We start from the raw sequence: 72,089 nt of genomic DNA on the forward strand, positions 1-72,089 counted from the left end.
AGCGCCTCAGGTAGGGAACAGCTTGATCCCTTTTGGGCTGGTGGCCAACCTGTGTGATGGGGGCATCACGAGCCGGGGGGGGGGAGTGGCATCAGATGCAGTCAGAGAGACAGGCAGAGCCAGACCATACAGTGTCTTTCGGGCCAGGGTAAGGATTTTTAAAACTGAAAGGGACCCCAGAAATCATTTAGTTGAAATTACATCCAAACAAAGAGGACAAGATTCAATACTGCCATTGATGAATAGCAAATGTGGATCTTGCAAATATAACGATAAAAGTCACAACCATATTGTGATCTACTTGAAAAAGAAAAAGAAATTGGGCTTGTTAATTAATAGAAAACTCATTATGTTATTGATGAATTAAAAAAAAAATACAGTTCTACCAAGTCAGTAAATTGGTGGAGATATAGGTGCAAATGATGAAAGGCATCAATAAAAGCCAGGGTAGTGGTTGCGCACGGCCTAGTGAACCATGAATTGGCATCTCATCAGAACGTAATGAGGCTCACTTGACGGAGATCGTCACTGCCATCGTCGACAGCAGTGAGCGGGAGGGCAGCTGTCCTCATCAGCGCAGAGACTGCTTTTTTTCACTCTCACAGAATTTTGTTTAATTTTTTCTTCAAATATATTGCTTCAATTTCAAAGAACGATTTATTGAGATACTTAAAAACAATGATCTAAATAAACCTGTGCATTATGAATTAGAGCAAGTCATAAATGTTAAAACAATTTTCATTTTCAGAGTTACAGTCAGGTAGACTTTAAATGATCAATTTACAGGTATAAATACGACATTAACTAGTAATTAAATTTTTAGGGCTACAGTGGCATTTTATTTCAAAACGTAAAAATTTCCTCCTGTGTTTGGGCCAAAAACAAAGATAACAATTGTCTAACTAAATCGATCTAAGGGAATAATTAAAAAAAAGAACAAGTAAAGTAATCTTAAAGGGTGATTTTGGCTCTCGAAAGCTGTCTGGATTCTTAAAAATAAATCATCTAATACAACTCCAAATACAATCACGTAGTAGGGGAAGGACTTTGAAAGATGGGGTAGGGAGGAGAGGAAAGACATCTGAACGGTAGCTTACAAATATTTTTGATGTTTAACCACAGAAAGAAATTTATTTTACATTGCGGTCCATATATATATACACAAAGTGTATATATAATATAATATATATATATACAATGATATAGAAAAGCGTGTGTACTCTAACAAGTGTGTTGCAATCTAATATTTTCCTTTCCTATCTGCTCTATTTGGATCTATTCCATTCCACTCTATTTAAAAAAAGGTGATTTCGATCAGTTAAAGTTATCTCTTGCCTTAACTAGTGGGCTGTTAGTCCAGAACTTGAAAAATACTACATGAAAGAATCTACCTGGGACTTGATGACGCTGCAGTGTTCCAGAGAAGATAAAAGACTGAACAAAGAGATGGAAAAGACAAGATGGTGACTACACATAATACAAGAGATTTTGTGCGTCTTTCCCCAGGACATCAGGACGAATCTGTGGAATGCTCCTTGTCCTGGGGTTTGCGAGCCCACGGTCAAGGAGAGAACTGGACAGGCAACACAAGATGCTCGGTCAGTTGCTTTCCAGGGAAATTTTAGCTAAGAAAGAAATGGATGGAGAAAAAGAAATTGAAAGTTTAAAGAGCAGAGGAGTAATGAATGTTTGGTTAAGGAAGAACTGAAAGAATTCTTGGTGTCTTCTAACATCTGTGTTGAGGTGAAGTCCTAGGAAATGGAGGGTATAACCAGCGACAAGTGAATTTATTCTAAGAAAAGGGATCAGAGCACCAGCCAGTAGCTGTAGATGATGTTCAGGGGTCTCCTAACCATGGTTGCCTAGGAATTCTTAATGTCTAAGCTTAGTCTACCTACCTAAAGTTTGATATCATGTTATACAGTAACTTCTAATTAAATCACTACACAATTCTGTCACAAGACCACTTGTTGAGTGAAATGCTGGAAAAGTAGATTACTTTCCATCTAGTAATATTTCACCAAAATAGTTAAAATGAGTTATCTGGGATACTTATGAAAGTTTGCGTGATATTTTTGTACTACACTGGGGCTCACTTGAGGTATTTTTCTGATGACCTGCTTTTCTATAAATCCCCTCCCTGCATCCCTTGCCAGCACTGAGGTGATCTTGGAGATGTGAGTTCCATGTGGCCATCGCAAGGAGGAGGATAATCTGGAGATGTTGTTGTTAGAGGCCTTGATGTAGTGGGAAGAACGTAAGTTCCCTGAGACATATCTGATCTTGAGGATGCCCTTGGACTACGATGGAACAGACATTGAGAGGAGGCCCCTGACTGTGCTGACACCTCTACAGTCTAGGAGGACAGGTGCAAACGTCCTCTGAGCTAGAGTTATCTTTAAGATTCCCTAAAACAGAGTCAGCAAACTCATTATGAAAAGGGCCAGAGAGTAAGCACTTTTGCTTTGTGGGCCATGCGGTTTCTGTCTCAACTTTGCTGTTGAAAGAGGCAACTGGTAAACAAATAGGTATAGCTATGTTCCAAAAATTTTTGTTTACCAAAACAGGTAAATAAACCAACAGGGTTGTTTTGGTCTGTGGGCTGTAGTTTCCTGCTGCTACCCTGGAGAGATATCTGAGTGTTGGCAGAGCTAAAATATTTTTGCAGCAAACTGTTTTCTTTTTATTGGTGGGGAGGACTCTTATTTGGTATTAAGATACTCCTATTAGCCCCCGAGGGGTTAAAAGCTGCAGAGGAGAGAAGCAAGAGCATTTACAGGAGAGTTTGCTTCATGAGAAGATCCACACGTATGTGATGGGGCGTTGCATACAGCTGGGTCAAAGCAATATTGCCTGCAAGCTGCTTTGATGTTGCTTGAGAGAGTCTTTCCTCTTCTTGGTATTCATCACTTTGTTTCCCTGTCTGGCACAATTCCATTTCTCCTCTAGGCCAAAGAGATACTTCCCTGAGCCATTAGATCCCCTAGTGGATTCTCTGCCTTTCAGTCTTCCAGAACCCTCTATAATTTATTATGCCTTAACCATTTAGATACTCAGAGGAGAGGTGTAGGTGCAGCCTACACCACTGAGTGAAGCTGAAGGAATAAAGCTGAGTGGACACAGCCAAACTGGCTCCTGACTCCCATGCCACCCCTCTTTCCGTGATACCACACCTTCCTTCCTAAACTTTCCTTAAGTTTCCATGAAAAGTCAAATACCACAAGTCTGCTACAATCCAATCTGCACTAATGTGGAGCTTGATTTTACTCTTAGCTTTGGAGTGTGCAATATAGCCTTTCCAGACTCACAGCAGAGAAAACATACTCTTCCAAAGGTAGTCTCCCCTTCCTCAGATATCCAGGGAATATCTGGATATTCCCTTGGTTTCCACTTTAGCCATAGCCCAGCTTCTAATAACAGCTTTGTAAGAGCCTTTTCTCCATCCTGGTGTTCAGAGAGCAGAAATATACCTTGGGATATTACAGAAAAGATCCTGGGGACAGATGCAGTGGAATTGTGCATAATTTCTAGGCTTTCCTGAACATTTCAGCTGGATCTCTTCACTGGGGAAAATGCACAGGTACAGCAGACTTGCAAGTATGTATCACATGAGGAAAGTTTAGTGGCTAAGAGGGCAGGCCCTGGAGCGACACTGCTTGGCTTAGCAGCTAAGTGCCTCCATTTCCTCATCTGTAAAATGGGTTAATTATAACATCTCATTGAGTTGTTGTGAGGATTGCATGTAAAATACTTGGAACACTCTGGCACATCATAGGCATTCAATAAATATGGAAAAACTGGAGTGCAGGATAAGTGTAAATGAAGGAAAAGAGAGAGGGATAGAAAATACATATTTTCCTCATTTAAGATGGTATGCTAATTTCTCTCTGTGGATTCCTTAAAATAAATAACTCACAACTATCGTTTCTCTCTTCCCTGTCTTGATTTTCCCTCTTCTGCCAGTGTAGGAAGAGGAATCTTTGATTTTAATGAGCTTCATATCATTTGGGGAAGGCAGTGGCTGGTGCACTGATGTGGAAGCTTCAGCATTTGAACTGCGACTGTAAGCTGCTTCTTACATGACAAAGGAGAAAGTGGCTTCGTGGTCTGAGCCAATCCCCCTCCTGAGTTTCAGTTTTCTCAAGTGCAAACTGAGTTGTATAATATACACCTTGAAGAACTGTGCATGTACAGTGCCAAACACAGTAGTAAGTTCTAGTAGTTGCTCAGTTTATTACAGATATTATGATCATTTTATTATATTATTATTCTCTGGTAATCTCTGGTTTGCATGTGAAGTTTAAAGAAAGGAACTGTGGATTAGGAGATTGTGACCAGAAACCTGAATTTTGGATCCACTTCTGCCAAGAACTGTGAGACTTCAGGCAATTCACCTTCCCTTTCCATACATTTCTTTTTGAGAAGATGAGGAAGTTATTTTCACCGTATTAACTTGAATGAGGCCAGAAGCAGCTCAAGAGAGAGAAACTGGACTTTTACACTTTTGTTACTCGCACTTCCCTGAGGAGAACGCAGCAGAACACACAGGCCGCTCAGGGGAAGCGTCGGGTCGGTCCCGAGGCACAGGGAGAGGGGGAACTGTGGGCGAGGGCCTTTGCTGTGCTTTCTGTGGGAAAGAAAGGGTGAGGAAGGGTAAGCAGGTTTAGAATTGGCCAACTTGAATAATTGCAGGGGGCTCTGGGGCATAGGGGGTGTCTCCAGTTGTCTGGTACCTGGTCCTGGGACGATGAGGATAGGTGTATAGTGGTCCAGAGTGTGAGACCGCCATGAGGGACATGGTAGAGGGTGTGAACTTAATCAGTGCTCAAGAAGGGAAACTGACTGGCCTTTAGCCAGGGCCTAAAACAGGGTCAAGACAGCACAAAAACACCTGTATTCCAGAGGTTAAATTAGGTGAACTTGATATCTTTCCCAAGCTGAACCTCTGATTTGGGGGGCAATGAGTTCCTTGCTTGGTAATTCTTGGGCTAGAAAATATATGGCCCTCATTTACAAGCAGGGTTCTGTGGTCTTCCCTTGGATACATGGACCAGGTGTACCAGTGCTTCCACTCCCAGACTCGTCCACAGGAGGCACTGAAGATCCCTTCCTCTGAGAGGACATCCAGTCAGGAGGGTGTAGCCTGGACACAATAGTTGTTTTCCAGTTCACAACAAAGTTAAGTTTCTCATTTTGTTCTGTGTCCTATGGACTTGTTTTCCAGGTGGACTTTCTATTGACTTCCTAAGTAAGAATAGAAATTGACCTCAAATACTCAAAGGACTTTATATGCTGATTATAAATTAATCGATATGTCAACTCATTCCTGAAACTGCAGTTGCCTTTAGGGTAGAAGGTAGCAAGCAGTATGCAGTGCACGGCATCACAAAATAGCGTCCTGGCTTACAAATAAAGACTACCTGATCCAATTCAAAGGTCAGCAGAACCAATTAATGGCAAATTGGATTCAGCCTGCGGTGAAAGAACAAAGTTTAAAAAAGAGCAGTAGCCCAGGTATTTGGCCAATTTACCTTGGGTCCTGATATTTTGCTAGCATATTATCTGCAATCTGTTAATATAAAGACTTTGAAATATACAACTTTGATATTTTACTTTTTTAAGTTGACAAAGTAATCTCATCATGAAATAGGAAAGTAATATTAAAACAGAACAAAGGCAGAGCCCTTCTGGAAGTTTTTAATTGCAATCGATATGGGCTCTAAACTACAGACTATCTTCATACTCAGGACCATTTCACACACTAATCCCCTCTTCTTTACTTTTTCCATGGTATCTTTTTTTTTTTGGCTTAACAAGAAACTTTTATTAGAATTCTGTTTTTTGTTTTTTTTTTTTAAAAACGGCTTTACTGCAATATCTTTGACATAAAAATTGTATATATTTAAGGTGTACAACTTGATGTTTTTATATGTATACATTGTGAAAAGATCACTACAATCGTTATAGTAACATAATAATATTAATAACATATCCATTACCTCTAAATAGTTACCAGTCTGTGTGTATGCATGTGTGTTCTGAGATTTAAGATCTATCCTCTTCCCAAATTTCAAGTATGCAATAACATATTAGCTATCCTCACCAGGTTATACATTAGACCTCCATAATTTATTCATCTTGCAGTACTGAAACTTTCTAATCTTTGACAAATATCACCCCATTTCCTCTTAATCCTAGCCGCTGGCAACCACTATTTTACTCTCTGCTTCTACAAATTTGGCTATTTTAGATTCCACATGTAAGTGAGATCATGCAGTATTTCTCTTTCTGTGCTGTTTTATTTTGCTTACATAATGTCCTCTAGCTCCATCCATGTTGAAGCAAATGGCAGAATTTCCTTCATTTTTAAGGCTGAATAATATTCCATTGAATATACTTATATACATACCACATTGTATCTATCCATTCATCCATAGACAGAAGCTTAGACTGTTTCCATATTTTGGCTATTGTGAATAATGCTATAATGAACATAGGAATGCAAATATCTCTTTCAGATAGTGATTTCATTTCCTTTAGATATATATCCAGAAATGGGATTGCTGTATCATATGGTATATCTATTTTTAATTTTTTAAGGAATCTTCATGCTATTTTCCATAATGGCTGTACTAATTTACATTTCCACCAGCAGTGTACAGGGGTTTCCTTTTCTCCACATCCTTGTCAACACCTATTTTTATCTTTTTAATAATAGCTATCCTGACTGGTGTGAGGTAATATCTCATTGTAGTTTTGACTTGCATTTCTCTGATTAGAGATGTGAGCACCTCTTAGCCATTTGAATTTCTTTTTTTTGAGAAGTGTCTATTTTCCCACTTTTTAATTGGGTTATTTGTATTTTGAGTATTGAGTTATCGAGTTCCTTATATATTTTAGATATTAACCTCTTATCCAATATGTGGTTTGTAAATATTTTGTCCCAATCTATAGGTTGCTTTTAATTTTGTTGATTGTTTCCTTTGCTGTGCAGAAGATTTTAGTTTAATCTAATCTCACTTTTCTATTTTTGTTTTTGTTGCCGTTGCTTTTGATGTCATATCCAAACAATTATTTCCAAGATCAACATCAAGAAGATTTTTCCATTTTTTTCTAGGAGTTTTACAGGTCTTACATTTGAATCTTTAATCCATTTCAAGTTAATTTTTGTATGTGCTATGATAGAGGGGCCCAATTTCATTAGTTTGCACGTGGATATCCAGTTTTCCAAAGACTGTTTGTTGAAGAGACTATCCTTTCTCCATTGTGTGTTCTTGGCACTCTTGTTGAAGATCAGTTGACCATAAACGTGTGCATTTATTTCTGGGTTCTCTATTCTGTTCCATTGGTCTATATGTCTGTTTTTATGCCAGTACCATACTGTTTTGATTATCATAGCTTTGTAATATAGTTTGAAGTCAGGAAATGTGATGCCTCCAACTTTGTTTTTCTTGCTCTCAATTGCCATTGGTATTTGGGGTCTTTTGTGGTTCAATATGAATTTTAAGATTGTTTTTTCTATTTTTGTAAAACAAATCATTGGGCTTTCAATAGAGATTGCATTGAGTTTGTAGATTGCTTTTGGATAGTATGGCTATTTTAACAATATCAATTCTTCCAATTTATGAACACGGATATTTTTCCATTTATTTGTGTCTTCTTAAATTTCCTTCAACAATGTTTTATAATTTTCAGTATACAATTTTTTCATCTCTTTGGTTAATTCCTATGTATTTTATTCTTTTTGTTGCTAATGTGAATGGGATTGTTTTCTTAATTTCTCTTTCAGATTGTTCATTGTTGGTGCATAGTAATGCCACTGATTTTTGTATATCAATTTTGTATCCTGCAACTTTGCTGAATTCATTTGTTAGTTCTAACAGGTTTTTTTTGTGTGCAGTCTTTTGGGTTTTCTACATATATAATCTTGTCATATGCAAACAGAGATAATTTTACTTCTTCTCTTCCCATTAGGATGCCTTTTATTTCATTTTCTTGCCCAATCCCCTATGACTTCTAGTACTATGTTAAATAGCAGTGGTGAGAGTGGGCATCCTTGCCTTCGTCTGGATCTTAGAGGAAAAGCTTTCAATTTTTCCCCTTTGATTATAATGTTAGCTGTAAGTTTTTAATATGTGGCCTTTATTGTGTTGAGATATATTTCTTATCTATTTTGTTCAGAGTTTTTATCATGAGGGAGTGTTGAATTTTATCCAATGCTTTCTGTGCAGCTATTGAGATAATCATGTGGTTTTTGGCATGCAGTCTCCTAATGTGGTATATCATGTTTATTGGTTTGTATACATTGAACCATCCTTGTGTCCCAGGATAAAGCCCACATGCTCCTTGTAAGGTACTGTTGAATTCAATATGGTAGTATTTTATTGAGGATTTTTGCATCGATGTTCGTCAGGAATATTTGCATGTAGTTTTCATTACTTGTGTTATCTTTGTCTGGCTTTGAGATCAGGGTGATACTGGTCTTATGAAATGAATTCGCAAGTATTCCCTCTTCTGTTTTTTGAAAGAATTTAAGAAGGGTTAGTATTAGTTCTTCTTGGAATGTTTGGTAGAATTTACCCTGGAGGCCATCTGGTCCTGGGATTTTCTTTGTTGAAAGATTTTTTATTACTTATTCCATCTCCTTGTTTGCTATTGGTCTGTTGAAGTTTTCTATTTCTTCTTGATTTGGTCTTGGTAGGTTGTATATCTCAAGGAAATTATCCATTTTTCTAATTTATCCAATTAGTTGGCATATAATTGTTCATAATAGTTTCTTATGATCTTTTTAATTTCTGTGTCATCAGGGTAACCGCCAAGGAAAAACCTATAGTAGATACACAAGAATTAAAGAGAAAGGAATGAAACCAAATTACTACCAAAAATATTGAATAACAGAAGAAAACATCAAGAGAGGAAGACAGGAACAAAAGAACTATTTGACAGAAAAAATTTAAAAAATGGCAATTGTAAGTCCTTACCTATCAATAATTGCTTTAAATGTAAATGGATTAAACTCCCCAGTTAAAAGGCATAGAGTGGCTAAATGGAAAAAAACCCAAAGTCTAGTGACATGCTGTCTACTAGACACTCATTTTAGATAGAAAGACATACATAGGCTGAAAGTGAAGGAATGGAAAAAGATATTTCATGTATATAGTAAACAAAAGAGAGTAGTTGGCTATACTTATATGAGAAAAAATAGATTCTGAGTCAAAAACCATCACTAGAGACAGAAAAGTTCACTCTATAATGATAAAAAGGGTGAATTCAACAAAATGATACAACAATCATAAACATATATGCACCCAACATCAGAGCTCCTAAGTATATAAAACAAATATGATAGATCTGAAGAAAGATATTGGAAAGAATATAAAAATAGCAGGATACTTCAATACCCCCCTTACAATACTGGATAGAACATCCAGGCAGAAGATTAATAAAAAGACAGCTGACATGAACAACACTATAGAACAAATGGACATAACAGACACACACAGAACATACCAGCAGCAGAATACACATTTTTCCCAACCACACACAGAATGTTCTCCAGAATAGACCACATCTTAGGTCACAAAACAGATCCTAACAAATTTAAGAAGTTTGAAATCATACCAAATATCTTCTCAGACCACAGTGGAATGAAACTAGAAATCAATAACAGAAAGAAAACAGGAAAATTTATAAATACGTGGAAACTAAACAACACACTCATGAACAACCATTGCATCAAAGAAGAAATCAAAAAGGAATTTTAAAGATACCTGGAGACAAACTAAAATGCGAATACAACTTACTAAAACTTACAGGATACAGCAAAAACGGTACTAAGAAGGAAGTTTATAAAAACCTAAAGTTAGCAATGAGGGAAGAAAGTAATAAAAAATTAGAGTGGAAATAAATGAAATAGAGAACATAAAAAACAGAAAAAAAATCAATGAAACTAAGAGTTGGTTTCTTTGAAAGACAAAAAAAAAATTGACAAACCTTTAGCCAGGCTAACTAAGAGAAAAAAGAGAGAAGACTCAAGTAAAATCAGAAATAAAAGAGGAGCAAGCCATAGTATCCTTTATTAACTGATAAATGTATATGGTTATCTATTTGAAGTTTGGTTGTCTCCCTAAATTAGAATGGAAGCAGTGATTTTATCTTTTTTATTCAGTGGCAGCTTTACCATCACTTAGTAGACACTTAAAAATTTTTATTTAATCTTTACACACAAAGTGATATATTTATGTATTTCAGCTACTCTCAACAGTAATAAAAACTTTGTTTTCAATGATAAAATTTTGCAGTGCTGTTGCATCTTTAATAACACATGATTTTGCTATGAAAATGGTCATAAAATGGTAGAGCCAAAAATCTAAGTGGAAGCTTGGCAAACTTGTTCAATGGGACCCACATAAGTGTCTTATAACTCTCAAGTCAAAGCCACATGCGATTTTAATGGATGGACATTCTCTTTGTTGACTCTCATTCAGTAGTCCATTTGCTTTGTTTTTGGAGAAATGAAGATGAATTTCTTGAGTAATAATATTCAGAATATGTGTGAATTGTGAAGACATACCTTATTGGTCCCATATTAACCATAACACGCTTAAAATAATGACATTTTCTTGATGAGGCAGGGTCATAGTTATGTGCCAGCAGTTATATGATACTCATAATCTGAAGATGGAGATGAAGATGATAAGGGGCATTGGAATACATGTTTATCATCCCAGTGGTGGCCTGGAACTTGATCTTTTCTGAGAAGTCCTCCATAAAAGCTCGTTCTTTGCTCATTTCCTTTTGCTTATGAAGACGGAGAAAATTCTAATTTCTTAGGAACTATAAAGATGGTTGTATTTCTGAAAATGAATTAGTAAATTGAAGATTAGAGCATTTCTTGGTTTCCTTATGTCTTTGAAAATTTACTTCCTGTTTTCAGTGTCTTGTGACCTCACTCACCCCTCCATCTAGTCTGCATGGGAAGACAATTACTGATCATCTACTTGATTCCAGGCCCTGTGTCAATTGTTGAGGATATTGTAATAAACTGGTTTCATCCATACGGTACAATTGTTAACATATTTTTTGTTTAGAAACAAATTATCTGAATTTTTTAAAGCTTCATTTCTTGCTAATTGGAAAAAAACGTTTAGTGTCATGTCTTTGGATGAACGGTCTTACCTGTAGAAAGCATAAAGTGAGATGATTCACTGATTGAGAAGGTAAGAAAATATTTATGGATTAAAGGGAAAAGAAAGTTTATAAGAGATGCAGTGGAGAATGTGATGAAGAATAGGTAGGTGATGAATAAAAGTTTTAATTAGCAGCAGGAAGGGTCCAGAGGAAGGTAAAAAAAAGGGGGGGTGATGACATCAGCACTGCTCTGTGCCTTTCTCCAGCATTTCTGCAATTAGACAGATTTCTCATCTGGAAGATTTACTGGGGCAAGAAATTGTGCTTTCCTCATCTCTTAGCAAGTCGGAGCCAGTAAAAAAAATTGAGTCTCTCTTGAGTAAGGATAAAAGATGGGGTTGGAATATGGTGAATTCTAGAAGATGATAAATTTCTATTAAGTTCAAGAAGGTAGTAGAAGATGTCGAGGAAAGTTTAGGGCAGATGGAAATTTGTCTGAGAGCTGACATTTCATAATGCAGGGTCTTACAGAACAAATCATAAAGGAACATAAGATAGATAGTGATGAGGATAGTTGGAGTGAAATGAGAGTTCCAAGAATGGTAACAGCCAGAACTTATTGATACAACCAGTGTTTTGGGAGAGAGAATGGAAACACCATCTGTGGTACGAGCAGGGTGAGAATAAGCAGAATACCGGACATGGTGAGAAATTTGGCAGAGGGATGTGCTTGAATATAAATCATCAAACAGGTACTCTCCCATCTCTGATGTCAAGAGCACACAATGATGAGACCACAACCTTCTTTTTCTGGTTTCCAGGTGTTTTAACAGGGGAAAAGGGGTCAGATTGGTCAAAGAATAGCATCTTTCCTGCCCAAAGGACCACTCAGAGCAAATATCTAATAAGTAAGCAATGATTGTTTATTAATAGAAATATACAAAATTAGGCTGAAACAGCTACAGTGAAAGAAAATCAGTAAAATACAAGAATACAAGCATGGGAAAATTAAAGTACCATCAAACTGGGTACTCACAACATCCATGCCTTTAGCGGGGGGAGTTCCAAGAGCACCGCCAGGCTGGGAGTGCTGGTTGAGAGAAAGGAGCCTGAGCAAGGCATCCCCTCCGCAGGTGAGACTCCCGCCCAGGCAATGCTAAGCAAGGGTTTTTATTTAGGATTTCATTGAGGGCCCATAGGGGAATATCTGGTGTTTCTTTTCTTTAGATGTTAGGTGTTATCTAGTGTGTGCGTGCACTGTGACTCCGGTAATCGTCTGGAGGACACAGCTGGCTGCTCTGTGCCTGCTCCCGATGCTCTTATAGTCTTGAGACATAAACAATTGCAGTTTATATTGTGGGAGAAGGGCCAGTTCCCATCACAAGCACCTGCTTTGTATTTTTTCAGTGCAGATGGTTTCTGAGGGTCACGGAGTGGCCATCATGGCTTCACTCATGTCAATTCACCAGGAAGGATTCTTAAAAACATACATATTATGACTTTTGGTATCTGTTCCAACTGGTCAGGAGTCTTCTGCCGTTCAAGGTCAGGATCATCACAAATCCTCTCAAGGAGCTAACACAATAATAACTGATCTCTAACCCCAAGGTAGGCCAGAGAATGGTCTATGTTCAAAGCATAAGCTGCCTTGACTCCTAGATGACTGCTAAGGTGCTAAGTTTCTCTTTTAATATTTAACTTACCCCTCCACTCCAGAACGTGGAGGTTGCTCTTTTCTCTTCTGTCCTAAGCATTTGTCATTTAACAAGAGATTGGTTAACAAAAGTATACTTGATATCAGGAATTCTATGTGTCAGGTAATAATATTGCCCCAGCCTAGAAACCATCCAGGTCATTCTCAACTCCTCCTATTCTCTCTCTTCTATATAGCCATTTTGTCCCCACGGACATTTAGCAATATTTGGAGACATTTCCGGTTGTCACAACTTGGGGAGAAGAGGTATGCTACAGGTATCTAGATAGAGGCCAGGGATGCTGCTGAACTTCCTACAATGCACAGGAAAGACCCCTCACAACAAAGAATTATTTGGTTCAAAATGTCAATAGTACTGGAGTCCACTGACAGAGCCATCAAATCATTTTTAGGGTTACTATCAAAGGGACTGATTTAATGCTACCAACCTGAAATACAAACAGGTAGAAAGAATGTGTCCAGTGACATCGTTCCACAGACTGATGCATGTATATGCGTTAGGCCTTAATATGTGTGCTAGTCTTCTGTTTACCTTAGTTGGTGGACTGAGATTCATTACATTCTATATAATGATACATCCTAATTATCTAAAAGATTAAACATTTTCCCAACCTCCAGGTAGTAAATTATGGCAGAGCTAGGATTGAAACCCCAGTCTGACACTATTGCCCATTAACCCTGGTGATTTATAATCTAACGTGGAAAAGTTATCTGGTTTTCCTCCCACTTCCCAGCTACTCCTCTCCCACCTCAAGATCCACCTTCAGCCCCGACTCCTTTCAGAAGATGGTTTGGTTTCTCTGTTGCCCTATGGATGTCCTAGGGAAAGAGAAATATAATCATTTATTTAATGAACCAATAACCAATCTGAAAGGTTAAGTGATAAAGTGAAAAAATTTCTCCTTTTGTCAATTAATATAATAAATTAACAAAACAATCCAACAAAGTCTTGTGTAATACCATCCACTCGGTTAGGTAAAGGTGTGTAAGTGTATAATTGACTGTAGCAACTGGGTGCCTGGCATCATGAAGAAACCGTGATGGACAGTAATAAAATTGAGTTGTTTAACTTATAAATATGAATATTCCTAATCTGTTTGCATTACTATAAGCTTCAAATGCATCTGGTTGTTTTAGAAATAGCGTATAAAGTTCAGACAGAGTTAAAGCACAAGAGTGGCATGCTACACTTATAAAAGTGTGAAATCATTACAAAAGAATAATCAAACAATTGCAAGTTTTTTCATATGAGAAGATTGATAGGAGGAATAGTTCTGTGCAGGCAATCAATGTGCTTCATCAATACATGGTACAAGCAATTTTCACCTTTTTTGATATACCATGTCCCTCAATTCTCCAGAAAGAAAGAGAGGAGAGAGAACAGAATGTGTCTTGTGAGTTTAAAAATAATGGACATGAGAAAAAATTCTGATTTTTTTTCCTTTTTCCTTTTCCTTTTTTCTAGTTACAGTTAATAAATATTATCTGAAAATAAAATAATAGATTTCTGGTAACATAGGTGTCCTGTTGCTTATAATTAGGCCACATGTATGTTTGCAGGAGTTCTAAACCAATGGTGCTATGCTAAGTTTTGTGCCTAAGAGATGACATTGAAACTATATATTGATATTAATAGTCTCTGATGTGCCACCTGTAAAAAAATCACATATTTAATAGCATCTGGATCACTCTTTGGCTCTATCCATTACATTACCATAGAAACCATCTTAAAGAAATGGTGTTCAAAAAATGCTTGTGACCTCTGGAGAGATTCATGCCTAGGTATCAAAATCCCAGTGGGGAATTTGCAATACCTTGGTGTTTGGAGATAGCTAAGATTTTTCTGGGACTCCCTAAAATATTATCATTGTACATTTCATTACCTTCATAAAGATAAATTTTCAATGGGCCAAGGAAATTTAACATGTATTTTAACATGCTCTGTGCCTTTATCATAGCTGTATACTTTGTTAAACAATATATTGGATTCCAGAAAATATCTCTTAAAGAGATAGCAAAGATGTTTCCCAGGGAGAAAATAAAATTTGAATATTGAAAGCAGAGAAATAAGAACAAAATATACATTAAAAGTAGATTAGTCACTTGTTTTGCTGAAAAATAAGCTCCTAGGACGTAAAAAGGTTGCGTGGGATATCACGACGTTTGATACGTAATTGAATAAAACTTGCAGATGGTATTACTGCCAGAAGGTTGGCAAGCTGAGGAAAAAATCCAAATCCATATGAAGTGTCTATTCCAGTGAGACAAATTATTACCTCTTTCATGAAACAAAATGTCTAGTATAATTAATCTTCTGCTAGCTGGCTGACTGATTCCCCCAGGGCTTGTTACTTATCAGAGGGTCAAGGTCAGACACAGCCACCAGCAAATTGAATATTCAACCCTACTAGTAGCCAGGCAAATCTCGGAGAGGGGAAACGCATGTCATTGAGCCCATGCATGACATCTGTTCCTACCAACATGCACTCCTTGCTGATGAGCTTAATGAACAATCATTGAGTAGGCTGCACAATGAGCCAGATGAACATCCACAGGGCAGATCATCACATCCATTTGATTATGAGAGCCTCATTTGCAGTGGAGACATTTTTAGCAAACACTCACATTGGATAAAAATATTCTTCCATTTAAGACCCATTCTGTCTACATAACCTGTCCTCAAACAGACTTTTCTCCAGTCCTCTAATCTTGTTCATTCTAAATTCTCGATCATCCACCAAACTAGTAGCCATTACCCAGCAATCAATGAATTATACGAATAACTTGGAATTTCTGCTTACCATGAATATTTCCTACCTCCAGTGCCCCTCAAGGTCACATGAGTGGGGCTGTTTCTACACAGAAATCTACTTCCACAAGTGTCAGTGTGCACTGCTGAGCAATTTGTGAGACAGACTCGAATGTTTTCTTCTGAATCCTCTGGTCATGGGAGCCCCATGAGACTGAGCTGAGGGTTGAGGTGGGTTGAGGCAGCAGAAGTGCAGACAGAGCATTCGCAGGAGAAATTTGCTATGGAACTTGCCTGTGCACCTACCTACACTCAGTCTCACATTCATGAAATCCACCTGGTATGCCGCTGTTGACACCAAATTTTATGGCTTGATCACACAACACCCAGTTCATAAAAGGCAGCTCAGGCACGTGGCTACATTTACTCCTAGAGTGAGGCATTCAGTTTTGATTGGAGTTCAGAAGCAAGGCAAAAGCTGCCTCTCAAGAGGAAACTACTTTCAACCTTTTGAGACATCTGCTACAAATTTCCTACTGAGCTTTGTGAGAGTCATTATTCAGCACCACAATCTGCCATAGATATTTCAAGAACATTGCATCTATGGGTCTAGTCATACCAGGCATGCAGGACCAGTCAAATCTGGCAGCCTTTGGGTCATTCAGTAAACGGGTTGCAATAGCACATCCAAATGTATTTTTTGTTGTCTAGAAAATCCAAACAGTTTCACCAAATATGTCTCCTACTTTGAGTTAGAGTGTGCAAGGCAAATGCTTTCTGGAGGGTTTATCTAACACTTTAATTAAACCACTTCAGATTCTCTCAGCCCACCTTTTGCTCCTGATACTGCTCGGGTGACCGGTTGCAGCGAACACTCCCTTGCCTCAGTTGCATTGCACAGACCTTGCTTCTTTTTTTTTTTTTTTAATAATTTTAGTTATTTATTTTTTCCCCCAAAGCTCCAGTAGATAGTTGTATGTCATAGCTGCACATCCTTCTAGTTGCTGTATGTGGGACGCGGCCTCAGCATGGCCAGAGAAGCGGTGTGTTGGTGCGCGCCCGGGATCTGAACCCGGGCCGCCAGCAGCGGAGCGCGTGCACTTAACTGCTAAACCACGGCGCCGGCCCAGACCTTGCTTCTTAACTCCAGCTCCTCTGAAACTTTGACGCGCAGAGCCGAGCTGCAGAAACTCACTTGGCGTTTATGCATGTGCAATCTGGAAGTGCAGAGGAATTCATGCCCCATGGGCAGCCTACAGCTAGTTAGGGCTGAGCGATGCTAGATATATGCTCACGCAGGCAATTTTGAGGCATATTTTAAAGCTCCACAGAAAGCCCAACTGTGCTATATATTTCTTGCTTCATGACCTCCAGCCACTCTGATGATGTGGTATGGGACCCTAAAAAACCCATTCAAGTTTCATGCATTCACAATTGAGAATTACAAACTTTGACCAATGGAGGATGGAGCTAATGAATGAACCGTTCTCTTGCCTTCCCTTACGTGGACAGCTCTGAGGGGATTCTCTACAACTTAGAAGGTCCGGGTGGAATTGACAGACTCCATAAATAGGCTGTCCCTCCTCTCCTTTTTTTTTTTTTTGGTGAGGAAGATGCTCCGTGAGCTAATACCCTCTGGCAATATCCCTCTTTTCTTTTTTTTCGCTTGAGAAAGACTAGCCCTGAGCCAACATCCGTGCCATCCTTCCTCCACTTTGTATGTGGGATGCCTCCACAGCATGGTTGACAGTCATGTAGCTCCACGCCCGGGATCCGAACCCGCAAACCCAGGCCACCAAAGCAGAATGCATGGAATTTGAATCACTCAGCCACAGGGCCGGTCCCCCCTCCTTTCCTTTTTCATTCGCCCCAGTCCCTCACTTCTGTTTCCTGGGATCATTTCCCAAATAAACCACTTGCGTGTTTCGGGCTGTGTTTTTTGGAGAGCACAGGCTAAGAAAAAGAGAAAAAGAAGAAAAAGAAAAACTAACATGCCTCGGGTTTCTGGGCCTTTATCTTTACTTAAGTGGCAAGTGCCATTTATCTCCTGCTTTCTGACGTATGTCTTGCAAAGGCGTCTAGAGTTCTGTTTTTCATTTCATCATGTCATCTGAGCATGATGTTGTTGCTTACGTAGATTCAGGGTGATGGCTTGGAGCTGGTGAGATAAGTAAGGTTCCTGTGGACTAAATTGTGGCTCAGTATGCTGAGCTGACAGAGCCCTGCTGTAGGATGGTAGAAGTGTGCAGCTGCCCATGTAACAGCAAGTCATATCTGGAGTTCTCTGATAATTGGTATAGAAGTGAAAAAAAAAACCTAGATCAATAAATACATAGCAGGTATTTGGAGCTGTGGTGATTTGCTCCAGGAAAGAGTCTCCATTTGGCATAGCAGCTACAATTAGATTCACCACCTGATTAAGCTTGTGCTAATCAAATATCATTTCCAAGAGTCTTCTGTCCGCACAGGCCGGTCAAGGTAAATGGTGATATGTTAGGAATCACCACTCCTGCTTTTTCCAGTCTTTGGTGGTGATTCTCTCAGAAGTGTGATATTGTTTTTGGTTTATTATTTTGCTAGGGAGGGGGAGTTCAAGAAGCTCTTTTTAGCTAGCTCTACCGTGATAGCCTTTACTCCATTAGTAACTGCTAGTCTTTAAGTTTATCTGTCTATACTACATTCTCAAAACCTGGGGTTATAACACAAGATGGGCCTGGGGATCCCAATGGGCCTCAAATGAGATGGAATTTGATCAATCTTCATTTTCCACCTGAGGGAGGAAGGTTTGCTCCCTGAATACCCATTCAAACCTGCTTTAGCTGTGCTATTTTCTGCTGGAGGCTGGACATACTGCCCTCAAATTCCTAGCCTCTCTGTGGCTGTGACTACGTGACATGGTTCTGGCTAACGAGAATCAGAAGGAGGTGGAGAAGACTTTACTTCCTGAATAAACATGGCAAAGTCTTTCGAAGAAAATATTTGACCTTTTCCTTTGCCCTCCCTTCTTCTTGCCTAAATGTAGACGCAGTGCCCAGAAGTACAGCACTCTGACCTGCTACCTCTAAACTTCCCATTCCGTAGAAAACCTGAGAAAAAGCCTCTTACATGGCATTTCACCAGTTTGGTAGATTTTTTCTTAAACTCATGATTCACATGACTGAACAGACAGACCACACAACTCAGATCAGTCCCCACTCTGAGCCGTAACCATAGAGTGCAAGCACATCGGAATAGTATGAGTGTTTCCTTTTCCCATTTCACAGGTCCCCTGCTATCAGCACTGCTGTCACATTGAAAAAGGCTAGTAGAAAAATTTACCATATAGACTATGGTATTATTGCAAGTCTTCTTTCCCTTACTATAATCAAGGGATTCTCAGTCTTGAACTGACTCATATCTGGGTTAGGCGAGAGCTGTGACTCTGTTGTTATGGTATGAATGTTATATCTCTGTCATCAGAGTGCATTTCCTTATGCAAAGCACAAAGACCTTAACTGGCTTTGCAACTATTTGAACTTGTAAATTTTATACTCAATAATGATTTCAATAGTCTGTATAGGTGGGACTATTCTGAGTACCTCTCCCCCTGCTGTGCATTACAGTAAGTATACCCACTCTGCCTGCTGGTTAAATAGCACAACTTGGCCTCTACCAGCCCAAGATTTCTTCATTCTCTTTGAAATTAAGGAGCCTATTTTAATATCAGCAACTCTACCAGTATACTTGTTTTACAAAAATTAGCCACTACAAGACTTTTCAAAGACTTGCAACCCTTCTAGATCCAATATATTTTTCAGGATTATGGTGAAAGGCTACGTATTCTTAGTTTCAAAATCACAGTAAATTTCACATAATAAATTTATATAACTTTTTTTCTTCGTGAACCTTTGAATTCCTTTATCTCTAATATAAAGAGTAATTTCTTCCATCTCAAACTTGTTTGGTCTAGTTCACTATGCAGTACATGTTTCAGTAAGACAGTAAAGCAAGTTAAAACTACTTCTATCTACTTTGGCTAGCATATTGAATCCAAAATTTCTGGTAAATCCAAAATTTCTATATCAGTAAATTCAGTTAGATACAATAACACTTCTCTCTCTCTCTCTTTTTTTTTTTTGTGAGGAAGATCAGCCCTGAGCTAACATCCGTTGACAATCCTCCTCTTTTTGCTGAGGAAGATTGGCCCTGGGCTAACATCATGCCCATCTTCCTCTATTTTATATGGGATGCTGCCACAGCATGGCTTGACAAGTGGTGCCTTGGTCCGTGCCTGGGATCTGGGCCTGCAACCCCAGGCCACTGAAGCAGAGCATGTGCACTTAATTGCTATGCCACTGGCCTGGCCTCCACTTCTCTTTCTTTATTTAGCACTTTAGAATCCATTCTCACACATTTTTCTCCAAGTTGTAACTGATATCAATTAGTAACATACTGAATTTTGCTTGGTGCATAAACCTTTTCATCCCAGAGCCTATAAGCAAAGATAACATGGGAGGGGGCATGGAGAGTATTCGGTTGCTTTGTTAATTGTATATCACAACATTCATACCCTTCCACATTAATCTCAGAACCCATTTTTTAGATGAACATCCATGTGCTCTAAGTAAAATAGTACCTTTCCCAACCCCCTCTGCACCTGGGATTGTCATATGACTAATTGCCGCCCACGAGAGGCATAGAGAAGCTGCATGGTCTTTCTGAGAAGTTCCTTAGAGACGGGATTCACTTTTCTTCATCCTTCTTCCTCTCCTTCTGACTGGAATTAGTCAGGACAATGTGACAGTGCAGTAAAGATGGGGAAATAGACAGATAGTGGGAGCCTGGAATGCTGGTGACCATGAAGGATTCATTCCAAGTCCTGGAAATTTGGATCTACTTTCAAATGAGAGGGAAAATAATTCTATTTTGTTTTAAATCACTGTTAATATTTTTCCTGATAATGAAACAAACTTAATCTTGTTTCAGTTTTCAAGGTAAATGTTCTGGTAGGATTGTTAAAGGGTCTCCAGGCAAGACTGGAACAACCACATCTACCAGGAGGCCAGGGGATGGTTCTGCTGGCAAAAGAGGCTCAGTCAGACTGGAGAGTGCTTATCATTGAAAGCTAGTGCTGTTCTATAGGAGTCCTAAGGAAATTTTAGATGAGACAATTCTTCTTTGTGCAGGGTTTTCCCACATTTTTTTGCGCATTTAAAATCATTGTACCCAAGTGATAAATGCCAGTAGCATCCCCAAGAAAAAGTACTTTCACATGCTTATGGAAGCCCTCCGAGGCTGGGAGTGTCTCCAGTTGAAAACCACTGTTTGAAACCGTGCATATCTTTCCTTGAGTCCTCATTCCAATTCTTGGTGCCCTATTCATTTTTAACATTTACATAAGAGATTTGGCAAAGTTGCAATTCAACTGATGCTGTAAATTGTCAAGTCATAGGATTGTGTGTTAGCTTTCATCCTTTGCACTTTCGGCCCTGTAGCAGCAAGTGATAAGAAATTTGTTTAGTACATTTGTCATTTTATTTCTCTAGCATTCCAGGGCAGTTAGAGGCCGTTGGTCCATCTCATAGTCCTCATGCTCATCATATTGTTTTACAGAAATGGGCATTGGGTCCCTCACCATCTTGCCACAATGGGCACTTAATGCCAGGTGACCACGTGAGATAATAAATGAGTTATATGTTGGGCCAGAGCATGTTATCAATTTATAATATGTTATAATCTTACTACCTCAGAACCACCCAAACAAGAAAAATAATCCCAGATTTAGTCCTTTAAGTATCAGTTGTTTGCAACTAAAACTAGTGCCATCTTCTGAATCAATCAGTGTTCTTTGTTGCCACAAACAGGATTCACTCGAGATCCTTTCCGATAAAAAGTAATGACTGAGACTCAATCTCAGAGAACATGCAGAGAGGAACATTCCCCAACTGTACCACAGGGGTTGCTCCTGCATAAAGCACCGCAGAGGCGGCTCAGCACAGCACAGATGCATTAGCAGGCCCCGTGGTGCTGGGGGCAGGACGCCAAAGCACTACCACCGCCGTCCCTGAGAACAGATTCCCCCAGAGCCACTTCCGACGGTCTCCACCAGAGCGGAGGACTCACGTGGGTGTGTCTGGTAAAAGAACAGAGTGGTCCTATCCTTTTTTCAAGCTTGTTTTTGAGGTGGTTATGGCAGGCCCTTTACCATCAGAGATCACTGCCATTCATCATCTTCTTAATCTTTGCCAGCTACATAAGTGATAGTGTTTATTTTCATGTTTTAACAGCTTTATTACCTTTTTTAGAAATATGTAATACTTTGATTACTATGTAAATTGAGAAATTTTCATACATTGGTATCTCCTTGGTATATTTTCTTTGTGGATTTTTATGCTTTTTTCCCCACCAAATTTTCAATTGTAGTGTTTCCTGAATTCTTTATTTACAAAATATCTGTATATTTATTGAGAATATAAACTATTCTTGTCATATTTGCTATAAATGTATTTCCAGCTCTTCATGTTACCTAATTTATTTTCCATTTTATGTAGTTAAATCTATATTCTTTTCCTTTATAATATCTTCCACTGATCTTATCCTGAGCAAAGCTTTCCTAATTCCAAACTAATTAAATATTTACCTTTATTTTATTCCGTTTATAATATTTTTGGTCTGTTTCAATTAACTACTTAACGTTGATTTATTATTATAATATATGGTGCAAAGTGAAACTATAGCTTTATTCTTTTCCCCAGATATCCCAATTTTCTAATAATTGTTAATAAATATGAATTTTACAATACGTCTGGGATTTTTTAATAGTATAAATGAAGTGATAATACGAGAATCTGTCGTTTCTACTCTATTGTTCTGAGTATTCAGTTTTGCACTAATATTGCACTTTTTTATATATTACAATTATATAATATTTCAAAATTTTATAAAGCAATTCTCTGTCAACATACTTATTTTTCAAATTTGTTCATCTTTTAATTGTATTGAAAACATTTTGGAAAATAAGTAAGAGCAGCTCTGACCTTAAGGAAATCCTAATAGAAATGCTAGGGTACTTTTATTTGAAATGTGAACTTTTCCAAACTTGATCCATCAGTTCATCACCATTTGACTTAAATGATGCACTTTTACTAATTAGCACGAAGTTTAACATATCTCATTTAAATTCAGAAAAATGTGCCATATTTTAAAAGTGCTGATTGAAATAGGTCTGAGTTCTATTGTTAACTGCTTGTTTAACAGCTGTAGCTCATTAAGGAAAAGAAAGAATATGGAAAAGTAATATCCACTTCATTGCAGCGTAGTAAATGGGCTACTGTCTCTAAGAAGAGGAGGTGACAATTGAGTTATTTGGGCAACTTTGAAAATTAATTTCTAGAATCATGTAGGTCTTGAACACTGCAGTAAGTCCAATATCTTAGTAGAGTATTACAGAAAATTCACATATGAATAATCTTTTGCTTATTTTTCTGTGATTCTGAAAGGCAGAGATACAAGTTATAGAAAAGTTAACTTATAAGGCACTATAATTGTTAGGACTCGGTTGAGAAAATAGTTTCTTTTACTATTTTGGCTTTCAGGCAGCTATTTTAAGCCGAGTGTCTGTAACTTGTGTTCAATCATTTAGGAGGTCTTTGAATTTGGAAAAGAAGAAGTGCATCTTTGTTTTCACTAATTTCTAATTGAAATTTAGATTACTTCCTTTATAATCGAGGCAACATATTTTAGTAATATTAGCAGTATTTGTGATTTTGTTACCAATTGAAATTATAAGTATTTTTCTATAACATAAAACTCAAGATAGGGGCCGGCCCTGTGGCGCAGTTAAGTGTGCGCGCTCCACTGCGGCGGCCCAGGGTTTGCTGGTTTGGATCCCCGGCCTGCACCGACGCACCGCTTGCCAGGCCATGCTGCGGTGGCGTCCCATATAAAGTAGAGGAAGACAGGCACGGATGTTAGCCCAGGGCCAGTCTCCCTCAGCAGGAAGAGGAGGATTGGCAGATGTTAGCTCAGGGCTGATCTTCCTCACACACACACACACAAAAACTCAAAATATTGTTACAGTTATAACTACTTCAAAGTTGTGATAGCTAGACTACGTGCTAGATCTTGCAACATCGTGTATTAATAAAGCAGCACATATATTACTATACCACAAATTCATTTTCTAATATTTTAATGCCTGCATCTCACAATAACTAGTTTTATTTATAATTCTATGTATTTTATGCGTTTAAAAACATTATAAGAAGTGGTCTATGAACCACAAAAAATGTTAAGAACATTTGTTGCAAACTCATGAAAAATGAAAAAGTAAGGAAAGGAAAGAATAAGATCATGTAATTTTTTCCAGGACCTTTTTCATTGTTTTTTCAATAGTTCATTAAAAGGGAACTACATTAAAGTTTTGAAAGGAAAACATATTGTAAGAGTAGCCATAATTTCTGGTTTGCCTGGGATGGTCCTGGTTTTCCTGGGGTCGTTATTAAAGCAATCCTTTTCACTCCACGTTGTCTTGGGTTGATAACAAATGATACTAGTATGCTACGTATTACGTGCCTAAACTCATGAGAAAGGAGGTTTGGGAGTGATTTAATCTGGGGGATGAATAAATGGAATGTCTATTTTTCTTTAATTTAATTTCTTTTTTCCTCTTGTCCGAGTTCTTCACTTCTTAAATGCAAAAAGACAACCAAATGGAAAGCTTTTAAGATTTATTATATTCAACACCCAAAATGTTGGAAAACACAGGTGGAATTTCAGTAAATTTCTATGTTTAATTAAAACTTCTCTAAAATAGAATAGGAATATTCACTGATTTATGTTGTCTTGCCTCCACCTCTAGTTTAAAATAATCCATAAGACAACCACAAGCTAAAATCTAGAATAATCAAAAAAGGCCCTGCAGATAGGGTATAGTCTGGTATTCACATTGGGGTGTTATTCAAACATCTGAGAGGTAAGCCGGTGCTGGCTCCTTAGCATAGATTTCATTTAAGAATGAACGAGAAATAAGTCCTTAATACACATGGAAATATGAATATTGTATATGAGGGAAAAAAAATTTCAGTGTAAAAGTGCAGAATACCATAATAAGAGTTCATGATATATGTCAAACGTTTTCAAAAATAGATTCCAATAAAACCATTTTATAATATGAAATAACAATTTTATCATGATTATGAATAGGAAATTTCTGTGGAAAGATTAAATAGTTTATGCTACAGTGGTCCCATTTGACACAGGTAAGTGGGACGCCTCAGTGTGCCTTTCTGCTCACCATTAGGTTGGCCTGCTCTCCTGCTTGCAGGAAGAGAATTTACACACACAATCTGTTGGCTGGCTTGTCATTTGGGAAGTGAGTATTCACCTTTGACAGGTAAATCATAGAAGTCACTTTCCACATTCTTTCGTTGCCTTAAAATAGTTTTTTTGTTCTCACATTTTGGCTTTAATCAAGAATGGATCATTCTTCTTTTGTTCTTGCCTTCCTTTTTGGTTAGATATCTGTCAACAAAGGTATTTTCTCTGTGGGCTTGTTCCCTGAATCTGTTTCCATGGAAATACCAAAAACTTCCAAGTGAAAATCTGTATACCATGATTGCTTTAAAAGTAGGATAATACTATCCCAAAGAGTGAAATTTTCTTTATGAGTGATTTAAAACAATTCTAAAATAGAAAACAGCAGAGTTGTCTTAAGAAGAAGAGTTGTCTTTTTAAAATAAATTGTCTAAAAAATAAAGCAAGAGGTAAGCTACAAAGTCAAAAACAGCCGCGGTAAAGTGTAAATAAAATATTCTATAAAATCTAATCTGGAATATTTCGATGGGGTATTGAGGAAGGCAGTAAAAATATGCCTTTGGGTGACAGTAGTGGTAAAGCAGTGGAATTTTTGTTTTGCTTTATATTCTATATTCAAATAATTAAATCCTTGAGAAACAAGGGAAAACAAAGGAATTATACAATGGAATACTACTCACCCATAAGAAAGGATGAAATCCAGTCATTTGTGACAACGTGGATGGACCTTGAGGATTTATGCTAAGTGAAATAAATCAGAGGGAGAAAGTCAAATACTGTGTGATCTCTTTCATAAGTAGAAGATAAAAACAACAACAAACAAACACATAGAGACAGAGATTGGATTGGCAGTTCCCAGAGGGGAAGGAGGGAGGGAGAGGGTTGAAAGGGATGATTAGGTACACCTGTGTGGTGATGGATTGTAATTAGTCTTTGGGTGGTGAACATGATGTAATCTATGTAGAAATCCAAATATAATGATGTACACCTGAAATATATATAATGTTATAAACCAATGTTACCACAATAAAAACAAAACAAACAAAACAAAACAAACAATAAAAAAATAAATTTTACTCCTAAGAAGAAAAAATTAAAATAAAAATAAAGTTACCATAAAAAAAGAACACATGCTAAACAGAATAAATTAAAAACTAACACACACACACGCAAACAAATATGTTTCAAAATACTTGTACAAGGTCAAAAGATAGCTTTCCTTTTAAATACAAATTTACCTCAAAAAATTAATTCATAACTACAGAAAATAGTGAAAAAACAAAAACAAGAAAAAGAAAAAAGACTGTAGGGTCAAGATTTTTCCAATGAGTTCTTTAAAAATTTTGAAGTGAAAGATATTCCTTATGAAATATAAGCTCATCTAGACTATGAAAATGATAAGATGTAAAAAATATTTTACAAAGTTAACCTAAAGCAGATGCCGGAGTTTGAAACAAATGAAAATAAAACTGTAGATCAATCTCTTACAAAAATTGACAAATCCTAATGTGCAAGCAAATGGAATCCGACTCCACGTTTAAAAAATAATTATAATGCCAAATCTCAGTATGTTAATAGAGAAAAAGTTCATGACCTTTCCCAAAATGGATAATCTTTTGATAAAATTTTATAGACACAGATGCTAAAAAATGTTTAATGCAACAATGGGATACATAGACATATACACACACACATACATATATATTCCTTTATATATTTATATATATTCCTTATATACACACACATGAATATATCCTTGTGTGTAATCCAACTATATATGTACACATATCAATGCACTTACACACATAAACACTATACATATATAATACTTCATATACATGGTATGTATTAAACTAAAAATTATATCATATATAAAAATTTTCTAAAATGTATTAAAGACATCGTGCCTATTTGTAGAAACATTTCAATGGGATTTCAATGAAATTCAATGTAACAGATGATTCTATAAAATTTTTGAGAACTTGGAGAGGCAATTTTTACAGATCATCTGGGGAAATACATTTGTAGGAAGAGCCCAGGCAGTTCTGAGAAATTAATAAGGAGATACATGCTTCCTTTAGACCTTAATATATTATTATAGAGATAATTAAAATGATGCAGTGTTTCACAAACAGACAAACTGGTGGAACAGGCTAGAAAGTCTTCAGTATTCTGTATTTGTATTATAAATCTAACACTTAGGAGGAAGAATTCATCAGTAAGCACAGCTGAGGCAATTATTTATTTTAAAAAATCACCTGCGGCTTTACACAAAAATGTTGTTCAAATGGTAAAATATATAAGTGCAAAATGTGAAACTATAAAAAAGTAGAGGTAAGTACAGTTGATTTTTTATCTAATTTTCTCAGCCTAACAGCCGAGAAAATAAACCAGTAAAAATTGATAAACAAAACTAGTCAAGACTTTAAAATTATATATTCAAGATATGATAAAAATTACTAAAAAGAAACTAAAAATCTAGAAAATTTGTACATTGTATATGATAAATATTAATATCTTTAATATACAAAAAGCTATTCTTACAAATTTATAAGAAAATCACAAAAACTAGATAGAAATTGTGAAAGGCAACATAAGGGAAGGAAAAAAATTGCTAAATTTTGAACTTTAAAATAACTAGTTTCCAAATATACAAATTAAAACACGGTTTGTACTTTTCAATGATTAAATTAGAAAACAAGTTAATATATATATTTTTGGCATGGTTGTACTGAAAATAGCACTATAAAACTTGCTGTTGGAATGTAAACTGCTAGAACCTTTTCTGGTAAGAAATATGCTACACAGTATAAAAAACATAAAATTATCCATTTCCTTTCTCAGCACTTTGAATCTTATCCTAATAATAATAATAAATAAACATAAAATTATATAACAGCATCTTTACCATAGAATTATTTGTAATAATACAGATCAGCAGTAGGATAAATGTCCAATAATAGTAGTTCAGCAAATTATAGCATATCCATATAATAAAGTGAAAGGTACACATTGTAGATCAAGAAAGGATTCACACTATAATGTGAAAATTTTTACATACATATATAAATATCATACATATTTATGATATATCTCATATTTATGTATACATCTCTCAAAAATGTATACATATATATATATATCCAAAATGTATATACACATATATTTATATTTATGGGTAAAAGGAAGCCCACTTAATTACCACTGCACTGTGAATGGTGTAATTAAAATTTTTTTCTTGTTAAAAATTATCTCAATTTCAGAATCTTTCTACGTTAACATATCACTTCTATAATCCGGAAATGTTATATTATTTTTTTTAAAGCAGAGGCATTGTGTTTGTTGTTTATTCTTCTGGCTGTTGGTCTTTTTCTAAAACCATGGCTTTGTCTTCTCAAAAAAAATTTGGCCTACTACAGGGTTGGGGATAGAATGCACATGTCATGAGTAATATTATTCTACCACTTGGCTGAAGTTCTCTAGTTGACCTAGTGACTTTCTGATGGGAAGTCTAAATGATTTTAAAATGATATTTAGCTATGAATAGAAGAAAATATAAATGTTGCCTGGTACATAAAATTCAGATTTAAATAATCAATTTTTCTCTTCTAACATAGAAAGTTCTCCATCCTCAATATCCCTGAGAGTTGAAAACGCTGTGAATTAACATTTTATTAAAGCAAATATACAATTTTTTTTTTTTTTTTTTTTTGTGAGGAGATCAGTCCTGAGCTAACATCTGCCAATCCTCCTCCTTTTTCGCTGAGGAAGACGGCCCTGGGCTAACATCGGTGCCTATCTTCCTCCACTTTATATGGGACGCCGCCACAGCATGGCTTACCAAGCAGTGCGTCGGTGCGCGCCCAGGATCCGAACCAGCGAACCCCGGGCCGCCGCAGCAGAGCGCGCGCACTCAACCGCTTGCGCCACCGGGCCGGCCCCGCAAATATACAATTTAATGAGAGAAATTGAAGACTTCTATCAGTAAAGTTGGAGGGAGTACAAACTAGTTTCTTTCTCTTAAGACAAAATTCTGATTGACTATATTTCTTACCTTGGAAAATTTGTTTATTAAAAGTCCCATTTTTTGATAACTATGGTTAATTCAGTATAATTTAAAATTTCTGTTTTCAGGTATGTGTATACTCCAAAACATACAATTTACATTTCAATGTAAACGAAGTTAGGCTGTGTGCCTTCAAACTCCAGAGATGCTCGCCACAGACTGCTACAGGTGAGCCATTTCTGCTTCTGCTTAACCTAGCACCCAACTCCAGCTGTGTCTCCATATTCTGTATCTGGTTCTTGAAGGCTCGCATGGTATGTCAGACAGCCCTTGGGCTTAAAAAATCTGTCCAGCTTGAACTTCTCAGTTGAGAGCTTTTAAGTTGCATTTTTCAGCACATTTAATTTTGCTATAGTTGGTAACATTAATTCATTTTGAATGAATTTTTTGTTGGCTATACATATGTGTGTGTGCATGTGTGTGTAGTTTTGACAAAAAGTTGAGAAACTCATCTTGAAATATCTAAAGTTGTCCCCACAAAGACAAGCCATCTGTCCAGAGGCAAGGTGGTAGGAGAGAAAGGGTCTTTTATTATTACAGCTTGCTAGCAAGGGGACAGATGGTGGACTAGTGTCCATAAAGAACCATTCTAAAACTACAAACTTTTGAAGCAGTTATATAGGGCAAATGGGCTGAAAAGGGGGTTTCAGAATGTGATCTTCTGGTGGTGCAGTCCTTGAGGCGCCGGATCATCCCTTTGTCTTGTCACCGGCGATGGATACCAGCATAGGGGCTCCTTTCTGAAGCTCATTACATTCCTGGGAAAACTTAAAGAACAAAAAGTTACTGTCTTACCACAACAGGGAGGTCTACGTATTAGCTAAGGCTGAGAAAGTAGCAGAGCATGCATATGTGGATCAGGGTTATTTATAGCTCCAACATGGTTCCCTTCTACAAGATGGCTTCCCTTATGCTAACTTATGCTAACTTGTGACTACATATCTATCATAGCTATTTAAGCAGCACTAACAAAGTTTCTGCATCTAGTTACAAAACCATTGCAAGTATCAAATCATTCTAAAGTGAGTATATGTAATATAACAAATTATAACAAAAGCTATATTGAGGCTTATCAGTGTGAATGGCAAAACTTACTTTAAAAAAAATATTAGGAGCTCACAAAATCACTAGGATAGTCAGGGAATCAGGCCCTCAGTTGAGAAGAACACTCACAGTTTTCTTTTTCTTTTTTTAACGCATATTTTATTCTATTTATTTTCCTTTTTTATTAATTGAGGTAACATGGTTTATAACGTCATATAAATGTCGTGTGCATCATTATATTTTGACTTCTGTATAGATTGCATTGTGTTCACAACAAAAGTCTAGCTGCTGTCCAATGCCGTACACACGTGCCCCTTTATCCCTTTTGCCTTTCCCCTCCTCCCCTCACCTTGGGTAACAACCAATCTGTTTTCTGCATCTATGTGTTTGTTGTAGTTTTATCTTCCACATATGAGTGAAATCATATGGTATTTGGCTTTCTCCCTCTGACTTATATCACTTAACATAGTACCGTCACGGTGCATCCATGTTATTGCAAATGGCACGATTACATCTTTTTTATGGCTGAGTAATATTTCATTGTATACATATACCACATCTTCTTTATCCATTCCTCTGTCGATGGACACAGGTTGTTTCCAAGTTTTGGCTATTGTGAATAATGCTGCAAGGAACATAGGAGTGTGCATATCTTTTCGAATTAGTCTTTTTGTGTTCTTTGGTAAAAAACACAGAAGTGGAATAGCTAGATTGTATGGATCTATTTTTAAATTTTTAAGGACTCTCCATGCTGTTTTTCATAGTGGCTGCACCAGTTTACAGTGTCACTAGCAGGTTCTGAGGGTTCCCTTTTCTCCATATTCTCTCCAACACTTGTTATTTCTTGTCTTTTTAATAATAGCCATTCTAATGAGTGTGAGGTGTTATCTCATTGTGGTTTTGATTTGCATTTCCCTAATAACTAGTGATGTTGAACATCTTTTCATGTGTCTGTTGGCCATCTGTATATCTTCTTTGGAGAAATGTCTGTTCAGGTCTTTTGCCCATTTTTTAATTAGGTTGGTAGTTTTTTTGTTGTTGAGATGCAGGAGTTCTTTATATATTTGGGAGATTAAGCTCTTATCAGACATATGGTTTGCAAATATCTTCTCCCAATTGTTAGGTTGTCTTTTTGTTTTGTTGATGGTTTCCTTTGCTGTGCAGAAGCTTTTTAGTTTGATGTAGTCCCATTTGTTTATTTTTTCTATTGTTTCTCTTGCCCGGTCAGACATGGTGCTTGAAAATATGTTGCTAAGACCAATGTCAAAGAGCGTACTGCCTATGTTTTCTTCTAGAAGTTTCATAGTTTCAGGTTTTACATTCAAGTCTTTAATCCATTTGGAGTTAATTTTTGTGTATGGTGTAAGGTAAGGGTCTACTTTCATTTTTTTGCATATGGCTGTCCAGTTTTCCCAACACCATTTGTGGAAGAGACTTTCTTTTCCCCATTGTATGTTCTTGGCTGCTTTGTCAAAGATTAGCTGTCCATAGATGTGTGGGTTTATTTCTGGGCTTTCGATTCTATTCCATTGATCTGTGTGTCTGTTTTTGTGCCAGTACCATGCTGTTTTGGTTACTATAGCTTTGTGGTATATTTTGAAATCAGGGGGTGTGATACCTCCAGCTTTGTTCTTTTTTCTCAGGATTCCTTTACCTACTTGGGGTCTTTTGTTGTTCCATATAAATTTTAGGATTCTTTGTTCTATTTCTGTGAAAAATGTTGTTGGAACTTTGATAGGGATTGCATTGAATCTGTAGATTGCTTTAGGAAGTATGCACATCTTAACTATGTTAATTCTTCCAATCCAAGAGCACGGAATATCTTTCCATTTCTTTGTGTCTTCTTCCATTTCTTTCAGCAATGTTTTATAGTTTTCCGTGTAAACCTCTTTCACCTCTTTGGTTAAGTTTATTCCTAGGTATTTTATTGTTTTTGTTGCAACTGTAAATGGGATGGTATTCTTAATTTCTCTTTCTGCTGCTTCGTTGTTACTGTATAGAAATGCAACTGATATTTGTATGTTGATTTTGTATTCTGCAACTTTACCATATTCATTTATTACTTCTAAAAGTTTTCTGGTGGATTATTTAGAGTTTTCTATATATAAAATCATGTCATCTGCAAATAGTGAGAGTTTCACTTCTTTCTTTCCAGTTTGGATCACTTTTATTTCTTTTTCTTGCCTGATTGCTCTGGCTAGGACTTCCAGTACTATGTTAAATAGGAGTGGTGACAGTGGGGATCCTTGTCTGGTTCCTGTGCTTAGAGGGATAGCTTTCAGTTTTTCACCATTGAGGATGATATTAGCTGTAGGTTTCTCATATATGGCCTTTATTATGTTGAGGTACTTTCCTTCTATACCCATTTTATTCAGAGTTTTTATCATAAATGGATGCTGTAACTTGTCAAATGCTTTCTCTGCATCTATTGAGATGATCATGGGATTTTCGTTCTTCATTTTATTAATGTGGTGTATTACGTTGATTAATTTGTGAATGTTAAACCATCCCTGCATACCTGGAATAAATCCCACTTGATCATGGTGTATAATCTTTTTAACGTATTGTTGTATGCAATTCGCTAGTATTTTGTTGAGGATTTTTGCATTGATGTTCATCAGTGATATTGGCCTGTAATTTTCTTTTTTTTGTGTTGTCCTTGTCTGGTTTTGGTATCGGGATAATGTCAGCTTCGTAGAATGAGTTAGGGAGCTTCCCCCACTCCTCAATTTTTTGGAAGAGTTTGAGAAGCATAGGTATTGAGACTTCTTTGAATGTTTGGTAAAATTCACCAGGGAAGCCGTCTGGTCCTGGACTTTTATTTTAGGGGAGGTTTTTGATTACTGTTTCAATCTCCTTACTGGTGATTGGTCTATTCAAATTCTCTACTTCTTCTTGATCCAGTTTTGGAAGGTTGTATGATTCTAGGAATTTATCCATTTCTTCCAGAGTGTCGAATTGGTTGGCATATAGCTTTTCATAGTGTTCTCTTACAATCTTTTGTATTTCCAAGGTGTCTGTTGTAATTTCTCCTCTTTCATTTCTGATTTTACTTATTTGTGGTTTCTCTCTCTTTTTCTTGGTGAGTCTAGCTAAAGGTTTGTCAATTTTGTTTATCTTTTCAAAGAACCAGCTCTTGGTTTTATTAATTTTTTCTATTAGTTTTTTTTGGTCTCTATTTCATTTATTTCTGCTCTGATTTTTATTATTTCCCTTCTTCTACTGATTTTGGGCTTTGTTTGTTGTTCTTTTCCCAGTTACTTTAGGTGCATTGTTAGATTGTTTATTTGAGATTTTTCTTGTTTGTTGAGATAGGCCTGTATTGCTATAAACTTCCGTTCTTAGAACCGCTTTTGCTGTATCCCATAAATTCTGGCATGTCGTATTTTCATTTTCATTTGTCTCCAGGTATTTTTTGATTTCTTCTTTGACTCAGTCATTGTTCAGTAGCATTTTGTTTCATCTCCATGTATTTGTGGCTTTTCTGATTTTCTTCCTATAGTTGATTTCTAGTTTCATACCGTTGTGGTCAGAAAAGATGTTTGGTATTATTTCAGTCTTCTTAAATTTATGGAAACTTGTTTTGTGGCCTAATATCTGATCAATCCTGGAGAATGTTCCATGTGCATTTGAAAAGAACGTGTATTCTTCGGTTTTTGGATGGAATGCTCTGTAAATATCTACTAGGTCCATCTGTTCTAGTGTGTCATTTAAGGCCAATGTTTCCTTATTGATCTTCTGTTTGGAAGATCTACCCGTTGTTGTAAGTGGAGTGTTAAAGTCCCCTACTATTATTGTTTTACTGTCTATTTCTGTTTTTATGTCCGTTAATAATTGCTTTATATATTTAGGTGCACCTACATTGGGTGCGTAGATATTTACAAGTGTTATATCCTCTTGTTGGATTGTTCCCTTGATCATTATGTAATGGCCTTCTTTGTCTCATTTTACAGTTTTTGTTTTAAAGTCTATTTTGTCTGATATAAGTACTGCTACCCCAGCTTTCTTTTCATTGCCATTTGCATGGAGTATCTTTTTCCATCACTTCACTTTCAGTTTGTGAGTGTATTTAGGTCTGAAGTGTGTCTCTTGTAGCAGCATATATATGGGTCTTGTTTTTTTATCCAGTCAGCCACCCTATGCCTTTTAATTGGAGCTTTTAGTCCATTTACGTTTAAAGTAGCTATTGACAAGTATGTACTTACTGCCATTTTTTAACTTTTTTTTTCTCAGTGTTTTAGTAGACGTTCTCTGTTCCTTTCTTCTTCTATACAGAATTGATGGTCTCTTTAGTTTGACCTCTGTCTGAAAGCTCTACTCATGAACTCCCCTCCTCCCTCCTTTTGTGTTTTTGATATCATATCTAACCTCTTTTCTGTGCATTTGTATCCATTACCCTCTTATCATGGAAATAGATAATTTTTCCTATTTGTGGTCTTCTCTTTTCCCCTTAAATCAGTCCCTGTAACATTTCTTGTAGCATTGGTTTCTTGGTGACAAACTCCTTTAATTTTTGCTTGTCTGGGAAATTTTTGATCTCTCCTTCCATTTTGAATGATAACCTTGCTGGGTAGAGTATTCTTGGCTGTAAGTTTTTTCCTTTTAGCACCTTTAATATATCGTGCCACTCTCTTCTAACCTGTAAGGTTTCTGCAGAGAAGTCAGCTGATAGCCTTACGGGGTTTCCTTTGTATGTAACTTGACTTTCTCTTGCGGCTTTTGGGATTCTCTCTTTATCTTTAATTCTGGACATTTTGATTATGATGTGTCTTGGTGTGGGGTTCTTTGGGTTTATCTTGTTTGGTGCCCTCTGTGCTTCCTGTACCTGGATGTCTATTTCCTTCCTTAGATTAGGGAAGTTTTCATCTATTATTTCTTGAAATAGATTCTCTGTCCCTTTGCCTCGCTCTTCTTCTTCCGGGACACCTATAACACGGATGTTAGTGTGCTTGATGTTGTCCCCGATGTCCCTTAGACTGCCCTCACTCTTTTTAATTCTTTTCTCTTTTACCTGTTCAGCTTGGGTAATTTCTTCTAGTCTTTCATCCAGCTCACAGATCCTTTCTTCTGTATCCTCTACTCTGTTTCTGAGTCCCTCTAGTGAATTTTTCATTTCCAGTATTGTATTCTTCATTTCTGATTGGTTCTTTTTTATATCTTCCATTTCTTTGTTGACATTCTCACTGAGTTCATCTATTCTTCTCCCCAGATCAGTGAGCATCCTTAACACTCTTAGTTTGAAGTCTCTGTTGGGTAGGTTGCTCATTTCTGTTTCACATAGTTCCTTTTTTGGGGTTTTGTCCTGTTCCCTTACTTGGAATGTATTCCTTTGCCTCCGCATTTTGCCTCTTTCCCTGAGCTTGTGTCTACGTATTAGGTAGGTCAGCTACGTCTCCTGCTCTTGGATAGGTGACCTTATATAAGTGATGCCTTAGGAGGCCTGCAGTGTGCTTCTCTCAGTTCTCAATGTTCCAGGGATGACTCCTATGTGGGCTATGTGTGTCCTTCTGTTGTGGCCTGTTTGCTGTCCTTGTAGGCACTCAGGGAGGCTGAGTTATGCTCCTGACCAGCTGTTGTAATGCTCAGCTGCTTGTAGTTGTTGTGGGCCCTTCAGTCTCTTTATCAGGTGTGGGGAGCCCCAGCACAGTTGGCTGCAAGTTCTAATACCACATTTGTGTTGCAGTATTTCTTTTAAGTGAGTAGGCCCCCAGCATGGCAGGTTGTTAGGCTCAGGGCCTTACAATTGCTATAATCCTCTAGCCTATTAGGTCTCTTGTTAGCTCTCTGAGGATTGCAGCTGGGTGGGGCTGGCCTCAGGCACAGGAGCACCCAATTGTTCAGGATTTGGAAGGTGGGGCAAACCCCCTATGTGGGTCTTTGAGAAGCACAAGTCTTCTGCAGTTGACAAGCCCTGCCTCCCACAGGTCCACACACACAGTCAACACAGTCCTGCCCCGTGTGCATGCCCCGACCTCCCGAAACAGACCCAGTCTCTCCACGGTGGGAGCTCCACACACTCCACCACTGCCCCACACTCTCCACCTGCTCCTTGTGCACACCCTGCCCCCCTAAATTCGGCTCAGTTGCCAGGCTGCAGAGAATCCAGTCACCAATCTATGCAGGCCCACAAGTTGCCTGAGGGTTTGTTGTTGGGTGGGACCAGTCTCTAGGGTGGGCTGCCTGCCCTGGTTGAACTGGATTAAATTGGTGCTCTAGTGGGTGGAGCAGACCTGGACTAGCAGGCCCCAGGGAGAACTCCAATGGTATCTCTGTCAGCCTGCCCACACCAGGCCACAATAATGGCCGCCGCCAATGTCCCAGTCCCTGGAGAGGTCTCACCTCTCACCGAGATGCACTCAGAGCCTATTAGGTGAGTCTCTTTTCACCAAAGCACTGTGCACCTTTCTTTCTGGTGATTTTAGGTTGCTTTCTGAAACGGGTGAGTTTGTGTGTGGCTCCTTTAAGAGCCGGTTTTAATTTCTTTGTGAACCAGCTTTTCTGGGGGTACTCCCCAATGTTTTAGTGGCAGGCAAAGTCAGATATTATACCACTCCTCTCAATTGTGCTGGGCCCACAAAATGCCCACAGTGGGGGCACTCCCCGGCAGAGGACCCTGCTCCTCCAGGGAGGGCTGCGTACCTGTAGTCTGCTCCCAGGCGGCCATGACTCTGGCGGCTTGTTAAGGCAGCGTTTTCCCTCTCCAGAAGGGAGTTTCTGCCTCTTCCACCTCAATTAGGATCGTCCGTTGTTGCAGGAGTTCCTCTTATCCAGTTTTCAGTTCTGTCTCAGGGGTAATTTCTCCACGAGTAGTTGTAAATTGGCTGTGTCCGCGGGAGGAGGTGAGTTCAGAGTCTGCCTACGCCACCATCTTGACTTCCTTCTCCTCCCCATTTGTTTCTTTTTTCTTTTTTTTTTCCTTGCCTGAGGAGACATATTCAAAAAAATACTACTAAAACTGATGTCAAAGTGCATACCGCCTATGTTTTCTTCTAGGAGTTTTATGGTTTCAGATTTTACACTCAAGTCTTTAATCCATTTTGAGTTAATTTTTGTGTATGGTGTAAGATAATGGTCTACTTTCATTCTTTTGCATGTGACTTTCCAGTTTTCCCAACACCATTTATTGACAAGACTTCCCTTTCTCCATTGCACGTTCTTGGCTCCTTTGTAAAAAATTAGCTTTGTAAATGTTTGGGTTTATTTCTGGGCTCTCAATTCTGTTCCATTGATCTGTGTGCCAGTACCATGCTGTTTTGATTACTACAGCTTTGCATTATACTTTGAAATAAGGTAGTGTGATGCTTCCCGCTTTATTCTTTATTCTCAGAATTCCTTTGGTTATTCAGATTCTTTTGTTATTCCATACAAATTTTAGAATTCTTTATTCTGTTTTCATTAAAACATCATTGGGACTTTGATAGGATTGCATTGAATCTGTACATTGCTTTAGGCAGGATGGACACTTTAACTATGTTAATTCTTCCAATCCATGAGCACATAATATCTTTCCATTTCTTTGTGTCTTCTTTGATTCCTTTCAACAATGTCTTGCAGTTTTCAGTGTAAAGATATTTCATCTCCCTGGTTAAATTTATTCCTAGGTATTTTATTCTTTTTGTTGTGATTGTAAATGGGATTGTATTCTTGATTTCACTTTCTGTTATTTCTTTGTTAGTATATAGAAATCCAACTGATTTTTTTATGTTGATTTTGTACCCTGCAACTTTACTGTATTTGTTAATTATATCTAACAGTTTTTTTGGTGGATTCCTTAGGGTTTTCTATGTATAGAATAATGTCACCCACAAATAGTGACAGTATTACTTCTTCCTTTCCAATTTGGATCCCTTTTATTTCTTTTTCTTGCCTAATTGCTCTGACTAGAGCTTGCAATATTATGTTGAATAAGGATGGTGAAAGTGGGCATCCTTGTCTTGTACCTGTTCTTAGAAGGATAGCCTTTTGGTTTTCACTGTTGGATATGATGTTAGCTGTGGGTTTGTCATTTGTGACCTCTATTATGTTGACATACTTTCCTTCTATACTTGTTTTATTGAGAATATTTATCATAAATGGATGCTGAATCTTGTAAAATGCCTTCTCTGCATCTATTGAGATGTGACTTTTATTCCTCATTTTGTTAAAGTGATGTATCACATTGATTGATTTATGGATGTTGAACCATCCTTGCATCCCTGGAATAAATCCCACTTGATCATGGTGTATGATCCTACTGTATTGTTGTATTCTATTTGCTAATATTTTGTTGAAGAATTTTGCATCTATGTTCATCAGTAAGATTGGCCTATAATTTTCTTTTTTATTGTTGTTGTCCATGTATGGTTTTGGTATCAGGGTAATGTTGGCCCTATAAAATGAGTTGGGAAGCATTCCCTGCTCTTCAATTTTTTTAGAAGAGTTTGAGAAGCATAGGTATTAAATCTCCTTTAAATGTGTGGTAGAATTCACTGAGGAATATTTCTGGTCCTGAACTTTTGCTTTTTGGGAGGTTTTGAATGCTGTTTTTCTCTCCTTGCTAGTGGCCTATGTATTCAGATTCTCTATTCCTTCTTGATTCAAGTTTGTAAGGTTGTATAATTCTAAGAATTTATCCATTTTTTCTAAGTTATCCAATTTGTTAGCGTATAGCTTTTCATAGTATTCTCTTATAATCCTTTGTATTGTATTTCTTTTTTATTCATTGTAATTTCTACTCTTTTGTTTCTGATTTTGTTTACTTGTGCCTTCTTTCTTTTTTTTCAAGTGAGTCTAGCTAAAGGTTTGTCAATTTTATCTTTTCAAAGAACCAGCTCTTAGTTTCATTGATTTTTTTTATTGTTTTTTTAGTTTCTATTTCATTTATTTCTCCTTTGATTTTTATTATTTCCTTCCTTCTACTGATTTGGGGCTTTGTTCTTCTTTTTCCAGTTCTTTTAGGTGCACTGTTAGATTGTTTATTTGAGATTTTTCTTGTTTGTTGAGATAGGTCTCAACAAACTATAAACTATAAACTTCCCTATTAGAACTGCTTTTGCTGTATCCCATAAATTCTGGCATGTCCTATTTTTATTTTCATTTGTCTCCAGTTATTTTTTGACTTCTTCTTTGAGTTCTTCATTGACCCAATCATTGTTCAGTAGCATTTTGTTTAATCTTCACATGCTTGTGGCTTTTCTGATTTTCTTCCTATAGTTGATTTCTAGTTTCATACCATTGTGGTCAAAAAAGATGCTTGGTATTATTTCAATATTCTTATATTTATGGAGACTTGTTTTGTGGCCTAATATGTGATCAATCTTGGATAATGTTCCATGTGCATTTGAAAAGAATGTATATGCTTTGGTTTTTGGATGGAATGTTCTGTATGTATCTACTAAGTTCATCTTGTCTATTGTGTCGTTTAAGGCCAATGTTCCCTTATTGATCTTCTGTTTGAATGATTTATCTATTGGTGTAAGTGGAGTGTTAAAGTCCCCAAACTGTTATTGTGTTACTGTCTATTTCTCCTTTTATGTTTGTTAATAATTTCTTTATATATTTAGGTGCTCCTATGTTGGGTGCATAGATATTTACAAGTGTTACATCCTCTTGTTGGATTGTTCCCTTGATCATTATGTAGTGCCCTTCTTTGTCTCTTGTTACAGTTTTTGTTTTAAAGTCCATTTTGTCTGATATGAGTATTTCTACTCCAGCTTTCTTTTCATTGCCATTTGCATGGAGTATCTTTTTCCATCCTTCACTTTCAGTTTGTGAGTGTCTTTAGGTCTGAAGTGTGTCTCTTGTATGCAGCATATATATGCGTCTTGTTTTTAAGCATTCAGCCACCCTATGTCTTTTGATTGGAGCATTTAGTCTACTTACACTAAAAGTAATTATTGATAGGTATGTATTCATTGCCATTTTGTTACTTTTTTTCTGGATCATTTTGTAGTTCTCTCTTCCTTTTTTCTTCTCTTGCTCTCTTCCCTTGTGATTTAATGACTTTCTTTAGTATGTTTGGGTTCCTTTCTCTTTATTTTTTTTGTATTTATTATAGGCTTTTGTTTCGTGGTTACCATGAGGTCCATATATAATAACCTATGTATACAGCAGTCTATATTAGGTTGATGGTCTCTTATGTTTGAACCTCATACTAAAACTCCTACACTTTTATTTCTCCCCTCTACTTTTTATGTTTTTGACATCACATTTTACCTCTTTTAATTGTATGTATCCCTTAACCTCTTATCATAGATATAGATGATTTTACTACTTTTGTGTCTTGACCTTCACACTAGCTTTATAGGTGGTTGATCCACTACCTTTACTATGTCTTTGCTTTTACAGCGATATTTAGTCTTTGATAATTTTATTATTTCTATTTGTGGCCTTTTCTTTCCCACTTAAAGAAGTCCCTTTAACATTTCTTGTAAGGCTGGTTTAGTGGTGATAAACTGATTTAGTTTTTGCTTGTCTGGAAAACTCTTTATCTCTCCTTCCTTTCAGAATAATAACCTTGCTAGGTAGAGTATTCGTGGTTGTAGGTTTTTTTCCTTTCAACACTTTGAATATATCATGCCACTCCCTTCTTATCCTGTAAGGCTTCTGCAGAAAAGTCAGCTAATAGCCTATGGGATTTCCCTTGTACATAATTAGTTGCTTTTCTCTTGCAGCTTTTAAGATTCTCTCTTTAATTCTTGACATTTTAATTATAATATGGCTTGATGTGGGCTTCTTTGGGTTCATCTTGTTTGGTACTCTCTGTACTTCCTGTTCCTGGATGCCTGTTTCTTTCCTCAGGTTAGGGAATTTTTCAGCTATTATTTCTTCAAATAAGTTCTCTGCCCCTTTATATTTCTCTTCTCCTTCTGGGACACCTATAATGTGAATGTTAGTACACGTGATGTTGTCCCAGAGGTCCCTTGAGGTTTCTTTGTTCTTTTAAGTTCTTTTTTCTGTTCAGCTTGGGTGATTTCCTCTACTCTGTCATCCAGATCACTGATTTGTTCTTCTCTGTCATCTACTCTGCTGTTGATTCCCTCTAGTGAATTTTTCATTTGCGTTATTGTATTCTTCAGCTCTGATTAGTTCTTTTTAACATTTTTAAACTTTTTTGAAGTTCTTACTGTGTTCCTCTATTCTTATATCAAGAGCATCCTTATGGTGATTAGTTTGTACTCTTTATCAGCTAGATTGTGTTTCATTTAGTTCTTTTTCTGAGGATTTGTCCTATTCTTTTATTTGGAATATATTCCTCTGTCTCCTCATTTTGCCTACTTCTCTGTGTTTATTTCTATGTATTAGGTAGATCAGCTATGTCTCCCAATCTTGGAAATATGATCTTATGTAGGACATGTCTTATGGGGCCCAGCAGTATGATCTCTTGTCACCAGTGCCAAATGCTTCAGGGTGTCCCTTGTGTGGGCTGCATTTGCCCTTCTGTTGTGGCAGGGCTGCTATTGCTGTAGGCACACAGGTAGCTGGGCTAGCCCCTGGTCCAGCTGGTTGTGAGGCCCAGCCATGTGCGGCTGCTAGGGGCACGTTATTGAGCACGGCAAACTCTCAACATGGCTGGCTATGAGGTCTGGTAGCACACAACTACTGTGGGTTTGCTGTGAGTGGGTCAGGTCCTCAGTGTGGTTGGTTGTGTGGTCCAGCATTGCACAACTACCATGAGCTTACTGGTGGGTGGGACAGGGCCCTGGTATGGCTGGCTGCCTGGCGCGTGGCTATTGCTTCCTCTCTCTTGGGTGGGTCAGGCTTCTAGTGTGGGCTGGCTGTGTGGCCCAGGGGTGTGCAACTGCCTCCGGTGCACTGGTGGGCGTGGTAGGCCCCACTTCCAGTGTGGCAGTGTGTGACTGTTGCAGGTGCATTGGTGGGCAGGGTAGATCTCTGTGTGGCTGGTTGCAAGGCCCAGTGGTGTAAGTCTGCTGCAGGCTTGCTGGTGGGTGGGGCAGGCCCTTGTGCTAACAGGCTAAAGGAAGGATTCCAAAATGGCACCTGCCAGCGACTGTGTCAGCACAGCTGAACTAGGCCACAAAAATGGCTGTCACTAGTGTCTCAGTCCCTGGACAGTAGGTGCCCAGCCAGCTCCTGTCTCTCTGGGATGTACTCTGAGCTTAGTAAGTGAGTCTGTTTTACCGATGGACTATGCACTTTTCTATCTAGTGTTTCTGTGCTGGTTTCTAGGTCAAGTGGGTCTGTTAGTGGGCTCTTTAAGAGCAGGTTTTCCTTTCCCTGAAGTTCTATAGCTTTCCTGGGCATATTCCCTGTTGGTTTTCAAAGCCAGGTGTTTTGGGGTCTCATCACTCTTGTGCTGGATCTAAGGGCTGGGGTTTCTAACATGGAGCTCAAATCCCTTGCTTCTCCAGGAAGAGCTCCGTACCTTTGAGATCACTCCTGACCATGAAGTGCCATGGCTAGGGTGTGGTTTTTCCTCAGCAGGATTGCATCTCTGCCTCTTCTACCTCCCTCTGTGTTGTCCCTTGTGGAGGTTCTTTTCTTCTAGTTTCCAGATCTCTCTCAGAGGAAACGGTTCCACAGGTAGTTGTAGGTTTGTTGTGTCTGTGGGAAGAGATGAGCTCAGGATCATCTTACATCCCCATCTTCCAAACTTCCCCCACATTTTTCTATGAGATTATTCTACTGGCAACACTGTTGTCACTGCTGAGTACAGGAACTATAGTTTAAAATGCTGACACTAGGCAAGGCCACTGGTCTGCCACCAAAGCTGTTGTAACTTGGATGTCTCTCTACCATTTACTATCATGTTTGCTTTCTAGATTGGATTCCATATGGCAGCTTCTTCCTTCACTCTCTTTGCCAAGAAACACTCTTGTGTGTGTGTCTCATTGGTGAAGTCTAGGTCCCGTGTTTGCACGTTACTAACAGGGGATCTCAGGGCAGTAGGTTTCTGGGGTCTATTTTAGGGAGGCAAGAATCTAACATAGAAAATATCCCAAATGAGAGAGATATTCAAAAGTTGTTGGGAAATATAAGAGAAACATTTACTAGAGTCAGTCCTTTAGCTGTCCCAATTCAAAATCTTCCCTCTTCCAAGCTTAAATTTCCAATAATAATAATAATTACAACATGATGTATGTACCCTAAAAAACATAACTCTTACTTACACAAACAAAATTTTGCTTTGTCTCCAAGTGTAGTTAACAAACATTTCGATAGTTAATGCAATCTGCTTCAAGTCCAGATTGTCATAGTGTTTTTATTTTTTCTTGAGTTGTAGCTTTTTGATATTCTGTAAACTATGAACTAAATTGTTAAAGGAAGCCACCACCAATACATTCTGTGTATAAAAAGGAAAAAGCAGGAAAAGGGGAAAAAAGAAGTATATGTTAAAGTCATATTAATCTGTTCATGACACTGAAAGAATAAAGCTATGAGTAGACAACCTAGGCCATGAGTACAGAATCAAGTTTATGTGCTAGCCCAGATCCACTCTGACCTACCTGTACTCCAGGCCTTGGGGGCTTGCCTGGTTTCAAGATACAGCAGCTCCAGAGATGACTGTTGTGGATCACAAAGCACTGCTATTATGACAACACTACACATAGTTTCAGCCTCCTTCAGGGTCAGGGGCTGGGCTTTTGTCCAGGCTCCATTGAGCCTGCAGTGCTGGAGACTGAAAGCAGCTTTGGTGTCCAGGTCCATCCAAATGAAACCACCAAGGCTCTGACTTTCCCAATGGCTACCCAGAGGGGCTAGCTGACACAATCTGAAGAGAAGGGCTGTTACTTCCCTGTGGGTTGGACTTTGACCAGAGGGAGCTAGGAGATATGGACTCCAGCAGATTCATTGCTTCCACTTCCTGCCCACAATGGACTAGGGGTAGTGGCACCATATGGCCTCTCCAAAACCTCCCTTTTACCAAGAAACCAGCTATGTTCTCTTGAGAAACTGTGAAAGGGCAAAAACGCACCCCCTGTATTTGTTTTCTCTCCTTCTCTATATGATTTCTTTTCTTCCCTCAATATCACTTTCCTAGAATTGAATATCCATCCCCAAAGCATTAGCACATAACCTTTTCCTAAAGTTATATTTTCTAGGGCACCCAACTGAAGATATGTTTCTATAGTTGTCACAAGATTATCAATGGTATTTATGCTTTGTTTGTCAATTAAACATTCAATATTTCATTTGCCCTTAGCTAGTACTACAGGCAATTGAGGTTGTTTTCAGGATGAGGTAAATCAAATCACTCTTTTTAAGCAGCAGAATTCATTGGTGGTCTCACCTGTATGATGTTTCTGTAGTCTTTCTGAAGTTTCTGTAGTCTTCCAATAAGATTTACTACCAGATTTGGAAGCACCCTAGGGAAGACCCTGGGTTCTAAATATACTACAACCTTCCCCTCAGCAAACTTGTTTTCCCTTAATAATCATGATCCATAACCACCTATTATGCATCTTTTTCCTACAGCAGGAAGAGCTTGAAATGGACAAATGGAAGGTTCAGCTTCCAACTCATGAGAACATTCTAGAATCCCCTAGTGGAGTAACTTATCCTTGTGTTCTAAAACCTCCTGGCAGAGCTCTAAGACAGGAATGAAAATACCCAGAGACATAAATGGGAAACATTAACTCGTGAGGGATTCACTAGGTCTGAGAGTGAGAGTTGTAACACATACTCTATCCTTTGTTTCTTGTATTCCAGGTTTGGTTCAAAGAATATACACACGTCACATTGGACAGCACCCTAATTTTATTAGATGTTATTTTATTTCCATTCAGATCATCTCAAATCTCTGTAAGGTCAAGTGATTTTGGGTGATAGGGTACATGGTAAGGCAGCAAATTCTGTGAGTGCCAGGCTATTGCCTTAATTTTGTCTGCGTGAAATTTGTTCTTTGGTCAGAAACAATGTTGTAGATAAGGCATTCAGTAAGTCCAGAGATGGGGTTGCTGGAAGAAATATGTCACAAATGGAGGGAAGATCCAAATCCAGAGTAAATGTTTAGTACAGTTAGGATAAATTACTATTCTCTTCATGATGGAAGAGGTCTATATTTCAATCCACAAACAGATCCCTAGGGAATAAGTTTAGGTTTAGTCTCTTACACTGGTGCTATAAAATTGGATACTCAGCAGAGGCTGGAACCAGTGAGTGATGGAGTAGGGAAGAGTTTGTTACTACATAGCCTCTGACCCTGCCCTCAAGGCCATGGTATCCGTTGGCCAAGCAGTAAGGAGGCTTGGGAAAGAGATTGACTGCAAACCACCAGAGTGTTGCACTGGAGGCTTTTTGCTGAGCATTCACATGGTGCATAATGTTCTTACACTCTGAATCCACTCCAAAAGTTCCATCCACATACTTCTTTCCAAAACATCCTGGAGACGAACCCCTACATACCAGTTTTTCTAAGTTTTTCTCTGTCCAAATAATGATTCACCACCTACTCAGGTAGATCCTTATCTTTGTCTTATCCAGCCTTCTTCTATTTTGCCAAAAGAATTAGATGCCATATAATTCAACCTGTGAGTGGGGCTGAAATGTCACAACTCTTCTATTTCTACTTCCATCAGACTAGGAAAAGTCTTTAGGAAATCATTTGGCTCTTGTTCCTCCATCTGCAGTTGTGTGTTGAGGGAGGGGTGGAAGCATGGCAGGGCTGAACACCGTGGGAGCATCAGCTACTTGTTAAAGTAACACACTTTTGCTTTCAGATCCTTGCACTTCATAATTTAGTTCTGAGGAGTGTGCTTGATTTTTCTGGTTTATAACATCTGATGATACCCAGTTCATGATGGGCAGCTCGGATTACCCGGCCCCCTAGTTCTATAATTAGATATTCAATCTCTACCAAGACCCAGAAGCAAGACAAGAATTACTTCTCTAAAGGAAAATAATTACTTGTTGATGAAGGCCTGGCTTTACTCCAAAACCATAGGATTGTCTGTGTAATACCGTATAGCATCCAGATATGTCACAGGTTCTTTGAACAATACTGAATTCCCTAGGCCATCAAGTCCCAGTGAAAGAGCTATATGCATACAGCCCAAATCAGTTAAAATACCTTCTCTTTTCTATTTTTCTGTCAGCACTGGTAAAATTTTAAGCTACTCAGTAAATGAATCAGAGCAATACACCTAAAACAATTATTTTTCTTTGCAGAAGACAAAAATGTGTGCCACATGTTTTGTCTTACTACTTGTGGTAAAGAGTGCAAGGTACGGCAAACTATCTTTCATTTTGGAAGGAATATCCTGAAATTTCCACACTTCTAAACTCCCCAAAACTTCACTGAGGAATCAGGTCCCTGTATTTTAATAAAAATCATTTCTCGCCCTCTGGCAATAGCAACTCACCAAGTCATCTGGCAGACTTGCTATTTTCTGTGTACCAGTTCTATGAGCCTGATGGAATCAAGGTAGCAGAGCAGCGTACAGCATTGGGAAGAACATAAAAAAAGTCTTGAGTGGTACAGAGCCAGTGAAGCAAGTTAATGAAGATATTATATTATCCCTATTAAATTAATGCAAACTAATTCCAGTTTTTGCTGACTTTTGGGCAGAGGAAAAAAATGTATTCAAGATCAATACTTGCATAAATTTGCTGGGAGTTTTGTTGACATGCTCAGGAAGACACCATATGAATATAATGTTATAATGAGTATGATGTAAAATAACATCAGCAATTTGAATTGCTAGCTAATTGAGTTTATGATAATCTACTCATTCTCCAAGATCTACTTATCTTCTGCATAGGACAACAGGCATGTTAAATCATGATGTGATTGGAATCACCACCCCTATGTCTCTTGTCTCTATTGGTGGCACTAATCTCCAGGACTCACCCAGGCATGTCATATCGTTAATGTTTTACTTTCCTGAGAGGAAGGGTGTGATGGTTAACTTTATGTGTTAACTTGACTGAGCTATGAGATGCCCAGATAGCTGGTAAAACATTGTTCCTGGCTATGTCTTTGAAGGTGTTTCTGGAAGACATTAGCACTTGATTGAGTAGACTTAGTAAAGAAGATCTGCCTTTCCCAATGCGGGTGACTATCACCCCATCTGTTAAGGGCCCGAATAGAACAAAAAGTGAAGGCAAGGTGAATTTCCTCTTTCTTCTTGAGCTGGGATGTTAATCTTTTCCTTCTCTCAGACTTCAGAGCTCCTGGTTCTTGGACTTTGGACTCCAGAACTTACTGTGGCATCCCCCTGGTTTTCAGGCCTTCTGACTCAGACTGAATTATACCACCAGCTTTCCTGGTTCTCCAGCTTGCAGACAGCAGACTGTAGGACCGCTTGGCTTCCATAACTGCACGAGCCAATTCCTATAATAAATCTCCTCTTCTATCTCTCTATCTCTCATCTATCCATCCACATCCTACTGGTTCTGCTTCACCCAAGAGCCCTGACTAATAAAGGAGAGAGGATCAAGATCTTCCACTTGGCCAATTTCAACCATATTAGCCACAGGACTGAGAGTTACTATGGACATTCTCTCAGATGCTGATTATATTTATTCTCATCTTAATTTGGAAGCCAGAGTAACAATCACTTGTTTAGTTCAAAGAGCCAATGGGCCACATGAACACATTTAAGTCAAGTCTTCATTTATCACCTGATTCCAATAAACTACCACTTGGACCAATGGACTAAAGTGTTCTGGATTCCCAGGGACTAGTATTAGCACAAAGACAGTAATAATCCAAATAGTCCATGAAATGTCTGGATTTTTCCATTTCCTGGTACACAACTGCTCTTGTAAATGCCTCTAGGTCTCTTTGGGAAAAATCAGGATAAAATTTATAGCACTTGCTTCTGATATTATCATAAGATCCTTCTTCAACTGTGTCCACTGTTTCATGTCTGCTTCCTGTTCTCTATGATCCCCTAAGAATTCAAACATCCTACCCAGGGCAAAATTGTTGAAACATCAGCAAAGTTTTAATAAATATACCTAACACCTATATTATTTTTCATCTTACTACTTAGAAATTCTGTTTGGGTTCTAAAGCATAAGTAAGAATTCATAGCAATGGGATTCTTTTATTTAACTACTGCTATCACAGGATTAATTAAATGTGATTTCAAAATGGGATGAAGAAAATCCAAATTTTTTTTTAGGTGGTGATAATAAACAAAAAAGAGTTTAAAAAATCTATTCAGTGTATTGATGAGTCAACAAAACAGCAAAACAAGCAAATCTTAGTGTTGATTTACCAATTATCTTTCATAGTGTTGTATTCCTTGCCTCTGCCACTTGCTGTAGTGGCCATGGTTAATTTCTGAGTGGGGCTTCCATCAGTGACTCTTAATTGAAAAAAAAAATTCTCACTTTTCATGAAGACATCAATTAATTAAATATATATTTTTCACTTGAGCATTTCAGACACTCTAAGCATTTATCACATTGCTCAAATGCTTAAAAGAAGAAAAAATCTGCTTTTCAATAAATCTATTCTAGATAAGATTGCTTATTGATGCTTAAAAGTGATAAGATATGGTTTTAAAATTCTTCTAGAGGTAAAATTTCATTAGAAGACAAAATATTATAAAGAGAAGAGTACATATTTTTATATCAGAGAAATCAACTTTTGCATAGTGGATCTGCCACTACCTGGTTTTTTGAATTTAGACAGGAGACGTAACTTTTCTGAGTCCTAGTTTATAGATCTTCAATTAGAAATAGAAATACTGGCCTTGCAGGGTCAGCAATAATGTGTAAAAAGCATATGACCAAAGTTTGGTGCATAGTAATTAATGAGTAGTTATGATTATATGATTTAAAACAGACAAGTTGTGAGATAATCGTTTCATAAAAATGTATTCTGCATAAGCACCTCTAAAATGAGCAGGAGTAGGTATCATTGATATGGATCTTTATAAAGTTTTGTGGCAGCAATATCTCCTCTCCCATGTCCTACCCACATTTCAATCACCCTTTACCAGTCACTGTGCAGACTCAGACTGGGGCTTAATTTATCCTGGGTATTGGGGGGCCCTCAGTGGTTGTTGTATGTGTGCAGAAGGGTCTAGGAGACTAAGGACTTGCACACCAGCTTTACCCAGAGGAGCAGTGATTTTAAACATTTTAAATTTTGGTCTTTGGAGTCAGATGTAATCTGAAGGGAGAATTCTGTTGCCCATGTTTTGAAAACCACTAGCTTAGACTTTTACTTCTTGGCCTTTTGAGGATAACAGACACTGGTTAAAACCACAAAGAGGAGCCAGATGGCCATTCCCTGTTTCTCCATTAAACACCTGCTCTAGCTTTATACAATGGTAGGGAATTAAATAGAGTCTGACTTGAACATAAAGCCAAGGTGAATGTGTCTTGTGTTTTTCTGTCCCTATAAAAGGAAATTTATTTTGTGTTCTAGTGTTTCATTCAGTATTAAAATGAAGTAAACTCCTCCCTCATCATTAAAAATATAAATATAATGTTTATTTCAAAATGCGTGGTATATTTTTCCTTTTACAATTTTCAAAGCTTTTTGTCTCTATTTCCTTTCTCCATGAGTTTAAAAAATAAAAGCTAATGATTATACAACATCCCAAATTTGTGTCAACATTCTCTGATCTTTTTGAAAAAAATCCACTTTGTCAAGCATTTTATTGCTACTCTTTCATACTGTTCAGATTTATATTTTTTTCTTCCATTTAACATTTAAAGAAAATGGGTTTGGTGATTTTTTCTGGAAAAGAGCAGGTCTGGGCTAACATAAGAAGTCTGGAGTCCAGAGAGATCTTCCTGGAAGCACGTACTGGTGAGTCCCTACTACCTGGGTAGGGCACTTCCACTCAGGTAGGAAGGTAGTAGGTGCAGTGCGTACAGCTTGAGCTGTCTTTAGACCTCTTCTCACATAAGCGTTCTTGGAAACAGCTCCTTCTCACCCTCGTACTCTGCATTTACCCTTAAGGGCCTTGCTTGGCCTGTCGTGTCTTCCAACACCACCTTTCTGAAGCATCAAGATCTTCTCTTATCTATTATGGCTTTCTGTCCAAAAAGGTCCTGAACTCTCAACAACTTCTTTTTATACAGCACTTGCAGTATTCACGAACGAAGAAACCAAAATATGCCAGTACAAAATAACAACAAGAACAAAAGTCCAACATCTTTCATTCTAATAGGCACTTAATCTAGTTATCAGATCACAGTTGAGCATTGTTTTAAATCAAATCAAAGGTAAATATTATCATTTCAATAATCATTAAGAACTTGCAAAATTATCCTGAAATGCTACCAGAAATTTGTTATGGATATATAACCTAAGAGAAAACTTGATATCCATAAAAACCTCTCAGAGCAAAGATGTTCATTCTCATATTTCTTAACATAGTAACAACAGAAAGAAAAACAAGAATAATAACACATCTAAATCTCCACTATTTACTAGACTAATGTTAAGCTGATTATAGAAAAATATCTAATGGAACATTGTGAATTCCTATAAAATTATGATTATAATGTTTATATTAATGTGGGAAAGACTTATGCTGCCATGTTAAGGAAAAAAAAAAGAAAAACAGAATGAAAGTAAATGTGAGATTGTGGCTGTGTAGAAAAACAAAAATTCACAACAAAAAATTAAAATGAGGGGCCAGCCCAGTGGTGTAGTGGTTAAGTTCGCCCGCTCCGCTTCGGCGGCCTGGGGTTTGCAAGTTCGACTCTGGGTGCAGACCTATGCACCGCTTATCAAGCCATGCTGTGGTGATGTCCCATATAAAGCAGAGGAAGATGGGCACAGATGTTAGCCTAGGGCCACTCTTCCTCAGCAAAAAAAAAGGAGGATTGACAACAGATGTTAGCTCAGGGCTAATCTTCCTCAAAAACAAATAAATAAATAAAATGAAATAGCCAACATTTTATAATGAACTGCTTTGAGGAATGAGGGATTTGGGTAATTTTTTTCTTCATTTTATTTTCTGTGTTTTCAAGATCATTCATTCAAAGAATATTTATTAGATACCTATAGTGATGAATAAATTATGGGGGGAATTGGGAAAATAATAATAGCAAGACAGACATAGTCATTTTCTCATGGAGATTTCAGTGTGGTGGATCAATGGTTATTAAACAAATATAATCATGTAGAAACTTCTTAAATTACGGTGAGGACAGGTCATATGTAATGAAAGCATGTAATATAAAGTTATAACTTGTCTTGAAGGTTTACTTTTTGGATGAAGTGACAAGTATTTGTCAAGGTTCTTCAGGAAAACAGAACCAATAGGATATATATCTCTAGATGGAGATTTATTACAAGATATGGAGGCTGAGAACTCCCAAGATCTACCATCTGCAAGATGGAGATCCGGGAAAGCCCATGATGCAGTTTGAAGGCCTGAGAGCCAGCCAGCTGACGGTGTAGATTCCAGTCTGAGTCTGAAGGCCTGAGAACCAAGAACACCAAGGACAGGAGGAGATCGATGTGTCAGCTCAAGCAGTCAGGCAGAGAATGGATTCAACCTGCCTCTGCCTTTTTGTTCTATTCAGGACCTCAATGGATGGGATGACACCCTCCCAATTAGGGAGGGAAATCTGCTTTACTCAGTCTACCAAATAAAATGCTAATCTCTTCCAGAAACACTCTCACAGAAACACCAGAGAAAATGTTTAACCAGATATCTGGGCATCCCATGATCCAGTCAAGTTGACACATAAAATTAACTATACAATCTATGAATGAATAACTTTTATAATGAAAAATTTTTTCTTTCATAATAGTGAGCATTCTTGAGCACATTGCTCAGTCCAAGAATTAAAATAACACCAAAAGTTTAAATGTACCTATGTGTTCTTTTCCTATGTCCCCCAAAAGACAATCATCATACTTAATTTTGAATTTATCACATTTGCTTTTTCTGCTTTTTATTATAATCACATATTTTTAAATATCTAACAACTATACAGTTTAGTTTTACTGGTTTTATTCTATAATATGCTCTTTATGCTATATATAATCTTCTGGGACTTGCTTTTTCTATTCAACATTATATTAAGTTAGACGTTTCTAGTGTTCACAAGTGGTCTCTGTTTTTCAGCTTTCTCATAGTTGGTTAGGGTTAGAGAATAAATTTTGGTCAACAGATTTTAAGCAGAAGTAGTGTGTGTAACTTCTGGGCTGCAGTAATTAATTGTTGATATACAGCCAACTCCCACGCTCTCTTTTGATGATACTGTGATCTAGGAGGAGCCCTGATGTAAATAAAGACGGTGTGGTGCCAAAGGGTCAAAGCAGCCTGGACCCCTGAGCGACCACAGGAAGGCCAGGTACTCTTGAGAATTGTCTAGGCCAAGGATTGGCAGCTACGGTCCATGGACCGAATCCAATGCACTGCCTGGTTTTGGAGACAAAGTTTCGCTGGAACGCAGCCATGCCCGTTCATTGAGGCATCGTCTGCGGCTGCTCTCGCGCTTTGATGACCGAGGCGAGTAGTTGTGATAGAGACTCTAGGGCTGATAAAGCCTAAAATACTTGCCGTCTAGCTCATTACAAGGAAATTTGTTGATCCTTGCTCTAGACTGATGGCAGTCTTAGAGTAAGCAGTGGTAAACCTTTGTTCCACTTAGTCATCAAGATCATCATATATTACTTTTGCAGTAGCATAATATATCCTACACCAAGTAATACACTAATATTCATCCACAATTGTGGCATGTGGCTGTAGCTCGTTCATTTTCAGTGTTGTTCATCATTCCTTTTTGTGATTATAGCGCAGTTTACGTAACCATGCTTCTGCTGATGGATATTTGGGTTATTGGCAATTTTTTTTGCTACCAAAGCCATCGTGTCAAAGTTTTTAGTTTCTTGTAATGACAGAATAGCTTCTATTGGATCAAGCCTCCCACAGGCAACAACTGTAAACTCTGGAAACAATATAAAAAACAACTATTTTGGGGCACTGGAGAATGACTGAAAGTATGGAGATACTTGTTGGGGTCACCACTTGGAAGAAGGAAATTGTACTATTGAGCTTTTATGCCTTTTAGACTGAGACAGGCACCAGTATGTGCTGTGCTAGGTGAGTAAAACAGACATAAAAACGCTTTCATTATCCCACGCTTGAAAAACCAGAAGACAGAATTTGAGACAACCATGGCAACTGAAAAATGAGGACAGAAATCATGGAAAGGGGAGAGAGAGAGAGGACCAAAGTTCTTTGTGTAATCTCTGCTCAAAATCTCTGTGTGACCCCTGAACTGCACATGTATTAGATATATTCCAAGCAGCCCAGTTAGGCTAAAAAAACTGAGGTAAATTTCAATGCCACTTACCACAGGGAAGACTATTTGCAGTTTGAATTTGAATTAAAACAAGATAACTCCCTGCAAAAACATTCCTCTTTGGAGAAACATAACAAAATCCAGAGTGTCTACAATGTATAATTCACTAGACTCACGATAAAATATACCAAACGTTGCTGTATAAAGTGAAATAGGAAATTGTTATTTATACTCAAAAGAAAAAACAATCAATGTAAACTGACCTTGAGATGAGATGTAGAATTAACTGACAAGGATTATTAAAGCAGCTATTGTATCTATGATCATGAGTATGAAGGAAAATTTGCCTCTAATGAATGAGAGAGAAGAAATCTCAGAACGTCAATAGAAATTTTAAGTAAGAAACAAATGGAAATTCTAGAACTGAAAAAAATGCCACATCTGAAATAAATCTCTAGATGGGCTTAATAACAAATTGGAGATGACAAAAGAGCTAATAAACTTTAGGACATATGATTAGAATTAGCCAATGCAGAGAGGAAAAAAAATTTAAAATATACAGAGTCCTGTGGGACAATTTCAGAAATTTTAATTACATGTAATTAGAGTCCATGAATTAAAGGAGACACAGAGAATGAGGAGAAAAAATATTTGAAATAATAATGCTTCAAAAATTCCTAAAGTTGGTGAAAAACATGCCCATATAAATTCAAGAAGCTCAGCTACCCTGAGCTGAATACACACAGGGAGTCACAGCTGAGGATATCTCAGGATATCCTCAGATATCTCAGAGGATATCTCACTGCTGAAAGAAAAAGCCAAAGAAGAATATTGGAAGCGGCAATTCAAGTGTGGGCAAAAGATCTGAACAGGTGTCTCACAAAAGAAGATATGCAAGTGGAAAATCAGCATACGAAAAGATGCTCAACATCATGTGTTATTAGAAAATTGTAAATTAAAACAATAATGAGATAGTACTGTACACCTACTAGAATGGCTAAAACCCAAAATATTGCTAACACCAAATGCTGGCAAGGATGTAGAGCAACAGGAACTCTGATTCATTGTTGGTGGGAGTGCAAAATGGTACAGCCACTTCGGAAGACAGTTCGTTGGTTTCTTACTAAATCAAACATACTCTTACCATATGGTCCTGCAATCATGCTCCTTCGTATTTATTCAAATGAGTTGAAAACTTTGTCTACAGAAAACTCCACATACAAATGGTTATAGCAACTCTATTCATAATTGCCAAAACAAGATGTCTTTCAGTAAGTGAGTGGATAAATAAATCCAGACAATGGACTATTTTAGTGATAAGATATAAACTATCAAGTTATGAAAACACATGGAGGAATCTTAAATGTTATTGCTAATTGAAAGAAGCTGGTCTGAGGAAGCTATGTACTGTACGATTCCAATTATATGACTTTCTGAAAAAGGCAAAACTATGGAGACAATAAAAAGATGAGTGGTAGCTAGGAGTTCAGGGAGAGGGAGGGAGTTATGAATAGAGGTAGCACAGGAGATTTTCAGGGTGGTAAAACTATTCTGTATGGTACTATAATAGCGGGTATTTGTCATTATACATTTCTCAAAAGCCATGGAATATATAACACAGAGACAACTCTAATGTAATGAGAATTTGATTGCAATTGCACTAAATTTATCAAACAATTTGGGGATAATCAACCTGGTCATGATTACAAGGAATATTTCAAGAGTTTTTTTTTAATACCAAACACAGAAATATTGTTGAAAAACATGTGTCATGTTTATGAAATTCTTAAGATAGTTTTATTAGTAGTGGTAATACTAGTAATACTTTGATATATTAATATTAATACTAATTTTTTTCTAGGTGGTCTTAAAAGCATTTCTCATGTGCTATCCTTTTGTTTAATTCTTTTTAAAATATATCATTACACAATTCAAGAAAGATTTTTCCTATATTTGATTATTCTGGTTTATTTTCAATTCAAGTTAATTTATTAAGAGATGATTAGAAGTTTCCTTGTAAAATTAGATAAGGAGAAGTATATTTCATTTTAGTTGTGCATTAGTGAAGTCAAGATAACATTCTGGATTTGAATTTTGATCCCCAAATTAACAATTAACCAAGTAGTTATAACTCTGCATTTTATTCATCCCCAAATCATTTCAATCCGAGAAGCTTTGGTTTGGGGGCTTAGCTTCAATTTTCTCACATTGGTATACCAGTAATTTTCAAATGAAAAAGCATATCATATAGCAAAACACTTTTATCTTAATATGCCCATAATATTCTTGCACATTTCAGAAACTTAATTGAAATAATAAAAGGGAACCTTAACTATGTAGCAATGAGTTGAAATACAGTTAAATGTAATATACAGTTTTATGCTTGATAAGTGAAAAGGAAGTTAAGAAGTCTCATTCATATTCTCTCTGTTATTCTACAGTGTCAGTTAACTACCACAGAGGCGGTGGGTGTTCTGCCAAATTCCCCAGTGTACTTCGGCATTGCCCTCTCCTCATTCATTTCGTAGGTCTATTTGGAAAAGGAGTGCAGATTTTAGAATCTTCACTGAAGTTTGACTCTTTCTTTTGATCCTCTTTTCACAGAGAAGATTAAGAGTCCTGAGGGACTGTTAAGTAGCAATGAGGTAGAATTAAATGGATTCTGATCAACTGGATAATACCATTTGTTCTGAACAGAAAGAAAAAGTCAATAAAATATGAAAAATTAAAGTACCGCCATTTGTTCTTTCAAAATAGAAATGACATACGTATTTAGTTTTCTTCAACATGATGCATACGATGGGCTTCAGTTAGAAACGGGTGCCTCTTTCACATTAATTAGTGCTTTTGAATGTAGAGGAATTATGGGCCCTTATGAAAAAATAAAGTGAAACGAGACTTTGAAGCAGAAATTTCTAAAGAGGTCCTTTTTTTTTTTGTTTAAAGCTTAGCTGATTTTTTATTCCTCAGGGTAAGATTTGCCCCAAGCTAACATCTCTTGCCAATCTTCCTCTTTTTTTCATCTTTTTTTCCCCCTCAAGCCCCAGTACATAGTTGTGTATAGCTGTAAGTTCATCTTGTTCTCCTGTGTGAGCCACAGCCTGGCTACTGACAGATGAGTGGTGTGTTTCTGTGCCTGGGAACTGAACCTGGGCTGCTGAAGTGGAGCGTGCCGTACTTGAACTGCTAGGCCATCAGGGCTGGCTCTAAAGAGGTCCTTTTGATTTCTGTTTTTGTATTTTAGTGTTGGCATATAAATTATCAATAGGATGTTGATGTAAAGGACAAATATTAGACAAATATGTCTAATCCTTAGCAAAAGAAAACATTTATACATTTTCAACATTCCCAGAGAAGGAGGGTTTACATTTTCTCTTCTTAATCTATTCCAGTGCTTTGCACACATCACAAACTGTCTATATAACAATAAGCCAGGCCACATAACAAGCACTTGGTTCATCAAACAAGTTCTCATCAAATGTCTATTGATCTACATACACATTCCTTTAAGAAGGTGACTATGGCCAAAATATGCCAAATCTGTAAGAAAGTGTCATGCATAATACTATCATGTAGCAAATAAATTGCTAAAAGAGGAAAAAAAGTGTAGAGTTGGTTTTCAAGTGATGGAGACGTTGCTTTTACTCATATGCTCTCATTTATTCCCTGCCAGAATTTTTATGTGCTATTGTGTAGTCCCAGTTGTGCTATCTGTTCCCATTGTCAGGGCCAGTCGGCTGAGGTGACTGGAAGGTGCTACAATCTTGATTTTTGAAGAGATCAGTTAGCTATACACAGAGAAGCATTCTATTCTGCAGGTACTTCCTATACTCTCAAATCATATAAACTCTCCTGCAAATATGTGCAATGTGTTACATGAGAGATTAGATAAAAGAGTATGAAGCCAGTGAAAATCTAGTATAATCACATTACTTTAGCAGTTAGGGCGAAGGTCTTTAATCAAACACACTGGACTGAAATTTTGGCTCAGCCATTTACTAGCTCTATGACCTTGGGCAAGTTAATAACATACTTTAAGCCTTGGTATCCTCATTTGTGAATCTTAGAGATAAAAAAAGTACCTATCTATATGTGTGTCTGTGAAGTAATGCATGCAAAACTCTTATCACAGTGCCTAGATTATTGTAAGCATTCAATCTTCATTAGCTATTATATTATTATGTGCCTTACTAAGTTAGTACAATAGCAATTTTAATCTTTTGTTAATGACCTCATTTATACTGCAAAATAAAATTGAAACACGGAAAGCATATTGTACTTTATGGTGGATTGAAGTCAAGATAAGTGATAGTATATTCTCAAGATCATACAATGCCATCCATGGCTGATTTGGGAATAATATCTGGTTCTCTGACATGATCTAAAGTTCTTCTCACCAGCCTAGGATACTTAAATAGACTTGCTTTTTAAAGACATGTCAATTTATGCAGTATATACACTTTGCTTTATGTGTTTTAGTTGAAGTAAAATATCCATCATTATAAGCATAGATTCCAAGTATTGGCAACAACTAGCACTATAGGAGACAATATTAATGCAAGGAGGAAAGTATTGTGACAATTCTGAAAATCTCTGGGAGAGGATGCAATTTCGGGGAGTGATTTTGGGCTAAAAAACATCCTTTATCATTTATTCAAATAAGTGCTAAAAGGTAACCTGCACTTACATAAGCAAAATGAGTTAACAATTTGAGAAATTTTAGCTGATGTCAATCAACAGATCCCAGCAAACAGAAATCCATCAGGGGCAGACTCCACTACCCCATCCTCAAAAAAGGGGTAGGTTTGTTGTCTCTTTTCCAGGTAATTATTTTACTTTTCCAAATCGTATTGTTTTTTCAGACATATTTTTAGATACTTTATTATCTTTTAAATGTTTGCTTTGGACATTCTAAGAATCTTACTCCAAGGAGTCCCAAGACTATGTTCCAGACCAAGATGTGCCTTATAAATTTAGCAATGCCTTACGAAACGTTTACTGTGTTCAAATGGGCAAATTCTTTCCCAAATGTGGTATTTTCTGTTATTCTTGGTCACCCTCTCCTAGTTACTGCAATCCAGATATACTTAACTAAGGGATACAGGTTTTGTAATGTAAGAATTTTTGCAGAACCTTTATTTAGCTTATAATCTTTGCATTTGGCTCAGTTATATTTTCCGGTACTACTCCTCCATAACATCCTTCTAGCATTATTGCCACTCATATCAGTAGATTGTAACATGAAAATAATGGATTATGTAAGATCTTTTCTGGTATTTAATGTGTTCCAAATACTGTGGCAGCCAACTGGGGCCTAAAGCTCAGCGTGAATAAGACAGACTCTTCCGTTAGGGATCGAGGATTTCACCGTGCGCTGGTGGAGACAGAGAGAAACAACTGACCAGAATTAGCATCATGAGGAATATGCTAAGATGGTGGTGGAAAGCACCATGAAGAAACAGAGGGCTGTGTTTAAGTGTAGTTAGTATTCCAATCCCCAAACCCAGGGGGTAGTCTGGGCTTGTTAACAAGTTGCAGCTTCTGAGATGTCCATCAGAAGGCAACAGGCAGAACTCCAGGAGGGAGGAAATCTGTGTTCATGAGGCTTTGCCTTATTTCTGTTCTTAAACCTCTAAAGCTCATTCCTGCCTTAGGTCTCTAGCTGACACTATTGCCTCTACTACGAATCATCTTTCATAAGGATTTATCAGGCCCAATTCCTTCTTGCCATTCAGGTCTCAGCTCAAATGTCACCTTTTCAGATAGGCCTTCCTCAATCTCTTTCAAGTCACTCCCTTTATTTTCTTTGCAGTGTTTCTCAATCTTGATCACTCGTTTGTTTTTGTATAGATGGTCTTTCTGTCCACCCTCGCTTGCCCCTCCCACTGTGATGCAAATGTCATGAGGATAAGCATCTTGCCTTGTTTGCTGCTCTTATTTTTCCTGAGGGACAGTACTGGATGACTAGTAGTTGCTCCATAACTGCATGTCCAATGGATGATGCATGAATGTCAACGAGTTAATAAAAGCATTGGGGGACCAAATTAGAAAGTCATTATCTTAGGGCAGTCCTTCACTGACTGAAAGGAGTGATGAGTAACTGATGAAAAAAGAGACTTGTAATGAGGCTGACTAATGATGAGCTGCCAGCATAGAATTTCTCCAATTTCTCCTTTTGGGATTGCTGGAGGGTAGCGAGAGTCTGAACCTAGGTGTTAAATGAATCTTAAAGGATACAGGAGCAGAAGAGTGAAAAAAAATCACTACATGGTTTTACCCATCCTTTATATAAACGTAAAAAATCTTTACGCAAAAGCCTCACTGACATCTGAGTTAGTTGAAACTTAGCTTCCCCAAAGTAGTGCACTCATATCTGACCTAGTAGACAGAAGTAACTGGTTGTTTCAATTCACTAGCCCACTGTCTTCGTTTTTGTACCTCACCAGCACAGTGACAGTATTCTACCACAAACATCGTGTTTACTAGAACTAAAATCTGGAGAATAAGAGACAGGAACGTAGTCTCTTTTTGGGCCTTCACACAGCTTAGGTTAAGGTCGTGGGTCCTCACAGTGCCACCTGTTTTTTTTTTTTTAATTTTTAATTTATTTATTTATTTTATTTATTTATTTTTGTGTGTATGTGTGAGGAAGATCAGCCCTGTGCTAACATCTGCCAATCCTCCTCTTTTTTGCTGAGGAAGACTGGCCCTGGGCTAACATCCATGCCCGTCTTCCTCCGCTTTATATGGGACGCCGCCACAGCATGGTTTGCCAAGTGGTGCGTCGGTGTGCGCCCGGGATCCGAACTGGCGAACCCCGGGCCGCCGCAGCGGAGTGCGCGCACTTAACCGCTTGTGCCACCGGGACGGCCCCTCACCTGTTTTAAGACTAGTCTGTTCTGGGGTGATGTCCACAAGTGTGCTGCTAAAGAGATATTAATAGCATTGATAGTACTACTAATAGAGTAATAGTAATCATACCACCGTAGAGTTTATTCCAGGATTTCAAGAAGATCTAACATAAAAGGCTTTAGCCTTTTCAAATTCAAGTTTACAGGTAATTTTTAAAAAATTAAACTTCAGTAAGCTAGGAACACAGGGAAAATTTCTCACTCTGCTAAAAGGTAGAACCAAAAACTACACTAAACTTCATATGTGATGGTCAAAATAAAAATATTCTCACCAAAGGCAGTAATAATGAGACAAGGGTGCCCATGGTCATTGCTACTAGTCAATATTTCACTGGAAATTAACCATGCAAAGAGAAACGTAAAAAAAAACTTGTAACTATTTGAAGTAACTATTATTGTCTACTTATAAAATCAAAGCAAATTAATTAAATACTAAACTCATAAGAGAATCTATTAAGGCAGCCAAGTAAAGATCAACATGTAAAGTAATAGAAATTCTTTGCTTGAAGATATGTCAGAATTTATACAAAAATAAAAACAAAATCTCATTTACTATTGCAAGAAAACCAATAAAACACATAGGAATAATCCTAAGAAATGTTCGTTCACGATGTAAACTATAAAACTTTTCTGAGTGATACATAAAAATCAATCAATCAATCGTCAATGAAGAGGCTTAATATCAAATGTAAATTTTATAAATTCAACACCATTTCTATCAGGATCCAAGATGGATTATTATAAAATTGACTAATTTTCAAATCAATTTGGAAGGAAAAATTGCAAAATAATTCCAGTATTTTGAAAAAAACAAAAACAGAAAAACAGGAATAATCTGTGGTGATCTGTATTATCAAATATTTAAACATATTTAAAAGCTATAGTAATTTTAAAAAATTGTATTGACACATGAAGACTACTAGAGAATTATAAATAATGTTCAGAAAGAGACATTTATATTTATAAAATTTACTTCATGATATAGGAAACATTTTAAATTATGCTTGTAAGAGGGGTCAGGGAAAATAAATGATTCCGTCAATGATATTGTGAAAATAGGTCATTATCTGGGGGAAAAAAAGACAAATTAAATCACTACCTTGCTCCTCCCAAAAACATAATTCCAGATGAAATAGGGAAACAAATGTAAAACACATAAAAACAAGAGAAAATATAGCAGATTTAAAAAATCATCTTCAAGCAAGAAAAGCCTTTCTGAGTGACTCATAACCTAGAAGCTACAAAGGAGTAGTCTGACAGATCAGACGGCACACAGATTAGAAGCTTTCGTGCAATAAGGACACCAGTGCAAAGGTAAAAGACAAGTGGCTGGCCAGAGAAAGTATGTGCAATGCATTTAACTGACAAGGATTTCTACACAGAGCACACACAACTGTGAAAAGAAAAGCAGACTGACTGAAAAATGTGGAAAGGCTATCATTAATCATTCACAAAAGGAACATGATCAATAATGAGCATATAAAAAGATGCTGAATCTTAGGAGTATTAGAGAATAAAACTGAGCTCATTTTCTAGATTTTACCAATCTATGACTGGTAAAAATTTTTAAAGTTTGAAAATGTCAAGTTTTGTTGAGAATACAGAAACAGAGACACAGTTGCAATGTTAGTAAGAGTGAATATTAATGAAGTTATTTTGGAAAGTAACTTGTAGTATATGTGAAAAATATACATCACATAGAATTATTCCCACAATAAATATTCACATATCTGCAAAAACATATGTTAAATTATATCCATGTGTGTGTTAGGGGAAAAAATGAATGGAATCAAACCTCTGCCAATGTCCACATGACAAGATACATTTTAGCATATCCATACTGTGGAATATTTTGTATTTATTAAAGACAATGAGATCAACCTAAATGCACTAACATACAAAGATATGTAAGTCATATTACATAGAAGGCATAGCATGCATACAGTGGCTTAATTTAAGTATGAAAAAAGAATCTATGCATGAAGATAAATCTACACACATAGAGAGGCATGGGAGGAAGCACACTGGGTTTCTGACAATGGAGTGACGGGAATAATTGGTAAAGGAGAGGTTCTCATTTTGCTATGTATATTTCTATGCCATTTAATTCAAGGAGAATGTTTTATTTAATTAATATTAAAAAAAATAAGTCCAAGTTATGCACTGAGAAAATATCTGTCATTGGTCAAAGCAATCGCATTTGGATACTCAGACTACTACTTTCCTTGAAAATAAACCTAAACTACTTTCATTGAAATAGCTACATATCCATAGTGTATATTTTGGACTTCTAATAGTTGTTAGCAGAAACAAGTTTGATTGTAAATTTAAGACTCCTACTGACAAGTTTCTGGAGATTATTTTCCTTTCAGGTGATTGGTCTGGATTTCATTGATCCTTTGACTAACTTACTAGTCTCTTAACCAGAAAGAACTAGAAAATGAAGGTATAGCTGATAACAGTAAGATAGAGATGACCTATTTATTGGTCTAGGTTGCACAAAATCTGTGAATCAGTTTTGTACCCTAACATGTGGTTCACTTATCTAATGCAAATATGTACCTGTCAAAGAAATTTCTACCTAAACTTGTCATACTCTTTTTCTAAGACAAGAGGTATGATATACTGTACATGTGCATACACACACTTACACACATGCCACACACACGCCACACACACAGTAACACATATAAACAACTTTAAAATGCACATTTGAAACATCTGGAAAAATAAGATTCTATTAAATGCTTATCAATATCCTGGTATATTATATCTAGAAAGAAATTGTGTAGTTGTTCTCATGTCATAGATAAAGAAATGAGACCTAGGGAAGTTAGGAGGTTTGTTCAAGTCCATGTTAATTGTTAGCGTATAGGCTGGACTAGCTCCCAGGTCTCCCAATTTCTATCCCAGCATTACTGCCACTATATCCATTTTTCTTAATGATAATGGATGTCAGAGGATTTTTCCTAATGAGAGAGTTCCACTTTTACTAGGATGAAAATCAGGTTGTCTTGGATATTAACTTAAGATTCATTTTAGGGGAACCCTGCACCTAAAGTAGTTTTTCTAATACAATTGTATGAGACTTTCTGCTATGGAAAAATTTTAGTAGAGAGTATGAAAATCATATTTTTGGATTTTTTTTTTCTGTAATGCTATGCACATTGTATTGCCTGCCTTAAAAGATACTATGGGTCAGTGAATGATTTAAAAAAATAGTATTAGTATTACTTAACCAACTTGATTAGCCTACCTTCCAGCGATAATCTGCCTTTTTAGGAATTATTATTGGAATGGTTGAGTTTCTTATCCACTTTCATTCAACAATATCTATTTATTCGACAAATAATACTTAAGTGCCAGGCAACTGTTTATAAAAGTGTAAGAAATAGACAAAATTCTTCTGTCTAGAGATCTACTCACCTTTCCAACTTCATCTAAAGCATCAAATCTGTAATGCCACAAGTCAGACATAGCTTTTCCTGTCTACTCTTGGCTTTCATAAAACTTTGTATATTGTTCTGTTATAATAATTATTATATTAAATGTATTTGAACACTCATAGCTCTTTTCCCACTTTTAAAATGTGAATCCCACTTTTCTAAGCTTGCTTTGTTTATCTCATTCATTTCCTTTACCTAGTACTGTGCCTCGACTCTGCACTGTACAGTTTCTGACTTATACATGATTTTATCTTTGCTAGAATGAAGGCATAACAATCAACCCCCTTTTCTTGCTTGAGCTATTTTAAGACATTCCATAGGGCAAAGAGCATGACTTTTTGATGTTCAATTTGTATTGTGTTTCTCAATGGAAAAAGAATTATGTTGTGCTTCAAATTTTCAATAAATCTTAGCAGTGTTGAATTTAAGATATTTCTTATAGCTCACAAATGGCAGATGAGTATGAGACTGGAAGGTACCACAGGGAGCAGTGGGGGCTACAGGGCTAAGTGGACTAAAACCATTTTAAAGAACTGGCTAAGAAGGCAGAATTAGCACCCAGTGACTCTAGCTGCAAAGGAAAAGTCAAAAAGAAAGTGAAGTTGGAGTGGATGGAGGGAGCAGGGACAGCAAATTGAATTCACGTCTGCCTGACAAGATCAATGAGAGTTTTGGATTCATGATCTGAATTCATGACCTGAAAAGATAGGAAAGAGTAACAAAAGTTGCAATAAAGATGAAATAACTATTTAAAATGTAAGTCTTCCTGAAATTTTCTGTGTTAACATGCTGGGTGTAAAATTTGTAGTTGGTATTTGTGCTATATAATGTTCTTTGTTAGTTAAATACGGTAAGTGTATAACTCTAATACTGCAGATATTCCTAGGATAATGGGAAACACGGTGTGTGTTGGAAGGTGATATGTTGCTTGAACAGAATTTGACAAAACAAATTAGCTAAGGGAATATTTATTACAACCCTTATACGGGTGTTCCTTTTTCAGGGAAAACCATTTTTATGTTTGTGTATTATTGCTTTGGTATAAATAATGCCGAACTAACAACATTTTCTGACACCAAAATTCTCTTAAATTGGTCTGGGTCCCTAAAAGCTCCTTCCCATCAGACACAAAAGACTATAGGCATTCTACAAAAGCAAGCAAAACTATGGTGTTACTTTGTGTTCTGTTGGGCCTCTTTCTATTCTGTCTCGTACAATTCTGAATCTCCCTGTACTGACTCATGCCTTTGGTTCTGCCCAATTACTTCTACTGGATTTCTGCTTCCAGAAGAGGCATCTTAGAATCGTGCTTTTGTTGACCTTGTTTGTCTGTGTTGATCCAAGTAGTTCTATCTTGCTTCATACCCAGCTCAATCTCTCAGAACTCAGGTTCACTACTACTACCTGAAGACCTGGATTTTGGAGAAGTGACTTTAGAAAAAATGGTGAGATGTGGCTTCTATAAGTATATTGTGTATTCACCATTTGTGAATTAAAGGAATATAAAGGATTAAAGGAACGTATAGAATTATGGTCAACAGTGTAGGTTCTGGAGCTAGATTGTCTAAGTTCTCTCATTAGTTATGCAACTGAGCCTCTATCTGCCAAAGTTTCCTTATCTGTGAAGTGAACATAGTAATAGTACCTATATGCACTCAGTAAATATTATCTATTACTATGTGGTGTCATGATGGTGATGTTAATGTCCTTTTCTACTAATTCCATTTTCTCTGTCATTTTTCCATCTGTATCTATTGATTGATATTTCTTCTGGGTATGGGTAAAACTTTTCTACTTCTTCACTTAACCTAGTAATTTTTTGTTGAATGTCAAGAGATTACGAAATTCACATTGTTATGTTCTGGATTTTGTTGCATTCCCTTAAATAATGCTAAGTATTTATCTGAGGTGAAGTGAAATTTCTTGTAAACAATTTGATCCTTTCAAGGCTTATGCTTAATATTTCTTTGGCTAGGATCAAAGTAGCCTGTAGTCTAGGGCTAATTTAGCCCCACTATTAAGACCCTATCCAATGACCCATGTATTTTCAGGTCTTCATACTCTGATTTGTCAGAAAACAAATTATTCCTGGTCCTGCCTGGGCTCCGGGAGTTTTTGACCTGTTGCTATCTTGTGGTCTTTGCCTGGCTTTGGGAAGCTTCTTCTCACTTGTGTTCAGATCAACACTCAACCCAAAGATGCTTCAGATCTTCAGAGCTGTCGCTCTCTCCCTGGCAACTACTTCCTCTCTTGTTTTCTGTCCTACAAATCTATTCATCTTTGTTCTCCCAGATCTCTGATTTTACCTACTTAACTTAGAGTGACGGCCAAATGTTATCTGGGTTCACTTTTATTTGTTACGTCCTGGGAACTTTCTCTAGCAGTAAGCTACTGAAATCATAAGGCTTGGCATTTTTATTTCTCTTCTCTAAGCATCGCAGTCCTGTGCTTTCTGTAATCCAGTATCTGAAAACATTATTCTATGTGTATTTTATCCAGTTTACTGGTTATTTTAGAGTTGGAGGATAAATTCAGTTTCTGTTACTCTGGGATGGGTGAAAGCAAAATTTGCCTTCTCTTCTGTGAACTATATATCATAAGAACCCCAAATTTGTGGTATTCCAAACTGCTAAAATATACTCATTTTTGTGCATAAAATAGAAAGTTATGTTTTAAGAATGCTTTCTCAGAAACTGAGAACTCATCATAAGCTCCTTAAACATTTTCAATTTCTTTTAATCTTATTTCACCTCATCTACTTTATTATGACCTGTAATGGTGGCAGTCTAATTACTTAATCCTTACCAGCATTCTTTTAGTTTGGCCTCTTATTCTATGGCACCCTTACGCTATAGAATCCTTCATATCTGAAAAACAAAAAAACAAAACCTCAGCAATTCTTGACCAGCTGAGTTATGTCTCTGATATTCTTTTATAGTCTGCTCTCTGCAAAACTTCCAAAAGCTACTCCAATCTAAATTCAGCTATTTTACTTCACCCTCTTGTTAACAGTGAATTCCATGACTATTTGACATTTCTTCAAGCTGTAAGCATGTCCTATACTGACTTGACTGATGTTCCCCCAAGAAAATCCTAATATGATATTATATGTTGATGGTTTTTTACAAACAATTCATTTTACTCAACTGGCTAAATTGATAGCTTTCACACAATCATGTTGCCCTGCTGAATTTTTTTAATTTAATTAATTTTTTAAGATTTTGTTTTTCTTTTTTAGAGCAGTTCTAGGTTTGCAACAAAATTGAGACAGAGGTATTGAGATTTCCCATATACTCTCAGCACCACACATGCATAGTCTACTGCTTTATCAACATCACTCACCAGAATAGTACATTTTTTAACAGGGATGAACCTATATTGACACATCATGTCACTTGAAGTCCATAGTTTACCTTAGAGTTCACTCTTGGTGGTATATATTTTATAGGTTTGGACACATGTATAATGACATAGATCCATCATTATAATATCATACAGAGTATTTTCACTGCCCTAAAAATCCTCTGTGCTCCATCTGTTCATTTCAACCATCCCCATCCTTGGCAGCCACTGATGTTTTTATTACGCCCATAGTTTTACCTTTTCCGCAATGTCAGATAGTTGGAATCATACAGTAAGTAGCTTTTTCAGTCTAACTTCTTTCATTTAGCAATATACACTTAAGATTCCTCTATGTCTTTTCATGACTTGATAGCTCACTTATTTTTATCCCTGAATAATAGTTCATTGCCTGGATGTACCATAGTTTATTTATCCATTCACCTACTGAGGACATCTTGGTTGTTTCCAAGTTTTGGCAATTATTAATAAAGCTGCCATAAATATCCTTGTGCAGGTTTTGTTTGGACATAAGTTTTCAGCTCCTTTGGGTTAATTAAATATGGAGTGCGATTGCTGGATTATATGGTATGAGAATGTTTAGTTTTGTAAGAAAGCACTAAAGTGTCTTCCGAAATGGCTGTACCATTTTGCATTCCCACCGGCAATGAATGAGAGTTCCTGTTGCTTCACATTCTTGCCAGCATTTGGGATTGTCAGTGTACTGGAATTTGACCACTCTAATAGGTGTGCAGTGGTATCTTATTGTGTTTAAATTTGCATTTCCCTGATGATATATGACATGGAGCATCTTTTCATATGCTTGTTTGCTATTTGTATATCTTTTTTGTGAAGTGTCCATTAAGACCTTCAGCCCACTTTTTAATTGTATTTTTTTTTTATTGTTGATTTTTAAGAATTCTTTGTATATTTTGGATACAGTCCCGTATCAGGTGTGTCTTTTGCAAGTATTTTCTCCCAGTCTGTTGCTTGTCTTCTAATCCTATTGACATTGTCTTTTGCAGAGCAGAAGTTTTTAATTTTAATGAAGTCCAGCTTATCAATCATTTCTTTTGTAGATCATGCCTTTGGTGTTGTATCTAAAAAGGCATCGCTATACCTGAGGTCATTTAGGTTTTTCTCCTGTGCTGTCTTGCAGAGTTTTATAGTTTTGTATTTTACATTTATGTATGTGATTCATTTTGAGTTAATTTTTGTGCAGAGTGTAAGTTCTGTGTCTCGTTTCATTTTTTTTTTTTTGCATGTAGATGCCCAGTTGTCAGAGCACCATTTGTTAAAAAAACAACTATCCTTTCTCCCTTGAATTGCCTTTGTTCCTTTATCAAAGATCAGGTGACTATATTTGTTTAGGTCTATTTCTGTGCTATCTATTCTATTCTATTGATCTATTTGTCTACTCTTTGGCCAATTCCACAGTGCCTTGATTACTGCAGCTATATAGTTAGTCCTGAAGTTGAGTAATGTTAGTCTTTCAACTTTGGTCTCCTTCAAGATTGTGTTGGCTCTTTTGGGGTATTTGCCTTTCCATATGAACTTTAGAATCAATTTATTGATATCTATAAAATAAGTGCTATAATTTTGATTGGGATTGCATTGAATCTATAGATCAAATTAGGCAGAATTGCTATCTTGATAATTTTGAGTCTTTCTATCCATGAACATGGAACATCTTTCTCCATTTATTTAGTTCTTGTTTGATTTCATTTATCAGAGTTTTATAATTTTCCTCATATAGAGATCTTGTACATATTTTGTTAGTTTTATATCTGAATATTTTAATTTTTGGGGTGCTAATGTAAACGGTACTGTGGTTTAAATTTCTAATTCCATCTTTTCATTGCTGGTATATAGGAAAGCAATTGGCTTTTGTATGTTACCTTCGTATCCTGCAACCTTGCTATAATCACTGATTAGTTCCAGGAGTGTTTTGTTTCAGATTTTCTACATTGACAATCATGATATCTGTGAACAAAGACAGTTTTATGCCTTCCACCACAATCTGTGTACCTTTCATTTCTTTTTCGATTTAGCAAGAACTTCCAGTATGATGTTGAAAAGAAGTTGTGAGATGGGACATATTTGCCTTGTACTTACTCTTACTGGGAAAGCTTTAAGTTTCTCACCACTTAGTATGATGTTAACTGTAGGTTTTTGTAAATAGTCTTTATCAAGTTAAGGAAGTTCTCCTCCTTTCCTAGTTTATCGTGAGTTTTTATCATGGACATGTGTTGGATTGTTGCAAGTGCTTTTTCTGCATCTATTGATATGATCATGTGATTTTCTTTTTTAGCCTATTGAGGAGATTAATTACATTAATGGATTTTCAAATGTTAAACCAGCCTTGCATACCTGGGATAAATCCCACCTGGCTGTGGTGTATAAGTCTTTGTACACTTTTAGAGATTCAATTTGCTAATATTTTCTTGAGGATTTTTGCATCTATGTTCATGAGAGCTATTGGTCTGTAGTTTTCTTTTCTGGTATGAGGGTAATGCTAATAGGATATGCAGGTAATGCCTCATAGAATGAACTAGGAAGTATTCCCTTTGCTTTACCCTCTAAAAGATATTGTAGAGAATTGGTATAATTTCTTCCATAAATGTTTGGTAGAATTCATCGGTGAGCCTATCTTAGCATGGTGCTTTATGTTTTAAAAGAATATTAATTATTGATTCCATTTCTTTATTAAATGTAGACCTATTCAGATCATCTATTTCTCCTTGTGTAAGTTTTGGTAGATTGTGTCTTTCAAGGATTTGTTCTATTACATCTAGGTTATCAAATTTGTGGGCATGGAGTTGTTTACTTTTATTATCCTTTTAATTTCCATAGAATCTGTAGTGATGTCTCCTCTTTCATTTCCAATATTATTAATTTGTGTCCTTTCTCTTTTTTTCTTAGTTAGCCTGGCTAGGGACTTATTGATTTTATTGATCTTTTCAAAGAACCAGCTTTTGATTTCATTGATTTTCTGTATTGATTTCTTCTTTTCAATTTCATTGATTTCTGCTCTAATTCTTATTATTTCTTTTCTTCTGTTTAGTTTGGATTTAATTTACTCTTCTTTATCTAGTTTCCTGAGGTGGAAATTTAGGTTATTGATTTTAGGTCTTTCTTCTTTTCTAATATATGCATTCAATTCTATAAATTTTCCCCTAATCATTCCTTTCACTGCATCTCATAAATTTTGATAAGTTGGGTTTTACTTTCATTTAATTCAAAATATTTAATTTCTCTTGAGATTGCTTGTGTGACCCATGTGTTATTTAGAAGTGTTTTGTTTAATCTCCACATGTTTTAGGATTTTCCATTTATCTTTCTCTTATTGATTTATAATTTAATTCCACTGTGGTCTGACAGCAGACATTGTATGATTTCCATTGCTTTAAATTTGTTAAGATGTATTTTATGACCAAGAATGTAGTCTATCTTGGTGAATGTTTTACATAAGCTTGAAAAAAATGTGTATTCTGCTGTTGTTTGATGAAGTAGTCTACAGATGTCAATTATACCCAGTTGATTGATTGTGTTGTTGAGTTCAACTACATCCTTACTGATTTTCTGCCTGCTGGATCTGTCCACTTCTGCTAGAGAGGTGTTGAAGTCTCCAAATATGATAGTGGGTTTATCTATTTTTCTTACAATTCTAATAGTTTTTGACCTATTTGGTTTGACCCTGTGTTATTAGGCATACACATTAAGAATTGTTATGCCTTCCTGGAGATTTAGCCCCTTTATCATTATGTTAATACTCTTCTTTATCCCTGATAACTTTCCTTACTTTGAAGTCTGCTCTGTCCAAAATTAATATAGCTAGCTACTCCTGATTTCTTTTGATTAGTGTTAGCATAGTATATTTTTCCCCATCCCTTTACTATTGACATAGATGTGTTTTGATATTTAAAGTGAGTTTCTTGTAGACAACATATAGTTGGGTCTTGTTCCTTGATCTGCTCTGAGAATCCTTGTCTTTTAATTGGTGCATTTAGACCATTGACATTCAAAGTGATTATTGACAAAGATTGATTAATATCTATCATATTCATTACTATTTTCTATTTGTTGCCCTTGCTTGTTCATATTTTTGTCTTCCACTCTTTCTGCCTTTGTGGTTTTAATTGAGCATTCTATGTGATTTCTTCTTCTCTCCTTTCTTAGCATATCAATTATACTTCTTGTTTTACTTTTTTTAGTGGTTTCCCTTCAGTTTGCAATATACATTTATAAATAATCCAAGTCCACTTTCAAATAACACTATATCACTTCATGGGTAGATATTTTATAATAACCTCTTAATAACAAAATAATCCTTATTCTTTTCTTCAGTCCCTTTTATCACTGCAGTCATCCATTTCACTTATATATGAGCATACATAAGCATATATATCTGATACAAATGATAGGAGGAAGAAAAAAATATGCTTATGTATGCTTATGTATGTATGTATAGAGTATGTACACAAGCATACATAATTTAATACATCATTGCTATTATTATTTTGAACAAACCATTATCTATTAGATCAATTAAGAATCTAAATTTTTTCTAACAGTCTAAAGTTTTTATTTCTTCTGATGCTTACTCTTGGCTAAGAACTGATGTGATATTAAAAATCCTTACTACTTGAGGCATGTAGCCTATATACCTCACCAACAGCAATAATTTGATAGAAAATAAGACAAAAATAGACATGTAGTGATTAACTACATTAATCAGTAAGAAGAGAATAAGCAACATCCGGTGCCCCAAGTGAAAGATGCTTTTTGACTGGTTAGTGGTGCTTCTCAGCGTGAAACTAGAAGTGCTTGTTGATGCCTGAGATAAGTGGACTAGAAGAATGAAGAAAAGGATACTTCCATTTGTTCCATGAATTTGGACAATTTGAGAAAATAACTAAAGGATTTTCTTAGGCATCATGTGATATCCAAAAGGTTAAGGGAAAGTTAGTAGGAGATATTAACTCATGTATTTGAATTGTTTCATTTTGTTTATGAAGAGCCTAGGAAAGAAGAGAAAAAATAGAGTGACCACTAAGGATCAGTGATCACACGAAAAATGCTAGGAAAAGATCTATCCCCAGGTAAGTTTTGCTAAATATCTAACCAGGAGAAGTTATAAGCTCTTATCAAACGATTCCATCCAACTGAAAATCTTACTTGGGGTTTGTGCTTAATTCTTTTAAGTTAATAAGAAGGAACAAAA

This window comes from Diceros bicornis, chromosome 23 (assembly GCF_020826845.1).
Source record: "Diceros bicornis minor isolate mBicDic1 chromosome 23, mDicBic1.mat.cur, whole genome shotgun sequence".
NCBI classification, from domain to species: Eukaryota; Metazoa; Chordata; class Mammalia; order Perissodactyla; family Rhinocerotidae; genus Diceros; species Diceros bicornis.